Below are 71402 nucleotides of genomic sequence, written 5' to 3'. Positions count from 1 at the left end.
CACTGATTTTCCTTCTAGAAGACTGGAGTACAGAACAATTTAGCACATACAGGCACCCCTCATGATTGCCAACAAGAGTCTTGTTTCCACTCAGTACCATACAGTAGACCCCACGGGCCATCTCTTCACTACCAGTCCCCGCCCCTGGAACCCACCACTCTGTTCTCTGTAAAAGTTTCATTTTGCTTTGTTTTATTTTGTTTCTTCTGTATACTTTAAATCACTTAAAATAATATGCACACTCTCATATTTAAGATCATGTGTTTTTTAGCATATTGATTTATTGTTGGTTTACAAGTCTATGTTTGGCTTCAGCCTTCTAACAAATTTAGTCTCAAGTTGTTTTGTCAGTTGTTGAAAGAAAAATATGATCTGGGGCTGGAGAGATAGCATGGAGGTAAGGCATTTGCCTTTCATGCAGGAGGTCATCGGTTCAAATCTCAGTGTCCCATATGGTCCACCGTGCCTGCCAGGAGCAATTTCTGAGCATGGTGCCAGGAGTAACCCTTGAGCACTGCCGGGTGTGAACTAAAAAACCACCAAAAAAAAAAAAAAGAAAAAGAAAAATATGATCTACCAGTTGTTCCTTCCTTCCTTCCTTCCTTCCTTCCTTCCTTCCTTCCTTCCTTCCTTCCTTCCTTCCTTCCTTCCTTCCTTCCTTCCTTCCTTCCTTCCTTCCTTCCTTCCTTCCTTCCTTCCTTCCTTCCTCCCTCCCTCCCTTCCTCCCTCCATTCCTCCCTCCCCTCCTCCCTCCCTTCTCCCACCTTTCCTCTCCTCTCTTCTTTCCCTCTCTCCCTTTTCTTCCTCCCTCCTTACTTCTGTTTTTAAAGAAGGAGCTACATGACTCTGCATGTGAGACTTCCGAGCATTTCTCTCCTGCAGTTAACTTCAGATTTGTTATCAATCAATACTTGTTTGTCTTTTGCGTTGGTTTTGTCATGTTGTCAGCTTTATATCTTTATACCTTTGTATCGCACACATTGATGAGTCATGGACTATTTGTCTTTCTCCTTCTGACTTATTTCACTTCACGCAAACTCACTCAACTTCTTCCATTTTGTTGTGAAAGGCAAAATTTCGTCTTTTTATAGCTAAGCCGCATACCACTGTATAAACATATAAGTTACACACTCTTGATCCCACCATCTATGGACAGACACTTCACTGACTTGGAGCTCAACTCTTGTAACTAGTTCTGCAATAAACAAGGGGGAATGTAAGTTATTGTTTAAAATTTCACATTCTTTGGATAGAGACTCAGAAGTGTGATGGCTAACTCAAACATATTCCTCTCTCTGTCTCTCTCTCTCTTTTTCTTCTTGAACTTTGTACGGTTTTCCAAAAATGGTACCACTTAATGACCTTCCAAGAGTGCCCCAGAATTCCTTATGCTCCACAATATTTCCAGTACCTGTTGTCCTTTCTCCTTTGGATGAAGCCGTTTGTTCTCACAGCGATGGGGTGACGCTCCTTGTAGTCATTCCTGGAACTGCCCTGATGATCAATAGTGACAAGCATCTTTCAGTGGTTGGCCAACCAATTCTATGTCCTTTTGAAGAAATGTTTATGTAGATTATCTCCTCATGTTGGAGTCTGCTGTGTGTGTATATTGTTCAGTTCTTTATATATCTTGGCTATTAATTCTTTGTCAGAGAGTCTGCAAATATTTCTCCCACTCAATAGGTCCTATTTAAGTCCTGTTTCTTGATGTGCTTATTTTTTTGTTTTTGCTGCACACAGTTTTAGAAATTTCATGTAGTCCTAATTATTTATTGGGACTGTTGATCTGACTTTCATTTTCCTTGCTGTTAGGGGTAAGTCCTGCCTCCAACATCTGTATGTTAATGTCATGTGATATCTCACCCATTATCTTTTATGTACTTTATGGTTTTGAGTCTTGGCTCGAGATCTTCAATTCATTTTCCTTTTGTATACAGGATGACAGAATATGTTTCTGATTCATAGTTTTTGGCCTCTGGCTGTCCTATTTTCTCGAAACCATTTGTTGAACGAACTCTTTTTTTCCCACTGCATTATCTCATATTCTTGGGCATAAGTTCAATATTAATGTGTGTCTATTTCTGGATTCACTATTCTATTTTCTTCACCAAGGTGTCCTTTTTCTGTTCCAGTACTATCTAGTTTTAATTCTGGTGCTCTGTAGAACAGTTTGGAATCAGGTAACGTGATTTCTTCATTTTGATTTTTTCTGACTCAGACATGTTGTAACTACTTTGAGGGTTTTTTTTTTCTGAATTCATAGAAATATTAGTCATGTTTGTTCTACTCATCCCCACCCTCGCTTCTTCATTGAAATTCTGTTTGGGATTGCATGAACTCTGTATTTTTGTTCTTGGTAGAATGGGCATTTGACTATACTAATTCCCCACCCCTGGACATGGAATACTTTTCTATTGCTTTATAGTATCCTATATTCTTTGGACAGCTTCTTATAGTTTCTATCATGTAGGACTTTCAGCTCCTTATTTTATTTATTTATTTTTTTGGCCATACCTGGCAGCCAAGAGGTTACTTCTGTCTCTGAGCTCAGAAATTATTCCTGGCAGGCTCAGAGGACCAAAGGGATGCCAGGGACTGAACCCAGATTGGCTGCATACAAGGCAAGCGGTCTACCCATCGCCTCCTTTGTTAAATGTATTTTTGAGTAATTAGTTCTTTTTTTGGTTCTGTTTTTGGACCATATCTTGCAATACTCAAGGGTTACTCTTGGCTCTATGCTCAGGAATCACTTCTGGCAGACTTGGGGGATCCTATGGGGTGCCAAGGATTGAACCCAGATTGACGGCATGGAAGGCAAATGCCCTACCTGATGTACTATCTCTCTAGTCCTGATAATTATTTTTTTAGAATAAATTATACTTGGAATTCCTTTCTTCACTGCTACTGCTTCTCCTTCTAATGTCACTCTTTGCCAGAGTTCTCTCTCAAGGCATCTTCTGATAACCATAATTCTTTCCCTCTTTCTCCCCACCCCCAGGGGTTAAACCAAGATCAGCTGCATGCACAGCAAGTGCTTTAAGTATTTTCTCTCTGGTCCATCACCATCTGGTTAGTCCATCATCACCATTCATCATCTGGTCCTTTTTCTTTAAAAGCTGGCAAGGGTGCCCAGAGCACTAAAATAGCAGGTAAGGAATTTGCCTTGCACATGTCCAATCTGTGTTCCATTCCCAGCATCCCATTTGGTCCCCCCAGCACTTCCAGAAGTAATTCCTGCATGTAGAGCCAGGAGTAACAGCCGCACCTGATATTGTTGGGCCTGGCCCAAGCAAGCATTCCCTCTCCAAAAAAAGATAAAAGTAAAAGCTGACAAGGGGCTCCCAACTAGGAGGGCACAGCCCATGATGTGGTTTTGTGTGCCCACCAAGACCTAGCTCTGGCTTATCTCCAACTTTATCTTTTCCAAACAATGTCACAAAGTGTCCCCATAAAGTTTTCCACCAGCTCTGGAGCACAGGGACTTTGTCCCAGCCCTGTTCAAATGTTGCCATTACCCCACCCATGATGGTCCGAAGAACTTTGGTTGTGTTGGTTATACTAAAGCACCCAGAATAATTTCTGAGTGTCATTTACCAGCTGATGAATTTCAGTGGTCTGGGCCCTGATGAGTGATGCATCCGCCTTCACTTTCGGGTGATTTCTCAAAGTTCAACAGGCAAAGGGACCCATTCAATACAGGACACAGAGACTTTTTTTCCTCTTTTTCTTTCTCTTTTCTTTCTTTTCTTTCTTTTCTTTCTTTCTTTCTTTCTTTCTTTCTTTCTTTCTTTCTTTCTTTCTTTCTTTCTTTCTTTCTTTCTTTCTTTCTTTCTTTCTTTCTCTTTCTTGCTTGCTTGCTTTCTTGCTTGCTTTCTTCTCTCTTCCTTCTCTTTCTTCTTTCTTTCTTCTTTCTTTCTTTCTTTCTTTCTTTCTTTCTTTCTTTCTTATTTCTTTCTTTCTTTCTTTCTTTCTTTCTTTCTTTCTTTCTTTCTTTCTTTCTTTCTTTTCTTTCTTTCTTTCTTTTCTTTCTTTCTTTCTTTCTTTCTTTCTTTCTTTCTTTCTTTCTCTCTCTCTCTCTTTCTTTCTTTTTCTTTCTTCTTCTTTCCTTTCTTTTTTTTTGTTTTGCTTTTGGGTCACACTCAGTGGCACTCAGGGTTACTCCTGGCTCTGCACTCAGAAATCACTCCTGGCGGTCTCAGGGTATGGGATGCCGGGATTTGAACCACTGTCTGTCCTGGATCGGCTGTGTGTAAGACAAATGCCCTACCGCTGTACTATCTCTCAGGCCCCACAGAAACTCTTCGTGAAGTACTTTAGAAACGGCCTCTGGATGAGATATCAGAGTTGTAGAACAAGAGTACAGTATGAGGGATGACTGAGGTACTCTGACACTGCCAATTAGGTTCATCTGGCCTGGCCAAACTAGGAATGCTCTAGCTGGGCTCCAGTCGCAAGCTCCAAGGCAGCATTTGCAGGATATCAAACCCCCTGCACTCTCACTTCTTCACCTCTGAGAGTTGAACTCACCATATAGAGCCCTGCTTCATTCATAACACCTCCTCCCAAAAGCCTCCCTTGATTTCTTTCTAGAAGGCCAACCCATCATTGCCTCAGGCATGTTGGTGACAGTAAGGGAAAAATAATTAAAATAAAAGGGACTCTGGGAAAGCAATGGAGTTTGTGTCCTGGGTCTATCCCACTCTACCTTTAAGATGTGAGGCCGACTATGGAACCTCAGAGTCTGTGTTTGCACCCCCAGAATGTGGGAATTTCCTTCTCAGCTTAGTTGGTTTATAATTTACAACTTGGTTTCACCCCAAACAAAGATCATCCCTGGTTTCTTTGGATTTGTTTGTTTACAACCTGTTTTCACCCCAAACAGAGATTTTCCTACTTACCATCTTGTTTTATATGTCTAAAGCCTACCTGGGTGGGACTGGTTCAAGTTCTTACTTCCCCATCAGAAGTGGTCTTGATACTTAATAAAAGCTTCAGTTCTGATAGGCAGTGCTCTCTCTCGCTCCATGAGGATGAAAGCTCCCTGGCCACACATGTTTTACCTTCTTAAGCTTGGGCTCATTTATTTCATGAGGCAACCCCTACTCCAGACCCATTTCCGTAGGGTGGGATTATGGCATGTGGAGCCTAATATCAGCTGTTGGGGGATTTGTATGAGCTGTGTGTTCTGCTATGAACTGCAGGAAGTTCGTGGAGGATGCTGATGGCTGTGAGGATGGTTATCATGACCTTGATCCACCATCCTTGAGCCAGAGTATTTGATTGATTTAAGTTTGCTTGTGCCAGAGACTGAACCCAGGGACTTCACTAGAGCTGGTTCCACCACCCTGAGGGGCCGCATCCAAACCCTCCAAGAGAAATAATGATTCTCATTTCTTGTACCCCAACATCCATTCTAAAAGGTGGTTTCTATTAATAGACAAGATGACCTGGGAATGCATGTGAGGGCCTAGGTTTAGTTCTGCCACTAAAACAACAACTGGTTGAAATAAAATGCAAAATGAGATGAACTGACTTTAGAGCCAGGATGAAGCTCTATTTTCCTCCACTTTGTCAAGGGCAATTTCTGCATCCAGTGAAAAAAGTGCTTCCAGGAAAATGTGGGACCTCCCATGGGGTTGGCTAAGGCCCAAGTATGCTGAAAATAGATGTGCTGTTTGTTGATCTCCTCTCCTCCCCTCTTTTCCCATCCTCTCTCCTCCCTCCCCTCCCTTCTTCTCTTCTCATTTCCTCTCCCTTCTCTCTCCTTTCCTCTCCTCTTCTTGCCTCTCCTTTCCTTTCATTCTTTACCTTCTCTCTTTCTTCTTCTCACCTCTTCTCTCCCTTTCCCCCATCTTTCCTTTTTTCTTTCCTTTTCTTTCATTTTTCTGTTTGAGGGTCAAGCTCAGCTGTGTTCTGGGTTCTACTCTTGATCCAGTGCTCAAAGATTATTCCTAGCAAGTTCCAAGGGGGAGATATGCAGAGATATGTCTCTGCATATCTTTTGCCCAGGTCAACTCTGGGTAAAGCAAGTGCTCTACCCACTGTACTATCTCTCCAGTCCACACAGATTCATTTCTTACTGCCTCTTTGAGTTGTTCTTTTGTTTTGTTTTGTTTTGTTTTGTTTTGTTTTGGTTTTGGGGCCACACCTGTTGATGCTCAAGGATTACTCCTGGCTTTGCAATCAGAAATTGCTCCTGGCAGGCTCATGGGACCATATGGGATGCTGGGGATCGAACCCGGACCTGTCCCAGGTTGACTACATGCAAGGCAAACAAACACCCTAACACTGTGCTATCTCTCTGGCCCCTGAGTTGTTCTTTTTGTTTTGGCCTTTGGGTCAGTCCTGTGGGTACTGCAAGGTGACTCCTGGCTTAGTGCTCAGGAGCCTCTCTCCTGGTGACTTCTGGCCCCTGGTATTGGGGCAGTCAGAAATTAAGCAGTGCTGGGGTCATACTCGGGCCTCCTGCTTAGAAAACACATGCTGCAGCCCCTTGTACACTTTTTTCAGAGTCGTTGCTTTGCTCTTGCTGACTTCCTGTCTTTGTACACTACAGGATTGGGGTTGGGTGGTTGGACGGATCAGCTCTGCTTTAGATGCAGGTTTTTGCCCATGCTAGTGAAGCGTTGACCCCGTCAGTCTCCCGCAGAGCTGTCCTGGAGGTACTGGGGAGAGGCTGACCAGCCTCTGCCTCCCCCGTCTGGGTCCTCACACAGAAATGTTTGTGCTGAGATGACCCAGGCAGCTCTCCGTTCAGAACAAGAGTCAATGATTTATTCCGTTCCGGGTATTTAAGTTCCCAAGTGTTGCTAAGCATACTAAAGAGCTGCCTTCCTCTGCCAGACCCAGCTGGAATTCTCTGGATCCTTCTAGAGAGTTCTCTTCATTTCCAGTTTTCCAGCTGCTCTTCTAGCTTTACCCTCAAGCTCCCAGTCTTCCCTCCCTTCAATCACCTCAGCATCTCTCGCCCTTCACAGGTGATGGATGTGGTGGAAATCTGAAAGAATTAGGGCACCAGAAATATTAAGTACAGCCTGGAGGGCACTTGACTTGCACACAGTTGCTGACCTGGGTTCAATCCCTGCTACTTCATAAGATCCCCGAAACCTCCACCAGAAGTGATCCCTGAGCACAGAGCAGGAGTAAATCTTGAGCACCATTGGAAGTGGGACTCGCCCAATTTTTTCTTGAAATGTGGGGGAGATTCAGGAAAACTGGGGAGTAAAAATAGTTGACAAGGATTTAAAAGCATCAAAGAAAAAAAAACACAAGGTTTGGAGATGCCCCAATCATGAGAGCTGCTGTAGCAAAAACAGTTATTGCAAACCCTCTGTTCCTCCCACTCAGCATTAACTGTGATATAGCTTGTATAAGAATGTTGGCTTGGGGCTGGAGCAATAGCACAGTGGGTAGGATGTTTGCCTTGCACACAGCTGACCCAGGTTAAATCCCAGGCATTTCATATGGTCCCAGAGCCTGCTAGGAGAAATTTCTGAGCACAGAGTCAGGGGCAATCCCTGAGCACTGTTGAGTGTGGCCCAAAACCTAAACAAAAACAAAAACCAAACTAAAAAGAATGTTCCTTTGTTCTGGACTCAGAACAAGCTGAAGAATCAACTTTCTCTTCCTCCCACCTTGGCACCTTTTTGGTTCTTTGACTTCCCCTAACAAAAAGAGTTGAACTTTCAACCCAACTGATAAGACACTTGACAGGTTAACCGCAATGAGTACTGAATGTTGCTGGGCTTGAATCAAATTTATTTGATGTTCTGAGGCTGCACCATGTGGACGTCGTGTCTTCCTGTCTGTCCTTCCTGGATCAATCACTTACCGTGTGTGTGTGTGTGTGTGTGTGTGTGTGTGTGTGTGTGTGTGTGTGTGTGTGATCCCTCTCTTCTGCTCTGAACTAAGCCTTGCTTTTAATCCTCAACTAATACACATCCTTTCTAGTCTGCACCAGAGCTGTGAAATCATAAAGAACTAAACAGTCTTCCCTTGGAGGATGAACCTTCTCTGCAAATCCAGCGAATTAGGGAGCTTTGCAAAATACAGCTGAGCCTGATCATTTATCCCCTGCTGAGCTGGGGAGTCTACACAGCGGGTTTCAGGAGACAATATTGCTTGTCATTTGTATACTTTATTGCTTTCTCTTAGCTATGATGCTATGTCAAGAACATTTTCTTGTCCTAAATGATTTTCTTCCAGAATTATTTTCGAAGATTATGAAGGATTGTTCCATAATTTACTTGTCCAAAATATTATCATTAGATGTTTGCAATAACTTAATAGAATCCATGAGTTTATTTGACCAATGTCCTGTAAACCTCCATCCATCCTTATAAGATACATTGCACAATGTCAGCTCTACAACATGTTTCTAAACTAGAGAAAAGATCTTTGGTTTGGGGGCCACACCTGGTATTGACCAGGGCTGACTCCTGACTTTGTGCACAGGGATCACTCCTGGGGACCATATTTGGTGTTGGAAATTGTTTGAACCAGGTCATCTGTTTGCAAGGCAAGAGCCCTACCCACTGTACTATCTCTCTGGCTTCTCAGGAAGATCTTAATTGTACACAGAAAGAGCATGGGCAGCTCGTTCAGCAGTTGCGGTGGCCATACAGAAGTCTTGGGTTGGCTTCTCAGATGATCCCTACAGCCTGCTGCTCTCAACCCAGGCTGGGTCCCTCATAAGCTGGTCTGTGCCTGTTGTGGGTGGTAGGTGCCTGCCATGGCCTCCTACCTTCTATCTTCTTCCTCACCCTCCCTTCATCATTCTGACCCTCCCTACATGACAGACTCGGCCCGGAGATTTGAAAAATTGCCCCTGCCAAGGGCTGGTCACTAACCATGGCTGAGGGCTGGAGAGAGGCACAGTGGGCTGGACATAGGCTTTACATTCAGGAAGCCTGAGTTCTATCCCTGTTACCACTGAATACTGTGCTGAGAGCATTCTGGAAAAGTTGGCAAAGGAATCAAGATAACAGTTCAAGATGGGCAGAAGAGAAAGGAGTTAGTTGATTACCACAGGTAGTCACGACAACTCAGCCCCAAACATTCTGGGCATTCCTGGGCCCTCAGCACAGCACCATTGAACCAATGGTAGAATCAGAAAGATGGCAGGGAGCAGCTCTGAACTTCCTGTGTTAGAAATAAAACATAAAGTAAGAAACAATTATTACAGAAGGTTTTGCCAAACAAATGTCCATGGGAGTGCCCAATGACTTATGTGATATGAGGGGAAGGAAAAGAGACTACAACCCTGAAAAGGGAATCTGCCATTTTTCCTACTCTCCTCTGCCACTCCAAAAAGGCTGGCTAGGGAGATCTAGGGTGCTGTGAGCCAAATTTTGTTTGCAGTTTTCAGCACCTGCAAACAAATCCTTCGTGGAGTTCGGGAAAAAATTCCACGGAGGAGAAGGTGGGCACGCGGAATGGCGAATGACGGAAAATATATTGTAGAAATGAAATGAAACCATGCAGATTGCATGGGGACTCGCGTTTTCAAGAAACGAAACGGAGACCAATTTATTTTTTAAGCTGGCAGCTTTTAAAAGGTAGAGGCAGGAAGGCAGATGCAAATTTTAGGCATCAAAGAGGCTGGGAGAAGAATGAAGGGACTTTGGCTTAAATTAGCATTTTAAAGAGCTGATGCTGAAGGTGAAAAGGCAGCTTGTAATTATCAGGGAAGTTGGAAGAGTGAGGAATGTTTTAGAGTTTCGGGGGGGAAAAGTGAAAATTACTTTGTTTTGAGCTAAGTTATGGAAAAACCTGAATTTAGGCGCCAAAGTAGCAAAAATTACAGGGAGCTATTAAGTGGGAGATTTTTGGCGGGATTAGTACTGTCCTAGAAAGAATTTACTAAGGCCTGATTTCTAATAAAGGTTTAAAATAAAGAGAGAGATAGTTATAGCCACTATTTAGAATTATTGCCAAACCCTCCACGCAAAGGGTCAAGTGATTTTGACTGCTCTAAGCGGGCCTTTTTGGCAAATAATTCCTTTTCAGGAGAACACTATACTATTTGGTGTGTGTCCTTCCTGAGTGGGGTGTGGCACTAGGGCTGTGAACCTTGTTCACTGCAGGACTTGAAAGTCAGTCCTAGATTTCCCAGGTCCATTACCTTTCTTTCAAGAGAAATTTCTGGAGATGACTAGGAGTGAAGTAAAAACAGGTTTTATTTTCAAGTTCTGAGGAAGGAGAGGGAAAGAGGAGGGAGAGAGAGAAAGTGCTCAAGAAGAAGCAATGACTTCTCCAAAGGCAGAGGGAACCCTGATGTGTAGTCCATCAAGAAAGGAGAAAAATATAAAGGTACACCTCTCAGGAGGGAGAGGCAGGAGATATGTGTTTGACACCATGGACCAAGGCAACACATGTGCACCCTTTCTTTGTGTGTGTGTGTGTGTGTGTGTGTGTTTTGTTTTGTTTTGGGCCACACCCGGCGTTGCTCAGGGTTTACTCCTGGCTGTCTGCTCAGAAATAGCTCCTGGCAGGCACGGGGGACCATATGGGACACTGGGATTCGAACCAACCACCTTTGGTCCTGGATAGGCTGCTTGCAAGGCAAACGCCGCTGTGCTATCTCTCCCGGCCCTGTGTTTTATTTTTTAATATTTTATTGAAACCATTATAATTTACAAAGTCCTTCATAGTTGGGTTTCAGACATACAATGAAATGCCAATCCCACCACCAATGTCAACCTCCCTCTACCGATGTTCCCAGAGTTTATCCCATGCCACCCCCCCTGTCCCTAGGCTGCCAGCATCACAGGTCTGTTTTAAGTTTTGATTATTAAAGTTTGGGTCTCATGATTTTATAGTTGTTGACTTTGGCTTGGATAGTTAGCTCTGTGCTATTTTAACACCTCCAATGCCCCTGAGACCACATTGCTCCTAGCCCGCATCCTTTCAGATTTGTGTTTCTCCTCCTCTCCACAATTTCTTTCTTTCCTTCTCCTCATTATATATACACTGGGATCAAGAGTGTTCAAGACAATCCCCCAATGGAACCATTGCATTTCTTCATGCAGTTTTTCTAAATATCACATATAAGTGACATTTTCTGTATTTATCCTTCTTCTTCTGGATTACTTCATTTAACATAATATCTTTTAGTTCCAGCTATGTTGCAGTAAATTGCATGCTGGCATCATTCCTTATAGCTATGTAGCATTCCATTGTATATATGCACCACATCTTCACAATTCACTCGTCTGTTATTAGACATCTAGGCTGATTCCAACTCTTAGCTATTGTACTAAGTGCTGAAATGAATAGTGTTATATAAACATCCTTTTGAATCAGTGTTTTTCTGTTCTGGGAATAGATACCCAAAAGTGGGATCACTGTCTTTTTTTGTTCTAAATTGACCTTTTTTAATATATTTTATTTAAACACCTTGATTACATACATGATTGTGTTTGGGTTTCAGTCATGTAAAGAACACCACCCATCACCAGTGCAACATTCCCATCACCAATGTCCCAAATCTCCCTCCTCCCCAACCAACCCCTGCCTGTACTCTAGGCAGGCTTTCTATAACCCTCATACGTTCTCATTATTAGGATAGTTCAAAATGTAGTTATTTCTCTAACTAAACTCATCCCTGTTTGTGGTGAGCTTCATGAGATGAACTGTAACTTCCAGCCCTTCTCTCTTTGTGACTGAAAATTATTATTGCAAGAATGTCTTTCATTTTTCTTAAAATCGAGAGATGAGTGAGACCATTCTGCATTTTTCTCTCTCTATCTCTGACTTATTTCACTCAGCATAATAGATTCCATGTACATCCAGTTATAGGAAAATTTCATGACTTCATCTCTCCTGACAGCTGCATAATATTCCACTGTGTATATGTACCCACAGTTTCTTTAGGCCATTCGTCTGTTGAAGGGTGTCTTGGGGTTGTTTCCAGAGTCTTGCTATGGTAAATAGTGCTGCAATAAATATAGGTGTAAGGAAGGGGTTTTTGTATTGTGTTCTTGTGTTCCTAGGGTATATCCCTAGGAGTGGAATAGCTGGGTCGTATGGGAGCTCGATTTCCAGTTTTTGGAGGAATCTCCATATTGCTTTCCATAAAGGTTGAACTAGACAGCATTCCCACCAGCAGTGGATAAGAGTTCCTTTCTCTCTACATCCCCACCAACACTGTTCGTTCTCATTCTTTGTGATGTGTGCCAATCTCTGTGGTGTGAGGTGGTACCTCATAGTTGTTTTGATTTGCATCTCCCTGATGATTAGTGATGTGGAGCATTTTTTCATGTGTCTTTTGGCCATTTGTATTTCTTCTTTGTCAAAGTATCTGTTGACCTTTAAAGGGTTTCTCCCAACCTGCCTCATGTGAAGCTTTCTCCCTAGGCGAGAGTCCTGTTGCTAGGGTGGTTGTCAGAAAGAAGTGTTAGGATCTTTGCTGATCTTCTCTGATCTTACTTTCTGGGTCTTGGTTTCTGCTGGTAGGATGTCAAGGCATCTCACAATGGTGCCAGCTCAGATTCTAATCTGTGATGAAGAAACTCCTCCAAATCCCTTCTCTGGGTTTTATACTATCTCAAGAATTCATTGCTGGGGCTGGAGAGATAGCACAGTGGTAGGGAGTTTGCCTTGCATGCAGTTGATCCAGGACAGATGGTGGTTCAAATCCCAGCATCTCATATGATCTCCCGAGACTGCCAGGAGTGATTTCTGAGTGCAGAGCCAGGAGTAATCCCTTAGAGAAACTGGGTGTGAAAACCAATAAACAAACAAACAAACAAACAAACAAATGGAAAAAAAAATTCATTGCCATGGGGGCGGTGCATTCCCTATTTGCCAGCCTCAAAACCATCATCAACAGGTTTCTGAATGAGAACCTTCAGCAATGGCAGATATTTACATGAATAAGTAAAAGGAAACAAAGCAATTTAATGCCTTTTACTTTTGTTACTTTGGAGAGTGCCCTACCCAGCGATGCTCAGAGGTTCCTCCTGGCTCTGCCCTCAAAAAACTTTCCTGGCTGGCATGGAGGACCCTATGGATGCTGAAGATCAGACCCAATCTGCCACAGGCAAGTGCCCTACCCTCTGTTCTATTAGCCCAGGCTCCTAGTTCATTCCCTTTGGATGTCAGGCTACTTGGTCTCTGCAGTGCTGGAAGCCACAAGCCATAGAGTGTTGGAGAAGGGTCCTGGGCCAGTTGTGTGAAAAGCATGAACCCTAACCATTGCACCATTTCCATAACCTTTCTTTTCTGTGGATTCCTATTTCCACTCCACTTCTCTCCAAGGTTCAGGTGGAGATCCTCTTTACCTGCCCAAGAAAACAATAGTCATTATCCCCTGTGTAGTTTCAGTATTTACAAGTATAAATATCACTTTCATACAATTAAAAAGTCCCAGGGATTCAGCTGGAGGCTTCCTTCCCTTTATTCTCCTGGAAGACTCCTCCTCTGATTCTGCTCTGCCCTTAACAAGGTCCATTCACCTGGTCCAGGACATCCGGCCTCCATCATCTGTCTGGTCTGTCCTGTCTCCTTTGCACAATCCCCCCAAATCACTCCAGTCAGTTCAGTGATGCTTTGGGCTAAATATATTCTGTTTCTGTTCTGGGCTAAATATGACTTCTGAGTGCCCTGCTGATTCAACTCTAGGGGTACTCACTTCCCTGGAGTGAGTACTGGAAAGAGTTCCTCATCTCTCTCCCACCCCACCCCCACCCCCATAGAAATTCAGATAAGGAGAACAATGTTTCTCTGCAGACCAGCGGCCCTAAAGGAAAGGTTGTGCCAGGCTGCCAAGTATTGGATCTGTAGGAAGTTGACTTAATTTCAGCTTTTGCCAACTTGTAACATTTTTTTAGAAATCAAATTTCTCCACAGTGTGCTTTCCCAGATGAAAATATCAACAGGCTTCTGAGCAGTTTGATCTTGGAGTTCAAATCCCACTGTCTTGCAAGAATTTTTCCTAGAGGAATTCTTTGTGTGAGAGAAAGGGGAGGTAGGGTGCATAGGGAGAAATGGGAATTGGGGGACTAGAGACACACAGTGTTGTAGAAATTGACCTCCAGCACCCCACTTGTAGAGGAAGAGGAGGAGAAGGAGGAGTGTCTTAAGAGAGGGGCTTTTGCCTGTTGACCCCTGGGAAGTCCTAGCAGAGTCACTTATGGAGACAAGAGCGCATGACCACACAGGGAACCCACCCCATGGTCACTCAGGACCGGGTTCCTTCCAGAAATCTCTGCAGCTCTGGAGACCTCTGCAGTCTCTGAGACCTCTTTCTCTTTGAAGGTGGGACCAATTGGCCAGAGAAGGGAAGAGGCAGAGCTCTGGAAGGGGTTGAGGAATGTCCTCCAGGAGCTGGAGGAAGGAGGAAGGTAGGTAGAATGGGGTAAAAACATGAAGTAGAGAATCTTCCCCCACTAAATGAAGGATCATTGAACATAAGGTTAGGACAGGTGGCAGACAGCTGAAAAAAAGGTAGAAAAGGGAATTCTGAAATTGTGTCTCAGATGTCCTATCCATGGGAGTTAGAGGTGAGGACTGACAGTACATAAGAGATTAAAGCGGGACTATCAAAATCAGGGGGGATTAAACTGTGGGTAACTATGGTCCCCACAGGGGTGAGGGGAGTGGGCTGGGAGTTAGCCAATTAAGAAATGAGAATCCAAGGCCTCTAGGACCAAGGAATTTAACAGGCCACACAGAAGCAGATATTTGCAGGTTTGTTTGTTGTTGTTGTTGTTGTTATTGTTTTAGGTGAAAACAGCACTTATAAAATGTGTTGTTTATTTCATAACATGGTTTGTCACTCATTTCCTTACACACTTTCACATGTCAAATGCTTCTGGATCCTGTCAAAACAAGTTCACTCCAGTTGCAGGTGTTAAATACGGACTCAAAGCCTGTTCCACAAAGGATTAGAGGAGACAGACAACACTGCAAAATACAAGAGAGATTTATTTCAGCATTGGGGTCAATTACCTCCTAAGAAAATGGTGACTCCAGTGTGCTCACAGCCCCCCCTTTTAATAGGGAATTTAGGGGATTCCTGCCTCTTGGTAGTTAATTTTTAAAACTATAGGTTCTTAGTACAAAGTTGCATAAGACAAATGGCTAGGATTGATTGTAGGTTATACTTAACATCAGCAAATGGCTAGGGTGGGCTGTAGACTCGGGGAAGGAAAAGCATGCGCCTCCAGATCCAAGGTGTGGTGGTATGTTTCGTCAGACTCAGGGTGTGGTTGTCTGATCATCTGTTTACTGCTATGTATTCTAGTAAGTATCCCTATGGTCTGGTCCCAGGAACTGGCTGTTCTTCTGAGCCTAGTCTTTGTTCCTTAAACTTGATCCTGTCATGGCTGTATTTATGTTTAGGTGTTTAAGCAAAACCAGGGTTAATTCCAAACTTATATTCTAATATTTTCCCTTTTTTTGTTTTTGTTTTTGGGTTACATCCAGCAGCGCTGAGGGGTTACTCCTGGCTCTATGCTCAGAAATTGCTCCTGGCAGGCTCAGGGGACAGGGGCTCAGGCTCAAGAACAGGCTCATATGGCATGTTGGGATTCAAACTACCCACCTTCTGCATGCAAGGTAAATGCCTTACCTTCATGCTATCTCTCTGGCCCTCTAATATTCCCTTTTAACACAAGAATAATACAAACTTATTTACTTTTTAAATACCCAAAGATAAATACTCTCATTCTAGAAAACACCTCTTGGTTTGGGGGTCAGCCCTGATGGTGGTTAGGGTCACTCTTCACTGCACTGGGGGAGAGAACCCATCTTGTTTCCTAAGATACCCTAATTGTTTGAATCCATCTGTGGATTGAGGGATATTTTGTCTCCTGTTTTCTCTGGTCCACAGTTGTGAAAAAGGTGAAAATACTATGTTAGATCTGTTTATATGTGTGTGTTTGGGCTATGTGTGTATTTGGTTTTTGTGTGTGTGTGTGTGTGTGTGTGTGTGTAGGGGCTGTGTGTGTGTGTGTGTGTGTTTGGGGTTTATGCAGACTATATGTGAGTTTGTGTATTTGAGGTGCTTGTGTTTGGGCTATGTGTATGTGGGGGTGTGATTGGGCTTTGTGTATGTTTTGTGTGTTTGGGGTGTGTGTTTGGAGACAAATGTGTGAGTTATGTATATGTTTGTGTTTGGGAGTATGTGTGTTTGGGCTACATATATGTTTGTGTTTGGGGTGTTGTATGTTTGTGAATGTGTGTGCTCATATCTGTGTTTGTGGTTGTATGTGTTTGTATGTTCAGGGATGTGTATTTGTGTATGTGTTTGGGGGTACACGTGTGAGTGTATGTGTAGGGAAGGCTGACCACCATCTATTGAGGTGTTTTCTGAGTGGCCCCTCAGTTTCTCCAGCTGAAGTTTTGGTGTACGTCTGAGTCGTCCCCAGCACTCCCTTGGCCATGAGGCAGCTGGCAAGAGCCTTGGGGCAGGTATCTGCTCTCAGAAGGGTCAGAAAAGGGTGGATACCCCAAATCTCGTGTACTCCACACATATCCCCACTGAGAGCTGCAGCTGAAGTAGGCTCTAGGGGAGGCAAAATCCCAGAGCCAGGCTGGGACACCCCAATTTCTAGGGCACAGAGCCCTTCACAAGAAGAGGCTGAGCAGGAAGATGTAGAGAAACCTGAACTCTGTACCAGATCTAAAGGGCAGCTCTGGGTTCTTTCTGGAAGCTTCATCCATGGGGAGTGGGGAGGGTGCAGAGAGCCAATGAAGAAGGCTGAGAAGTGTCACCAGAGCTTTGTTGCGTTTAGGCTGAGAGTGACCATAGTACCATGTGAAGAATGACCTTGGGGGCCAGCCACAATTGCAGCAAATCCAGACTTGGTTTCCCCACTGGCTGGCACGCTGAGTGTCAGCGGTTAACCCCTGACGGGAGGTTGGGATGATGGGGGGGAAACAGTCCACAACAGTACCCCCCTGATGGAAAGTTGGGGATGATGAAGGAAACAGCCTGCACAGTGCCCCCTGGGCCTGAGGTCAGGGTGATGGTGAAATAGCCTGGCAGGCTTCCCCCAGGCATGCAGCATGTGGGCCTGAGCTGAACACGCGTTGCAATTGTGGCCCAGGCTAGGAGTTTGCTGCAGTTTGTGAATTCAGCCTCTATGCCAAAATCTGATGGTCTTAAGTCAGGCCATGGGACCTGGGCTCTTCCACTTGTCCCCTGACCACAGGAAAGAGGAAGTGTCAATGTATCTGCAGGGAAGTAGGGCATGCAGGTCATGTCCAAACAAGCTAAAACTGAAAGGAAAGAACCCAAAGATGCAAGGTAAGTACTCAGGAGAGATTTGAGAGGGCAGAAGAAGGGGAGGCAGGAAAGCTCCATAGTCATGTAGGCAGGTAAGCGGGGAAGGGCCCTCCACAGTGATGAATTCTTGAGATAATAAAACCAAGAGACAGAATTTAAAGGAGTTACATTTTTTTTTTTTTTTTGGTTTTTGGGCCACACCCAGCAGTGCTCAGGGATTACTCCTGGCTGTCTGCTCAGATATAGCTCCTGGCAGGCACGGGGGACCATATGGACACCAGGAACGAACCAACCACCTTTGTCCTGGATTGGCTGCTTACAAGGGCAAACTGCCTCTGTGCTATCTCTCCGGGCCCAACATCTTTTAAGATAAGATCTTTACCACTACAGGCCCAAGAAGACTGGACCCTCCACTGAGAAAAGCTTTAGCAGGAACAAAAGCAAGAAAGGAAATCAGAAGAGACTATCAACTACTTTCAACTTCTCTTTGGCAACACCTAGCTGACTTTTAACGAGAGAGAAAGCCTAAAATGGGTCAGGTTGGGAGAAAGCCCAAAGAAGTCAACTTAGAACAGAGGTACCCAAGCACATGTTGACTGCATCTTCCCTTCTGAAATGTAAACTTCCATGCTTTCATGCTTTCACAATGGGATGTGCATTAGAGCACATTTCATTTTCATTTTTGGAAAAGCCAGTACTCTCCCTTGACCATGTTACTCACATTCTCTCTCTCTTCAGCTCTCCCACTTTCTACAAAGAAAACAATTCTGGAGGGGGATGGCATACTGGTGATGCTCAAGGGTTACCTCTGGCACAGTGCTTAAGAATCTTTCTGATGGTACACAAGAACCACATGGAGGCTGGGGAACAAACAAGGGTCAGTCACTTGTAGGCAAGCCATTACCCACTGTACTATCGCTCTGGTCTCATAAAAACCTATTTGTACTTCATAGCCTATCTTCCCCTGAAAATTCTTTCTGAGAAAATGTAAGACTGGATGGCCTGGGTAAGTTCTAGGACTGACTTCTCTTTCCCGCAAAGTGCAAAGCCCAGGGTCTAGATCTCCCTAACCACATTCCAGAGTGGCAGCAATTGGTAGAGAGAAATCAGTTGATTCCCTTCTTAGGCTGCTGCTTCTCTCCCTCACCACTTCACATGAGTTAATCAGGGAATCCTGCCATCATCAGTAGTATGGGAGGGGTCTCCTGAGTCCTTTTATTCTGAAAAAGGTGAAAACATTTTTTGTTTTCTTAACTAGGGGGAAGGTGTAAGCACTTATCTCTAAGGTTTTTGGTGGTTTCTTTTCAGTTTGTTATTTTTTCTCTTGGATTACTCCTGGCTCTGTGCTCAGGAATCACTCCTGAAAGGGCTTAAGAGATCATAAAGGGTGCTGTGGATTAAAACCAGGTTGACCATATTAATGCAAAAGTGGGATTTATTCCTGAGCTCCTGGGTTGTTCAGAATTGTACTTGAGTTTTTTTTTGAGGTGGGTATTTGGGGCCCCATTCAATAGTGTTCAGGGCTTCTTCTAGCTCTGCACTCGGGAATCACTCTTGGCAGTGCTTGGGACCATATGGGATGCTGAAGATTGAACCCAAGTTGGCCATGCAAAGCAAATGCCTACCCGCTGTACTATTTATTGCTCCAATCCCTTGTGGAAAAGATTTAAAATGACCAATTCAATAAGCTAATTTACATGATATCCCTCCTTCCTTTCCCATTGCATCAAGCTCACAATCTTTCATTTACAAGACATGTACTAAAAACGCATCTTCAAGGCCTGGGAGTAACACTGACTTGCCTGTGTTGTAGGTTGCTAACACTAGTAGAAACAACAGTACAAGTGATATGTCTATTTATTTTAACCATTCCCTCTGGTTATCTTCCAAATAGTCACATAAAGAACAACAAGTTGATTCTGGCTCTTGACATATAGAGAAGAGGTTCAGGGAGGGATAATGAAGGGGTGCCTTCATTTTATTCAAGCTACTGAGATTTCTGGGATTATAGGGGTTACTCCCTTCTGGTATCTGACACTTGATACCTCTAGAAAAAAATCAAGCCTTGATCGAATGTAGGGACTGAGTAAAAAATAATACACATTCATTGAACATGTCATTTGCTCTAGAGTTTTTATTTCAAGAACATTCTAGAAAAGTTAAAACACCAGAAGTAGATGTGTGTATGAGAGAGAGACAGATCAAGATGTATGCATATAAACATACATTTTTATAGGTGGAAGGCAAGTTTTGGGGACACCTCATAAAATTTAAAGATTTGATGAGCCCCCAACTCTGTACAAGTCACAGCCCTACCTATTTTGTGAAGACAATGACCAAGCTACATTTAACTCCAGTATCGCTGAATAGTTTAGGGCTCAGGGACACCAATAAACTTGAATTCTAACAACATTTTCCTGTTTGGGATGGAAGGAGAGGATCTTGGACTCAGCCCAGAGTCCTAAATTTCTGTCTTTATTTGAAAAAAATTCAAGAGACAGAAACCATATAGAAAGCAAAAGGACCAAGTTTGCACTTAAGGTGTGGGTTAGAACTCTTACTGGGCTTAGGAGTAAGAATTTTCTGAGGTGAGTAAACAAAGGCATAGAACATTCATAGTGGAGTGGACTAGACTGAGGGTGTTTGGCACATGTAGGCAGTTAGGGTCACAGGTTTGTTCAGAAAAATGTATCAGTAGCATCTACTTCCGCAGCTCAGCAGCTGGTGAGTTAATATGTAGTCTGGCCTTAATGAAGGAAAAAGGTGTGTTCAAAGGCAAGAGTCTTTTCCTTTCATATGCTTCAGTAATTTTAAACTAATTCTTCCAGACTCCTTGTTATCAGAAACTGGTAACAGTAAATGCTGAGTGTTGCTTCTGGGTGTTTCCAGCCTTTATTAGTCATTGTCTGTACTGCCTCTCTGAACTACACATGCATAAATGCTTCCCACATTCTCACCTAGATGAACTAAACTCCATTTACTCCAATTTATGTCTTTTTTTTTTTTTTGACATGCAAGGCAGCACTCAGGGGTTACTCCTGGCTCTGCACTCAGAAAACACTCCTGGCAGGCTCAGGGCACCATCTGGGATGCCGGGGTCAAACCAGGATGATGGCATGCAAGGCAAACACCCTACCTACTATGCTATTGCTCTGGCCCTGACTAGTCCATGTCTTAAATCAACTTTTGGGCTTGAGCACATGCTTTGCAAGCAGGAGGCCTGGGATTGATCCTCTGGATTGTATGGTTACCTGAGAACCATGAAAGTGTCTCCCAGAGCACTTAATCAAGAGTAACCCTTGAGCATCACCAGGCAAGTCCCAACACTATCCTCTGTATTAATCCTTGGCAATGTATGTTGTAACCATGTTGATACCTGAGCACCTTCCATTGAGTCCCAGTCAGAATCACGTTCCTTTCCACACTTGCAGAAATGCTACATACTCCTCTACCCTGTGACTGGCCACCTTTTATGTTCCCTCCAACTCCAGGGAAACCCCAGCATTTAACTTAGTTTGGAGTGAAAAGGCTGCTCAAGGTCACCCCATGAACTAGCTGAAATTTAACTCAAATTCTGTCCCTTGCATTCTCAGTCTCTAACATTTTCTCCCTAATTTTTTTTATTAAAATGCCATAATTTACCACATTGTTGATAACACAGTAATTTCAGGCATTCAGTGTTAAAACACCAATCCCACCAGCAGTGTGACCTTTTCTTCACTATTGTCCCCAATTTCCCATCCACCACCCTAGCCTGCCTTGATGCAGGCAACAAATTTCCTTCTCATTGTTTGATACAACACAAAGGCAAACGATTTCTCAAAACTTAAATAAACAAGGTTCAATTTGAAATGATTGTTCTATCTTTCCCTCTCCATGGTGTTATTAAAGTCAGTGTCTAAGAATTTCCTGGACTGTGCTAGCTGAGCCTTCTGTGTTCCTGTTTAGGCTCACTGAGCTTGGAAGATTTCTATGTGATTGTCGCAATTAGATTTCCTGGCATATTACTGGACTGACACAACTACTATCAGATATTGAGGTGATGTTTGGCTGTGTGTGGCCAAATGTTGGGCTATTGTAGTTCATGCAGAAAGGGGAATGTGAGGAAGTCACAGTAAAAATGAAAAAACGAGGAGGAGGAGGAGGAGGAGAGGACGAAAGAAAGAAAGAAGAAAGAAAGAAAAAGAAAGAAAGAAAGAAGAAAGAAAGAAGAAAGAGAAAGAAAGAAAGAAGAGAAAGAAAGAAAGAAAAAGAAAGAAAAAGAAAGAAAGAAAGAAAGAGAGAGAGAGAAAGAAAGGAAGAAAGAAAGAGAGAAGAAAAGAAAGAAAAAAGAAAGAAGAAATAAAGAGAAAGAAAAAAGGAAGGAAGGAAGAAGAAGAAGAAAGAAGAAAGAAAGAAAGAAAGAAAGAAAGAAAGAAAAAGAAAGAAAGAAAGAAAGAAGAAAGAATGAAAGAAAGAAAAAATGAAGGAAGAAAGAAAGAAAGAAAGAAGGAAGGAAGGAAGGAAGGAAGAAAGAAAAAGAAAGAACAAAAGAAGGAAGGAAGGAAGGAAGGAAGGAAGGAAGGAAGGAAGGAAGGAAGGAAGGAAGGAAGGAAGGAAGGAAGGAAGGAAGGAAGGAAAAAGAAAGGGGGATGTGCACCCTTCTTTCTTCTGAGAATGCCACAAAAGTATCTGCCAGGACCAGACTGTTGGATCCTCCCTGTGATGCTGTTTTCCAGCCATCAGGCAGTCAGAACTCTAGAGCAACTGTTATAGGATTCTCTTTGAAGCAAAAGCTTTTTGGAGACACCACTCCCGAGATGGGGAAAACAGCACAAATAATTCCCCAGGATTAGTCACTCTCAGGCTTGACTTCGGGCCTTTCCTCCTCCCTCACAGAGAACTCTAGTTCAGGAAGATGACCTATCAGCCTTACAGGCCACTTTATTGCCCACTGTCTTACTCCTGAGACATTCCTAAAACTCTATATTTATATTTATCTTCCCCCTGATGCCTCACTCCCCCCTGGCTATCTTGCTACGTCCCTGGCCCTGCTACCCTGCAAGTATCCCAGTTTCTCTTGTCCTATACAAGCATTGTTGGAGTGAAATAAAGTGTCTCTGGGTATCATCCTAAGACCTGTTCTCTCCTGGGAGAAAAGTACTTGGTCCCAAACACACCAGAAGAATGGAAGTTGACCCTCACTAGCTGTATGGACAGTATTAGTGGTCATTATTTTCTTGTCTTTGTGACGTTTTGTTTCTCAGATTGAAAAAATAGCCCTTTCTCTTCTCTCCAGGAAAGTGGATTGAGAAGGAATGTGTAGACGAGTTTCCTCCTTTGGAAAATGAGCCAGAGTGTGACTAACTCTTGTACATCCAGGTCCAGATAAAGCTTAGACTCACTTCACTGTCTCCTTGCAGGCTGTAGGAAACCTGAGCCACGACCTCTGTCAACCTTTCAAGTGTCCATTTCCCCTGGTCTTGGGTCACTGGGCATCCCCTCTGGGGGCGAACCCACTGTCTTTTTAGGAGAGTATGATTCCCTATTTGGGGGTTGTTTTTCTAACTTTGGGCTGGTTCCCAAAATAGGTATTTGGGAAGAAGTTCTCCTTCCTCACCAAGAGAAGGGCGTCTTCCAGGCAGGACAAAGCCAGCCTGGGATGGAGCCGGGGAAAGGGAAGCTGGACATTAAAGGGAGGATATAATCAAGCCTGGTGTCATGTTTGCATCCTTCAGATCTCCCCAGTGTTCTCTGGGGGTTTTGCAAGCTGGTGTAGTTTTCCAGCTCAAAAGAACTTTGTTGATTTTCTAGTCTGTTAGGTTTTGGGCCACACCCAGCAGTACCCAGGCCTTATTCCTGGCTCTGCCCTGAGGGATCACTCCTGGCAGGACTAAGGGACCATGGATCAAATATGGGTACCAGGGATCAAATAGGGGTCTGCTGTGTACAGGGCTGCATCTTTCCCACTGTACTATGACTCTGACCTAGTTTTGGTTTTATTTTGTTTTGGAGCAAAGCTTGTGGTACTCAGGACTTATTCCTGACACTGTGCTAAGGGATCACTCCTAATGGTGCTCAAGGGACCATCTGATTGCTGGTGATTGAGCCCAGGTTGGCTTAGTGCAAGCAAGAACTCTGCTCTCTATCTCTCTAGCCCTAAACCCTGCTTTTGTAGCTAAGTTAGACAGAAAGAAGTAAGAGTGACTTGAGTGCCAGAGACCCTGACAAGTATCTGAACTGGGCACAGTCTTGTGGGAATATTCTCCCCAACATTTGGGGTCTCAGATTATTAACTGTATCTGGTGTCAGAATGGCCTTGAATAAGACACCTATTGGCATCTGCAGGGTTGGGGAATTGGTTAATGTGAGGAAGAAAAGTCCATAATTTCTGGAAGAAGGATGAGGAAAAAAATCGATTCCTCTATAAGCTGTTATTTCTAGAGTTTAGAAATAAAACATTGCAGATACACACACATTTTGCCACATCCTCAGGAGAGCTTGAGAGACACCCTGAAATGCGACTATCCACAAAGGTGAATAAGCACCCAAGTCTTCGTGGGGCAATGGTCTCATTCTGCAGCCCTAAGTTCTTCCCTGGAGCCCAGCATATGGCACTGGGCAGCAAACAGAGAACAGCCACTGGTTCCTGTTCCAGTCCCCCAGAACAGAGATACTACCCAGAGACTCTCTGACTGTGTGCCTTCTGGTGATTATCAGGGGCACTCTAGCTACTGTTTTGATATGTAAAAGTCCACCTGGATCATTCTACCCTGCTCTGCCCTGGTGGATTTTGTTCTGGGAGAATAAAGAAAGAGCAGTTTGCTCGGTGTGCTGAAAGAGACCATGAGGTGAGAGAAGCAACTGATTCCATGATTCTTTCCTGGCTGGCTGGGTTTATTGATCCTTTGTGGATACCCTGCTGCTTCAGACCCATCCACCTTGGGTTAGAAATTCATATGTGGGGTGATCTCACAATTCGTGGGATATATTTTACACTCAGGATGAACGCCTGCAGTGCCTGGGGGACTATGTGGTGGTGCTGGGGGATGGGACTGGGATTAATTATGCAAGGCACCTGCCCTCTCCTGAGACTAGCTACTGGGGTGGGCCCTTCCCCCAATTTTTATAAGAAGGACCAGTCCCTTCCAATGTGGGAGGCCTCAGTAAACAATTCTTTCTGCTTCTCACACTCACTGAGCTCTGCAGACAAAAACTGCCACTCCTAATGACTTCCTGCCTTTGTCCACGTGTAGATGTGTCCCACATGGGCACTCCTAATGTCCAGCCCAGCTTCCCTCCCACTCCGATGTCCTCAGTACAGGCAGCCCACACAACCCACAGTTGCTTGACTCTCTGCCCCATTTTGGGAGTTCACAAGCACAAAGCCCCCAAGGCCTCTTTGTGGCCTTTTATCAGTGGAGTTTGTCTTGGCCATGGTGTGAGAGCATGTTGGACACACAGGGAGACTGTGCCACGCATCCTCTCTGCCTCTAGAGATTGTGACACCGGAAGTGCTAGCATAGCTATGGCCCCTGCTGACCTCTCTCCCATCCAGCACCCTGACCACAGGGCCAAGCGCTCACTCAGCTGTGCAGGGCAATTCCTGTATGGTCTGCATAAACAGTTCCTATTTGCAGGGTGCTCCCTTCTGGAAAGAGGGGAAAGGACAGCTCTGGTGTGGCCAGAAGGCAGTCCGATTCTTTGCTGTGGAGATCTCAGGAGACTACAGATAACTTCTGAGGGTCTTCTGCTCCTAAAATCCCTCTTCCACACCCTCTACCTTGTCACTCCACTTCTTTTCCTCAACAACCCCAGACTGATTGTCTTGATGCATCTGTTTGTCTCTCTTTCCATCTTGTTTTGTGTCTTCTAGGTTTTTTGTTTCTAAGTAGAATTGAACAACATGTGGTCCCTGATGTGTGTCATCTTCCACTTAACATTTTCTCTGTGTTTTTTTGTTGTTGTTGTTGTTGTTTTTTGTTTGTTTCTGTGCTGTTAGGAAGGAGCACACTGCAGTTGTCTGTCTCCTTCTATGGCTGAATAGTATTTCAACAGGCTGATATCCGCATTGATCTGGCTAATGAACTAGCGAGGTTATTTCCACTGCTGGGAACATTGGTGTGTATCTTAGTGCAAATATATTCCTTTCTCTTGAATAGATAATTATATGCGAGCTCAGAGTAGAAAAGTGATTCAGGTCTGGGATTTGATCTATTAGTGTTTTGGGGAAGAATTTTTGTATCTATGATTAAAAGAGCTGTTAGTGGGCACTTTTCTTTTCTATCTTAATATTTTGAAGAGTAGGGGCATGCCAGACTCCTGAAATAAAATAAATCATTTTCACTCTGCTTTTATTTTAATTGGATTAACATGTTGCTCTCTGGTGTATTAATATTATTAACTTATAAACATTGCAGCTGTTTTCTTTTTTAATTAATTAATTAACCACTGTGTTTACAAATATTTTAATACTGGGGGTTTTGTCATAAAATGTACACCACCCTTTATCACTACCATCTACTCACCACAAATGTTCCCCATATCCCTCCCTCACTCCAATCCCCTACCTATCTCAGACAGTCATTCTGCCTCTCTCCTTATCATTGTCATGGTAGTTGTCATCGTGATTAGTGCTCTAGGTGCATTCACCACTCTGCAGCTGTTTTATTTCTGATTTTTTCCATTTTGTATTGATTAAGAATGAGCATGCAACATTTTTCTAATTACCTCTTGAGAACACAAGTCTGGCTGTAGGTAACACACAATTTTATTTATTGTTTTGACACACTGGCCTTCTTTATTTATTTAAAAACCTTTTTTTTATTATAACACTGCTTTTTCCAAGTTGTTCATAATACAGTTGTTTCAGGCACACAATGTGCCAACACCACTCTCACCACTGACCTCTCCACTAGCGTACCCAGTTTCCCACCCATTGCTTCACTTTGCAGGCACAAATTTACTTCACATTGTTTATGACAACACAAAGGCCAATGGGTTTATCAAAACTTAGATCAATGAGGGTCCATTTGTGGTCATTGTTCCATCTCTTTATAATGTTAGTAAAGTCATTGTCTGAGGATTACTGTGCTGGTTGGTACTGGTTGAGCTTTCTATCTTATTTCTTTTACTCATTGAGCTTGGTTATTAGATGCCCTCTGTGACGCTGTTCCTAAACTGCCTGGCAGACAGAACCTCTGTAGAGCTACTTGTTCCAGGAATTTTTCTTGAGGCTGAAAGCTTCAGAGACAACACCGCACAAGAGATGGGGAAGGACAGCACAAAGAGGGGTGCCATGATTCCTAATTGGGCTTGACCTTGGGGCCAGCTCTCCACTCTCAAAGAGACCTCTGTTATAATATCTACCAATAATGCCTTGCCCCAAAGCAGGGGTCCTCAAGCTTCTTTTTTTTTAACAGGAGGCCAGTTCATTGTCTCTCAGACCTTTGGAGGACTGGACTATAGTTTTTAAAAAACTATGAATAAATTCCTATGTATGCTGCACATATCTTATTTTGAAGTAAAAGAAAACAAAATGGGAACAAATACAACACTTAAAATGAAGAACAAGTAAAGTTAAATGAAGAAGCTTACCAGTACTTCAATGGGAACTATTGGCCTGCTTTTGGCAGGCCAAAGTTTAAGGACCCTTGCTCAAGAGTCGAGAAGGAAGAGTCGAGAGACAGATAAGAAGGAGGGGAGTCAGAAAGTGTGGTGTACATCTCACACATGTGCACTGCAGGCTGGGGTGAGTCATCGGCTAAGCAGGATGGGCAGCAGCAGCTAAAACACCCAGCAGGCCAGAGAAACGTATTCAGTAGGCTGCATGTGGCCTGTGCCTGTAGTTTGAGGACCGCTGCTCTAGGACACTCTTATGCACTTACCTCTGGGCTATGCTTTCCTTTTAGATATTCCAGTTCCTCTTTTGGTGCTACATAAGCATAGTTGTAAGGGAATAGAAGATCTCTGGACATCAGCCTCAAATCTGTTCTTCCCTTGTCATGAGCTGAGGGGAGCAACCTTGGTCCCCGAACGTACCTGGAGGAGGAAATTGACCATTGCCTGCCCACAGGGTCAGCACATTTGGTGATCTACACAGATTTCCTATCAGATTTGCTATGATCCTACAGGGCTGATAGTATCATGAAATTTGGTGGTGTTGTGCAGCCACTAATGTGGCCACACAGTCCAGCAGCTATAGATCTGGAACAATTTGGTGTCTTGACAGTTAATAAGGTTCAAATGCGTCGCTGAGCCATTTCTATGTCAGAGGTGGCTTTGGGCTGCTGTCTTCAGACATAAAGAATAATCTATCCCTCACTCCATTCTGAGAAGGCTCCAGAGTAGTTAGCCCAGACTAATCAACCTGGGAAATTTTAGTGGCATCATGTTCTTTGGAAATTAATTGTCCCATTAACTTTTATAAATTCATTTCTGTAATATTCTGAGAAAATGCAATGTTTTCTTTGACCTCTTTTAGCGTCTCAGAGAATCATCAGCATCTAACATGCCTATTAGATGAAACTTTTCATCTGGAATGAAAATCACTTTTTGATGTGTTGATCCCTTCATAGCATTAAAATTGTTTTTCTGATATTTGGTTTAAGGACACAGTAATTTTGTGGGTTTTCCCCAGCCTTGCATCCTTTTTTGTTTCTCACTCTCCCTGTTAATGTGCTTTTTCCTTTTGCTCTCAGCTGCCCCAGGGACTGTCAGGAAACCTGGACCGGTAATAGGGCTTTGGCACTCTTGCTTCTTGGCAGCACCAAGAGACCACAACCCACTTATTTAATGTGTGCGTGGGAGTATATGTGTGTGTGGGCATACACATACAATGCATGCATGAAGGCATATATGTATAACAATATGTGTGAGTGTCATTGTATGAATGTGTGAGTTTGTATAAGCTTGTATGAGTGTGTGAGAGCATGGATGTTTGTGAGAGTATTAGGCATTTCAGCATGTGTATATAAGTGTGTGTGAGTATGTGAGCATGTTTGTATGCGTGTGTATTGCATGAGTTCGTATATATAAGTGTGTGAAAATGTTTGTATGAATGTGTACATGCATGAATATATATGTACAATGTTTTGGAGTATGTCACAAAAGCATATGAAAGTGTGACAGTATGTATGTGATTGTGTAAATGTCTGAGTATATATATATATGTGTGTGTGAGTATGTGTCAGAGTGTATGAGTGTGTGAGTACATACGTGAGTATAAGTGTGTCTTGTGTGCATGAGTGCATTTATGTGTGTATGTGTGTGAGTCTGTGGTGCATTTAATGTAAGTGTGTGTATTGGGCAAGTGACTGAAGTGTTTTCCTTACACTCCCAAGATTCCTAAAAAGGCTGCAGAGACCAGTTCCCCAACCCCCCGCATTTCCTGAGCCCTCTGTGAACAGTCTATAGCAGGGGTGGCGAACACGCGGCTCTTTGCCTCTTATCATTGTTTTGTCTACTGTGGCTCTTTGCCAAGTTTGGATTTTGTTCTGCTGCTTCTGAGGAGGGACCTCTGAGGAGAGATCTCCGAGAGAGTAGTCCCTCCCCCAGGCTGCGTCATCCCGCCTTCCATCCCTCGGAAACAACTGCACGGGCCAGCGATTGGGGGAACCGTGTGTCACATGTTGGGTCACTTCTGGCTGTTAGTTCTTAGTGGAGGACACAGCACATCCTCACCATCACTGTAGGATTTTTACCTTCACTCAAAATGGCAAAATGCAATATGTGTTTTATAGATTATTGTTAAAATTATATGCTTTTGTGTGAGTGTCTGTTTGGCAGGTCACTGCATGGTGTGGCTCTCTGACTCTCACAGTTTAAAATTTTGGCTCTTTGTGTCAAACTTGTTCGCCACCCCTGGTCTATAGATAAATGCACAGAGCTTCTCCCAAAACAGAGACTTTGCCCTAGTTTCCTTTTCCCTTCACCCACCCCTTTTGAGAGGTAAAAGACCCACCTAGGCTTATTAGCATGAGATAGGTACTTTGGTCTGTTATGTCTCCTTCCCTCCTCCATGTGGATTGAGCCGGTACAGTAAAGATTGTAGGGAAGGGCAGTTGGCTCCCAGTCCACAAGGATAGAAGCACCCTGACCCCATGCTTTTATCCCTTATGGTTATCTTGTTTTCTTAACTCTCGCAGTGACCCTGCTTCAGACCTGTTCATCAGGAGGGGGAAGGTTGGATTATGACAAATGGAACCTTTACATCACTCCAACCCCAGCTCTGTCCTGATGGACTCTCACCCTTCTCTGCCCATTTGCTCTTCATTCAGCTCCTTACATCGCTGCACCTTCTCAGGTCATTGATCTCTGGGCTTTGTTCTCAAGTCCATGATGTCTCCTTCAGAAATTTTTTTCTTTTGTTTCTTCTCTTGTTGCCATTCATTTGGGTGTGTTAAAGCCTGGAGTCTGCACCAGGACAGGGTCAGGTTAGCCTGGCAGGGGCAAGTGCTGCTCTGGAATGTGGAGGATGCATGGAGGACTATGAGACTGTCCAAAAGACGGATTCTGTAAGGGTAGGTCTAGCCTGCAGGATCCCCCATGGAACAAGAGGATCCACTTAATAAGCCCTTTCACTCTTCTGCTCCACCCTGGGACTCTTTTCTCCTCTGGGCCTGATGGTCTACACTGGTAAGAACTATCATGGGCTGCCTATCACCCATAAGTACTAGATAGTATCAAGGACACACTGTCTGCAAGAATTGAATGTGTGAGAGCATGGATGTTTGTGAGAGTATTTTTAATTTCAGCAAGTGAAATCATGTGAAAGCATCTTTCTTTCCTTTTCTGGGGGCCACAGTGGGCAGTGCTCAGGGATCTGTCCTCAGGGATCACTCCCAGAGGGAAACTGGGAATTGATCTGGTTACATGCAAGGCAACCAAATACTAGATTTTTACACCTATAGTAGCTTTGTAGAATTGAAAGAATTCAATTCTGCAGGGGAGCTGGGGAGGTAAGAGAGCAAATCTCAGGACAAGCTGCAACCCAGAATAGCTTCAGCTTCAGTGCCAGTCCCCTGGTAGAGTTCTGGAACCCTCCAGCCCGCCCCGGTGCTAGCTCCTGCCCTAACTCTCTTCTTCTTCTTCTTTCTTCTTCTTCTTCTTCTTCTTCTTCTTCTTCTTCTTCTTCTTCTTCTTCTTCTTCTTCTTCTTCTTCTTCTTCTTCTTCTTCTTCCTCCTCCTCCTCCTCCTCCTCCTCCTCCTCCTCCTCTCCTCCTCCTCCTCCTTCTTCTTCTTCTTCTTCTTCTTCTTCTTCTTCTTCTTCTTCTTCTTCTTCTTCTTCTTCTTTTCTTCTTCTTCTTCTTCTTCTTCTTCGGTGCTAGCTCCTGCCCTAACTCTTCTTCTTTCTTCTTCTTCTTCTTCTTCTTCTTCTTCTTCTTCTTCTCTTCTTCTTCTTCTTCTTCTTCTTCTTCTTCTTCTTTTCTTCTTCTTCTTCTTCTTCTTTTCTTCTTCTTCTTTTCCTTCTCCTTCTCCTTCTCCTTCTCCTTCTCCTCCTCCTCCTCCTCCTCCTCCTCCTCCTCCTCCTCCTTCTTCTTCTTCTTTTCTTCTTCTTCTTCTTCTTCTTCTTCTTCTTCTTCTTCTTCTTCTTCTTCTCCTTCTCCTTCTCCTCCTCCTCCTCCTCCTCCTCCTCCTCCTCCTTCTTCTTCTTCTTCTTCTTCTTCCTCTTCTTCTTCTTCTTCTTCTTCTTCTTCTTCTTCTTCTTCTTTTTGGTTTTTGAGTCACACTCAGCAACACTCAGGTGTTACTTCTGGATCTATGCTCAGAAATCACTCCTGGTAGGCTCAGGGAACCATATGGGATGCCGGGATTTGAACCACCATCCTTCTGCATGCAAGGCAAATACCCTACCTCCATGCTATCTTTCCGGCCTTAGGAAATACATTTTCAGAGGCTGTTGCTGGCACCTAGCTGAAATAAACTTTGCAACACTATGCATTCTGTAGGGCATTTTAGGGGAACCGAGAAGGCTAGATTTTTTCAACTGGATTCTTAGACTATGAGGAAGATCACTCTGGGAAAGTTCTCTGGTACCTATGTGATATGGACATTTCCTGATCTGTATATCATTCATCAATAAAAAGTTTTATTAAAATGAAGTCAAACTCTGTGTGCCAGGGGCCCACAGAAGATGGCTAGGTTCTACCTGTGGGTCACTGATTTACACCCCTGCTTTAATAAGAATCAGTTTATTTTGGGGGAAGGCATTTATTTGGGATCTAGGCACACACAAACAGCATTTTGCTTTGTTTTAGTTTGCTTTTGGTTGTTTGGTTTTGCTTTTGGGGGGGGGGTTGGGCCACACTCATTTGGCGCTCAGGGATTACTCCTGGCTATGCGCTTAGAAATCATTCTGGCTTGGGGGAACCATATGGGACGCCGGAGGATCAAACCGCGGTCCATCCTACGCTAGCGCTTGCAAGGCTTACCTCTAGCGCCATCTCTCCGGCCCCTGGTTTTGCATTTTGATGCTGGGGGCTCCTCAGCTTGTTGCTTGAGGGACCACGCAGTACTAGAGATCAAACCTGAGGCTTCCCATATGCAAAGCCTGAGCTTCAACCTAACAAGTTTTGAGTGAATTTTCTGGGTGAGAACACACTATCGAGATGTACCCATAGGCGGCGCTGTTCCTGCAAGGGGCACAGAAGGACCTTCCAGGGCCTCGACACATTCCTAGGCCCACACTACCCCCTACTGGCCATAACCCACAGTATTTTCCCTTTTTTATGGTCCAGGCAGATCATGATGCTCTCTAGTGGCTAGTTGGGAGAATGACTTGAAGATGCGAGTTCAGTGGATTTTGAGTGTGTTTCTGCAAGGTAACGCTGGTACAGCTAACGCTGGTAGAAGGACCTCAGACGGGGGTTCTGAGATTCCTTCTGAGGTTTCCAGCTTCGTACTCTCATCCTCTGCCTCATTCTGCAGCAAACCCATGAATCCCATCCAAGCATGGGAGGGAGAGAAAGGCCTAAGGAATATATATACATGTCTCCCTATGTGGCTTTATAATTTGCATCTTTTACTCTCTGGAGGGAGAGGGCTCCTAAGCAATGCTCAAAGGACAGGGAGGGAGTTTCTTATCCGAGGATGTGGTGCTGGGGTGCTGTGCTGCTGGGGACACTAGGGGACACCACTGGAAATGCTTGGAGTGAGGTGGATTCTCCTCCTCCTCCTCCTCCTTCTCTTCATTTTTCTCCTCCTCTTCCTCCTCCTTTTTGGATTTTGGGCCACATCTGGTGGTGCTTGGGATTACTCCTGACTCTTTGCTCAGATATCACTCCTGGTGGTGCTCAAGGAACCATATAAAATGCCAAGGATTGAGTCCCAGTTGGCCATGTGAGAGGTAAACACCCTACCTGCTGTGTTATATATTCATTTACCTCCAAGGCATCATTCTCTAGTTGTAGTTTTCAGAACTTAATATAAGAGCCTAATATATGCTGGTTCCCTGATGATTCTCTGCAGTGTGCTATGTGCAATCCACCTTCTCCACTTCCACTCCTCCATGCCTCTTCTTTCACCTCCTCCTCCTTTCTCATTTCTTCCTCCTCTTCCTTCTCCTCCTCATCCCCAGCTCAGTCTCATCTTCCCTTCATCTCTTCCTCCTCATCTGTTGAGCAGAAGGTCTCACACACACACACACACACACACACACACACACACACACACACGGCTGGGAGAGGAGCAGGCAGGGCAGATGCTGATGACAGGAGGGAAAGCAGATGCACCTTGAGTTGAGGGGTCATAGAACTGGGTTTGAGGCCCTCACTGTGTGATGCAGGACCAGTCACTCCGACTCAGGTAATCAGTTTCCCATCCGTGAAATGAAGGGGAAGCTGAACAGAGCAGAGCACAGGCTGCAGTTTCAGGTGGTCTCCTGCAGGGGGCAGGCTCAGCATTATCCCTCCCAGATCATTGGTGCCATCCAGCAGGTGGCAAGGCTGGAGCAAATTTGGAGCAGCAAATTTGGAGCAGCCTTCTCTGCCGCTCCCTCCAGGCTGGCAGAGCTCCATCTGCCACAGCCAGAGGGCAGCACGTGGGAGCACAGTAAAAACGACTGCAGCTGAACTGGGCAAATCCTGGCAAGGAGGCTGGATGGAGCCCTGAAGTGTGACCAGAAACACTTTGAAGATGAGGGTCACGGTGATTTGGGGATTCCAGGTGTACAGAAGTGGTGGTTGCCCTGGACACCTCGCAGAGCTATACCACTTCATGGGAGGAGCTGTATTTGCCCTGTGCCCTGTGCCTAGGGTTTGTACACTGATGATAGAACAAGGCCCCAAGGTCAGTGCCTGCAGAAGCACCCATAAAGACTCTGTTACCAAGACCAGAAGCCCTACTCAACCTGGATTAAGACATACAGGAACTTTGTTCCTGTTGCTGAGAAATTCAGCCTTCAAGAATGGCTTGATCTAGTCCAACCCAGCCCCACTAAGATTCAATAGCTTCATTCTCATCCCTGGCCTCTGTTTTCTCTCAGGTTTTCTTCATCATTGCCCCAACTCATAGCCCTGGGCTAGAAGGCAGCTTCAGAGAAACCTTGGTTATCTCTGCTCAGCAAAAATGACCATTTCACAGTATTCCTGTGTAGGTCGCAGATGTGCACAGCTGCCTCTGCCTCTACAGGGTCTCAGCTTTACCCTCCAAAGCAAGTTGGGCTCTGCTTTCAGAAGTTGGGGGTGGGGGGAATGTCCCCTGGGTGCAGCACAGCAGATGGTCCCACCAGCTCTCTGGGTGGCTCAGTCCCTCTCTGCTGTCTAGCAGGGCAGGAGAGGTTGGGTGAAAGGAACTTCAATTGTCCTTTGTGGAGAGAGACTCCAAGTAACCCCACAGGAGCTAAACCTTAGAGATATCCTGAACACAGCCAGTGGATGTACCAGGACCTGGTAAGGATGCAAAGGACAAGGCTGGGACATGAGCCCAGAGCATCTAGGAAGGGCAGGAAAAGGGTGTCCTGGGCAGGCACCAAACCGGTCAGCACCTAGTGGGTGTCCCCTAGAGCAGGGCTCTCCATGGGGTTCTCCAAACTCACCCTCACAAAGAACGGAGGACTAGCCCCTGCTGCACTGCAGCCTGTTGCACACTGAAATAACGCTTTATGGCATCTATTCCCCAAACCTGACTCAGGCCCAGCTGGTGGATCGCCCAGCAATGATCCTTCTCAGAGATCATGGTGTGGGGTATAGACATAGGCATATCAGAACCATGGACACTTCACCTCGCAGAGCTCCCAGACCAAGTTTCATGCTGCCTGATGGATGTACAGAGATGGGCCTCATTATCCGCAACAGAAAAATGGGGATGCCCAGCCATGAGTCCCCCTTTCTGTTGTGAGGGCTAATGGGGACACTGGGCAGCACATGACTTAGAAGGGGCAGCTATGAGGTCTCAGCACACTCATCAGAATTGTCCATTGGGGGCAGAGGAAGCTCAGAGCAGATGCTGTGGGGGGTTAGAGGGTCCCCCTGAGGTCTGAAAAGGGGCAAACATGACCCCACAGACAACAGACAACTGAGCATGGGTATAGAAAGGTCTGAACATGGGTTTAGACATACCTGTGACCGATATAGATAGAGCGAAACAGAGGTGTATACAGACCCAAGCATGGGTATAGACAGATCCATGAGACAAGTGTAGACAAACCTAAGACAGGTATAGAAATGCCTGCACAGAATTGTAGACAGATCTGAGAATGGGTGTAGATTGGCCTGAAACAGGTATAGACTGACCTGAGCTCGGGCATAGACAAGATGCTGGTGGGGGTTCAGGTGGCCCTGGGGACCCCGAACCCTTCCCTCCCCATGATCATTCTCCCAGGAAAGCCCTGAGGGATGTCAGGCCCTTCCCTTGACCCCACCAGCTCCCTCCTAGTCAAGAGGAACAGCATAAGGTACCCTTGAGCTCCGAGCCCAGAAGGAAGAGCATTTGCTTAGAGCCAACAGATCCATTGTTTAAATTTTTATTATAATACTTGGGGTGGGGATGGGGCTCTCTAGATGTCAGTGGACCCAAGGGCCAGTCCCAGAATCAACCTGGTCACCCACGGGCCCTTCCTGACAGTGCTGACGGGGCTCATGGGACCATGTGGCACAGGCACACACAGAACTGAAGGGGGGCTCACCCAAGTGATTTTCCTGCCCCCACATCAAACAAGAGAAAAAAATATGGCAGATAAAGACTCCCCGCTTCCACCCAAGTCACCCTGACTTCCTTGGGGTCCCCAAAGGGGTCAAGTATGCAGAGACAGGGGGTCCTTTCCAGATCAGTCAAGGGGACTGATGTGTCCCTTCCAGCAACACCCTAGAAGCTGGATGAGAATCCATGATTGGCAGGGGGCTGGATCTTAATTCTTCCCACCACCCCCCTACACCTCACATACAAACAGAGCTAGGTTCAGGTCCCCACAAGTCCCAGGGGTGAATAGTCACTCAAGGAGGCAGCACTCCCTGGCATCACCCCCTGGAAACACAGCTTTTAAAAGTCACCAAGCCGATGTTTGAGGTTCTGTCCCATCCGGTCTCCTGAGGATGGGGCTGGGAGGCCAGAAGTCGCTGCCTCCAACCCCATGGCCACAGGTGGGGAGTGATGCATCTGTGGGAGAGGACTCCGGGGCACGCCATGGGGGCTCCTGGCTCCAGTGCTCGAGCTCAGAAGGTGAAGGCGTACACCACCCCCACCACCACGATGTTGCCCAGAGTGGCGATCACGGCGATCCACAGCAGGACTGCATCATGGGAGGAACGGCTGGGTTCGTCGTTGGAACCCGAGCCTGGGGTGGCAGCGTGCACGTTGTTGGAGGAGGTGAAGAGGGAGTACTCAGTGCTGAAGTCCTCGTTGGATGAGTCCATGAAGGCGCCTCCCATCATGGGCAGCTGGGGAGAGAAGCGAGAGTTAGGGGGGACCTGGAACCAGAAAGAGCAACCCCACCCCAAATAATGTGACATGGAAACATGACAATGTTTGGGACAGTCCTTTGATTTTTTTATTTGGTTTTGGGGTCCTATCCTTTGATACTCAGGGCTGACTCCTAGCTCTACATTTAGGAATCACACTGGCAGTTTTGGAGAACCATGTGGGATGCCAGGAGTTGAACCTGGATTGGCTGCATGCAAGACAAACCTTCCTGGCTGCCACTATGGCTTTAGCCAGGTCCTTTGACTTTTTTAATCATGGCTAAACCTGTTTTATTTGTTTATGTTTTTTTTTTATTTCTGGACCACACTCAGCAAAACTCAGGACTTACTCCTGGCTCTGCACTCAGGGATCACTCCTGGTCATGCTCAGGGGACCATAGGGGATGCTGAGGATAGAATCCGGGCCAACCTAGATGCAAAGCAAAAGCCCTCTCTGCTGTGCTATCACTCCAGTCCCAACATTAGAACTGTTTGTGTGGAATTTGCAGCATGCCCTGTTTTTATTAGAAAAGAAAGGCCTCATCAGTCATCTTGACCTTAAAAAACAAAACGAAAAACAGGGGATGATGAAATTAAATCCAAAGCAAGGTAAAGGATGGAAATAAGATAGAATCAAAACAAGAAACATGGAAACAAGAAAACAATGGAGAAAAGCAAATTTCCTGACTCGGAAATCTAAAACACAACTTTGGGCCCCAGATCCAGGCCTGCCAAATACTATCCCACATAGTCATGTTGAATCAGAGGGACCACTCCCCCCCCCCCACACACACACATACACCAGTTCCTACAACCCTATTTCTGTCATTATGTCTACAGTATTTATTACCTTATGTTGTGGTTAGTTGCAGTGTGTTATCTGATTCCTGTGTGTTAATATTACAATATGTACATTGGAACCACACTGTGAGCTGTGTACTGATAGTGTATTCTAGGGACCAACATTTTCTATGTTCTACTATAGTTCGTGAAATACTTATACAGCATATCCTGCTATATTTATCATAGCTACGACTAGCCTTATGATAGCACAGCACATTATACTTAGCTAATGTCCTTTCATTACATTGCAGCACGGTTTTAGACTACTGTTTGTCCCCTGACACAAGGATAACTGTTCACTGCATCAAGCCTAGCTCCATATTTTGCTCTCCTTCTTATTATCACTATATCTTCAATCTCAGCTCATTTCTCTTTGAGTCCAAGGCATCCACTATCTGAAACATGGACTCATGTGAAATTGCTTTTTCGTTTTGTTTATTTGTTTTGGGGCCACACCCAGAGCTCAGGGATTCTTCCTGGCTCTGCACTCAGAAATCACTCCTAGTAGTTTGCCCAGGTGACCTTATGGGATGCTGAGGATGTAACCTGGGTCAGCTGCATGCAAAGCAAATGCCCTCCCGACTATTACTATTGTTTCAGTCCCTGAAACTGCTATTGAGTTAGCTTCATGTATATGCTCCAAGCTCTGTCGTACACTCTTGCTCTTTCCAAGTTGCGGTTCTGGTTGCTGGGCCACAGAAACAAGGCTATTTTTCACAAAACCAGAAAGCATTGCAGAATTAAGAAAACAACAACAATCAAGTTTATATCTTTGAAACTGTTGCCATAGAAACTCGACTACATTGGTCAGAGCTCTCCAGTGCTGATTATTAATAAGGAAGAGACGCTCAGCTGGGTTTGGGTTGGGGGTAGGTGGGAGGGTAATAAATACCAGGGGACCTCATCCCTGTCTTCCATTGTGCATCTGCTGATTTCAGAAGGCAGCAAAGCAGCCTGAGACCCTAGAAACAGCAGCTCAGAAGGTTCCCCCACACGGCTGTGTCCAAGAGCAGTGGGGATCCTACATGTGGAGGGGTTGTCTTACCTGGTGTGACTGCCTCTGTCAGTTCCACCCATGAGACACCCATGTCAGTGTCACGGGGACTGGCAGAGCAGCCCAGGAAACAATGTAGAGGTTTCCGGTCTCGTTAAGGGCCCTACCTACTTGGGCACCCTGAGTTAGTCAAGTCTGTCTCAGGGAATCCAGGACACGGTGGGCAGGAATCAAAGTAGTGGTCCAATGTGGGTCTGTACCCTCTAATCATAGTAAATTCCCTTCAGGAAGCAGAGTAAAGTTTGGGGTGTTAGGGTGATGGGTGGGTGGGAGATATACTAAGTCACCCACTGGTTCATTCATCAGCCCAGGGAGAAAAAACAAGAAATACTGGATTTTTGAACAAAAGAAGCAAGAGAAGGGCGTGTATGTGGGGGTTAACAAAAGTCCAAACAGAGCAGAGGGTCACCGTAAAGAGCAGGGAGCAGTGTGGTCTCCACCCCCCCCCCCCCCATGACAAAGCCACAGCCAGAGGCTGACTTGACAGAGATAAATAACAATGGCTGAGCAGGGCCCATGGCAGGTGAAGGAGAAAACATGTTTGCACCTTTTTCTGCTTTCATCTCTGCAGGAAAATGCCTTCAAACAAGAAAGTTTCTAGATGGGAAGCAGAGGTCAGGGCTTCAAGTGTTTGACTGCACACAGCAGCTGACCCGGGTGTGATCTCTGGCACCCCGCCTCCCTCTGAGCACCATCAGGAGTGAGCCCCGAGTGCAGAGCCATGAGCAAAGACTGTGCATTACTGGTTGTGGTCCAACCCTCTCTCTTCCTCCCCCCAAATCAAAACTCAGGATTTCCTTGAAATAAAAGAAGGTAATCTGGTAATAATGTCCAGAGACAATAGAGACAAAGGCCAGGAGGAACAGACCATTGGGGGGAAGCTTGTCACAAAGAGCAAGGGAGGGCAGTGAGGACAGAGAAGCAACATTAGGATAATGAGAGTTAGGAATAATCACTTTGGACAAGAACTGGGTGCTGAAAGGAGAAAAGTGATAGGCATGATATTCCTTCAGTAACAGTATTGCAAAACAGTGTCTAAAAGGAAAGAGAGAGAGAGAGAGAGAGAGAGAGAGAGAGAGAGAGAGAGAGAGAGAGAGAGAGAGAGAGAAAGAGAGGCAGGCAGGCAGAGGGGAGAGCAGGAGGGAAACTGGAGATATTGGTGGCAGGAAATGTGCACTGGTGAAGGGTGTTGGACATTGTATGACTAAAACTCAATCATGAACAACTTTGTGAAAAAAAGCTCAACTGGATTATGAAAAAAAATTGGAATCATGCTTAACTAAAGTAATTAAAATAGTAAATAAAATAAAAAACTCAAAACCCAACACATTTACACACACACTCATAGACATACACTCATGCCATCACATAAAGCCCCAGCAGTGCACTAAATTTTCCTTCCAACCCTGGTTGCTTCTTGTCAAACTTTTTTACATTCATTTTGGGGCTATACCCAGTGATGCTCAGGGGTCACTCCTGTCTCTGAGCTCAGAAATTACTCCTGGCAGGCTCGGTAGGACCCTAGGAGATGTCGAGGATCAAACCCTGGTGAACCAAATGCAAGGTAAATGTCGGTCCCATCTTAAGCAAAGATTTAACCTACAGCCCTTCCTGTTAAAGTTGGAGGTACTGAGGATAATCACAGTGCAGTGATCCCCCCCTCATCCTTCAGAGACTAGAGGAGAGATTGGGAATGACCTCAACTTTCAAAAATACATGACAAGGGTCTGGAGCAATAGTACAGTAGGCAAAGCACTTGCCTTGCACTGTTGTCCAGGGCTTAATCCCCTGCATCTCATATGGTTCCCTGGTTCCCACCAGGAATGATCACTGAGTGCAAAGCCAGGAGTAACCCGAGTGCCCACTAGGTGTGGACTGAAAAGGGGGGAGAAAAAGTGGCAAGACCAGAGAGCTAGGACAGAGGGAAGAGACTAGACTAGCTTCACATACAGCTTAGCTTTTATCCCAAGTACCACATGTCCCCCCCCCCCACCCACCCACCCCCGAAATCCTGCCAGGAGTAATTTCAAGCACAGAGTCAAGAGTAAGCCCTGAGCCCTGCCAGGTGTAGCTCTAAACCCAAATAATAATATAATGGAAATGGACCAGGAACATAAAATCCCCCCTCTCCACTGTCCAGCTGTTCCATTCAAGCTGCTGTGGCATCTGTTTACCTGAAATGCTTAGTTCAAATATCGGCAGAAATGCAGCTGTCTTAGAGTTTGCATAAAGATAAATCACTTCTGTCTGCCATAGAGCAGGCTGGGGGGACGAGGGAGAACTGGAGGTAAATCAGGGACACTGGTGGCAGGAAATGTGCACCAGTGAAGGGTGTTGCACAGTATATAGCTGAAACTCAACCCTCAACAACGATATAACTCTGTATCTAATGGTGATTCAATGGTGGTGAATGGTGGTGGGAATGTTGTACTGGTGATGGGGGGGGGGTGTTCTGTTTATAACTGAAACCCAACTATAAACATGCTTGTAATCATGGTGCTTAAATAAATATTTATTAAAAAAAAAAAAAGTAAGAAAGACAGATGAGAAAGGAACACAGATAACATCATAAGGTTAAGAGTGAACAAGGGGGCCCGGAGAGATAGCACAGCGGCGTTTGCCTTGCAAGCAGCTGATCCAGGACCAAAGGTGGTTGGTTCGAATCCCGGTGTCCCATATGGTCCCCCGAGCCTGCCAGGAGCTATTTCTGAGCAGACAGCCAGGAGTAACCCCTGAGCACCGCTGGGTGTGACCCAAAAACTAAAAGAAAAAAAAAAAAAAGAGTGAACAAGGGAACCATGAGACCCAAACCTTAACAATAAATGAAGCAGGAGACTGGCAGGAGAGGGAGGGATAGGAAGAACCTGGGAACACTGGTGAAGGAAAGCTGACAGTACTAGTGGGATTGGTGCTGGAATAGCGAATGTCTTAAACTCAACTATGAATAACTTTGAAAATCACAGTGCTTTAAACAAGTAAAAAAAATTTTTTTTGGTTTTGGATCACACCCTGCAACACTCAGGGCTTAATCCTGGCTCTCTGCTCAGAAATCGGTCCTGGGACCGGAGCAATAGTACAGCAGGTAGGGTGTTTGCCTTGCGAGCAAATGCTGGGTTCTATCCCGGCATTCCATATGACATTCCCAAGCCTGCCAAGAGCGGTTTTTGAACTCAGAAACAGGAGTCAGTCCCGAGTGCCAGATGTAGCCCCCTAACCTCCCTAAAAAAAAAGAAATTGCTCCTGCAGGCTCAGGAACTCTATGGTATACAAGGGATTGAACCAGGGTCACCACATGCAAGGCAAATGCCCTACCTGCTGTGCTATTTCTCCAGCTCCAAGTAAAAACATTTTTTAAATAAATAAATTATACAGCAGGAAAAAACTAAACAGAATGATGAGAGTTTCTCCAGGACCGCATAGTATCTGGTTGGGGTGTTAACTATTTGGGGGTCTCCCCCAATTGCTAATTCTGGACTTGGCTGTAGCTGTCCCCATATTGTCTTCAGCTAAAAGTAAGACAAACTCATCTTTCTATAAGTCCCAGATACTAGGTTGGGGCAGGGGAGTGACTCAAGGCCTCCTTATTCCCAGAAGATCTCTGCTTGAGAGATTTGTATGGAAGTATTTCTCAGTGCCTTGGTAAATCAATTGTTACCACTTGCTTGCATGACTTGCTGTTTCGGGAAATTCACTTTTGTTCAATTCAATGAAAAATGGGCCTGATGATAACTGCTGTGTTTGAAAATATTTGCAGAGCCAGGGTGCAAACAGCCCCCAGGGAAATCTCCAGCTGAAAGGAAACCAGCTTCCAGAGTTCCTTGGGTGATGTTTTGTAATAAGGGATGAACTTTAAAAAATGAGCCAGGATCCTGCATTGCCCTTTCATGGTGAGGTGAAACGAGAAGGCACTCCACATCATGACTTCAATGTAGGACATGCAGATTCCAGAATCTTTAATACAGAAACATGAGACCAACAACAGAGACTGTGTGATAAGTGTGTTGGTGCTACGGACAATGTCTTGGATCGAACAATAACTTGCCTGAGGCCTAGAGCTGGTCTTATGCCAGGAAACTTCAGGGGTAGGATCTCTTTGTATTTAGGCCAAGGTTATTCCTTTCCATGCCTCTCATATTTTGGTGGGCCTATGCAAACAACAATTGCCACTCTAACACCGTTTTTACTGTGCTCCTTTGACTCTAATCCTTAAAACGCACCCACTTAAAATTTGAGGTTAACTTAAGCTAATATGCATGTACATGGAAACGTAAAAAATACTATGCCTCTAATGTTTAAGGAGTTACGTAAGTTTGATGGCTTTAGATTGCCTTGTGTGCTGTTAAGAAATATTATAATGTGCTACAATCTGGGAACTTGAGGGACAAAGTAATTGCACATGGATTCTGTTTTATTTATCTTAACTTTCTTTGGTGAAAGTTCAAAGTTAAGATATCAGCAAGGGGACTTCTTCTGATAATTATTTAATGGGTGATTGTCCTTCCACTGTAACTTTACCTTATCCTCTTTCTTTGCATCTTTTGTTCTCATAATTCAAAATAAAAAAATTATAAAAAAAAAAATGAGCCAGGAGGGGCTGGAGCAATAGCACAGTGGGGAGGGAGTTTGCCTTATTCATGGCCAGCCGGGGTTTGATTCCTGGCATTCCTGAGCCTACCAGGAGTGATTCCTGAGCACAGAGCCAGGAGTAACCATTGAACACCATCAGATGTGGCCCCAAAACCAAAAAAAAAAAAAAAAAAGAGCTAGCACCAAGGTCCTAAAAAGGAGCCAGTGGAGTGCTGAGTGTTCGGAGGAGGGAAGGAAAACCTTCAGTGGTTAAGAAATTTCTGGTAGAGTAAAACTTTCTTAAATTGATGGGGGCCACAGTGGAGGGCTTTTGCCTTGCTGTGGGTGACAGGGTTTGATCCCTGGCACCCCATATGGTTCTGAGTCTGCCAGGAATAATTTTTGTGCAGAGCCAGAAGTAACCCCTGATTAACACCAGCTGTGGCCTCCAATGCCCAAATATAAATTAAAAAATAAGAGAAAAATCTTGGGGCCAGACAGATAGCATAGCAGTAAGATATTTGCATTGCATGTGGATGACCCAAGATGGACCCAGTTCGATTCCTGGCATCCCGTATGGTTCCTGAGAATGCCAGGAGTGATTTCTGAGCACAGAACCAGGGGTAACCCCTGAGCATCGCTGGGTGTAGCCCCAAAACCAATCAATCAATAAATAAATAAACTGCTTTAAAAATAAAGTATATTGTGTATATGTATACACAATGGAATATTATGCAGCTGTCAGGAGAGATGAAGTCATGAAAATTTCCTATACATGAATGTACATGGAATCTGTTATGCTGAGTGAAATAAGTCAGAGAAAAAGAGAATGACGGAGAATGGTCTCACTCATCTATGGTTTTTAAGAAAAATGAAAGACATTTCTCAACAATTTTCAGAGACAAAAGAGAGGAGGGCTGGACGTTACAGCCGACCTCATGAATCTCACCACAAAGAGTGATGAGTTTAGTTAGAGAAATAATCACATTGTGAACTATCCTAACAATGAGAATATATGAGGGAAGTGGAAAGCCTGTCTAGAGTACAGGTAGGGGCAGGGAGGGGAGGAGGGATATTTGGGTCATTGGTGATGAGAATATTGCACTGGTGATGGGGGGTGTCATCTGATATGACTGAAACCCAACCACAATTATGTTTGTAACCAAAGTGTTTAAATAAAAATATTTAAAAAAGTATATTCAAAGAATAAGAGAAAAGTCAGCAAGGGAACAGGCAGAGTCAAGGAAAGAACTGGGCAGGCTCTAGATGTTGGGGCCCACATTCAGATTTGGAGGTGGGGAACTGACTGGGCCCAGGTTTCTGGGTCCAGGGCAGCAGTACAGACTTTCACATGTCCCTTCTGGGTCACAGGGGACAACTACTGCCCCAGCTCAGGTTTAACAAGGAGACTAAGAGATAACCAGCGCCGGAGAGGAGCCCTGTCTTGCACCCACACCAGGCACCACTTGGAAAGGTAGGGCCTCCTCTAACCACCTTGTTTGTACTCACAGTTTCAACAGAGCAGTCCCCCCAATCAATGAGCAAATGGGGACCCTCATGGCCTCAGTCTCTGTCTTAAAGAGAGGTTAGCTAGATAAGCAGCAATCAGGCAAAGCAAAAACCAGGCTTCGTATATGTGAGACTTCCCACCAGGCAGACTGTAGAGGAGCTGGGGTCTGGACTGCAGTCAGCCCTAGATTCTGGAATCAATGCAGAAAGAAGCAATGGCCCACGTGCTAGAGACAGGGCAGTTCTACGGTGTAACTGGCACTTGTCCTACCTTCACCTGGACCCAGGTTATGAATTATCCAGTTGTATGAATTCTCCTGACACTTTGCATCTTGTTCTCTCAGGTCAAACTTCCTCCTGTCTATAGGCAAAAAGCAGTTTCACAGTCCCCATTTGTGCTGGGATGATTCTTAGGGTGGGAGACAAGGAACTCAGAATGTTCGTGTTTCTGTAGCTTATTTGATGTGCAAAACTCTCTGGTTAGCCCGGGCAGGGTCATTGCTCAGGGATCATTTTCTCCAGCTCCCACACACTCAAGTGGTCCCCGAGACCACTGTCTCCTCAGTTGCAAGGGGGAGATCTGATCCATGGCATCATTCTGCAAAGCCAAGGATGGCCCAGGTCCACGAATACCCCCAAGGCAAGAATCTTTGAGCACAAAGAATGTGATCCCAGGGGGCCAGAGTGATAACACAGTGGGGACAGTGTTTGCTTTGCACATGGCTAACTTAGGTTCTATCCCAGCATCCCAAATGGTCTCCTGAGCCTGCCAGGAGTAATTTCTGAGCACAGAGCCAGTAATTTCTGAGCACCACCAGTGTGATTTTTCCCTATCCCCACCAAAAAATTAAAATGCAGCCCTGATAAAAAGGTCAGAAAGAGTCAGACTGGAAACTTTACCCCTTAGCAGTGCGGATACACAAATTATCTCCCCAAAATGGAGAGAAGAGAATAACCCCTGAGCACTGTAACCCCCCCAAAACAAACAAACAAGAATGTGGCCCTGGCATGCTACAACCAAGCTTCCCTGCATGAAAGAGGGGGAGATTTCTACATGTGGGTCTCACTGATCTCTGGTCCAAATCAGAATCTATGTAATGCTGGACTACCCCCTGGGCCCAGAGGAGGGAGGAATTCCAGAGGGACTCACTCTCAAGCAGCTCTGGTGCTGGGAGCTATAAACCCTTTCTCCAAGAGCCTCATGTCTCGGTCAGCATTTTAAAAACTATGTCAGGCAGACATGCAGATGCCAGCAGTGTAAATGCCAGCAGCATAAATGCCAGCCCCTCTGTGGTGCCTGAGAGATCTGTGCCAACCCCAGTGCGGCAGGTGTGTGTGTGTGTATGTGTGTGTGTGTGTGTGTGTGTGTGTGTGTGTGTGTGTGTGTGTGTGTGTGTGTGTGTGTGTGTGTGTGTGTGTGTGTGTGTGTGTGAGAGAGAGAGAGAGAGAGAGAGAGAGAGTGTAGTCTTGATGCAACTTTGTAAATAGACATGTACTGAGAGAACTCAGTAGCAGTGTGGGAGGTCGACCAGACTTTTATGAGACTTGACAAAGGATATGAATGATTTTTTTATAAGCATATATATATATAGTTTGTTTGTTTGTTTTGGGGCCACACCCTGTGATGCTCAGGGGTTATTCCTGGCTATACACTCAGAAATTGCTCCTGGCAGACACAGGACCATATGGGATGCTGGGGGAATGGACTGCTGTTCGTCCTAGGTCAGACGCGTGCAAGGCAAATCCCTTACTGCTGCGCCATCGCTCCGGCCCATCATATATATATATATATATTTTTTTTTTATTTAAACACAAAGTTCTTTATGATTAAGTTTTAGTCATACACTGTACCCAGACCTGAGAGAGGGGTGGGGGTGTAACTGCCATCTTGTACCTCCTCTCCCTAACTCTCATATTATACCCTTTCTACTGAATTTTCCCATTTCTCATTTCTCCACATATCCACATAAATATTCTCTCTGGAATCTTCTGGACATGACGGATCACCTCCTTGAATCTAGCCCTGATACTTTTGTTAATGTGGCTCTTGGGAGGTGAGCCCGCCTTCTCAGGCTGCTCCTTCCAGTCTCAGTACAGAGATCTTCTAGGAGTCAGACATAAACAAGGAGATGAAAACTCAGACTGAGGGAACTCAGAGTGAGGGCTGGGATGGTGGGTCCAGGAGGAAGAAGGAGGAACTAGAAGGGGTGGGAAGGACAGAGGGAAGGGAGCTGGAATGAGGAAGGAGGAAGAAGGAAGGGGAGATGAGATGGAAAGGAAAGAAGAGGGAAAAGAGGAGAGGATGAAGAGGAAGGAGAGAAAGGAGAAGAAAGAGAAGGGGGAAGTGTGGAGAGGAGGAGGGTTAGGAAAGAAGAGGGGAGAAGGAAAAGGAAAGAGGAGGGGCTATGAAAAAGAGGAGGGCTAAGTAAGAGGAGTGGGAAAATGGGGAGGAAAAGGGAGGGCATGTGGAGAGGAAGATGGTTTTAAAGAAGGGGAGGAAGGAGAGGAAAGAGGAGGCAGAGTGGAGAAGAGGAGGGTTAAGGAGGTGTTAGGGTGTGGGAGAAAGGAGGTCAAGGGGTGTGTGTGTGCATTTTCCAAGATTCCTTCCTGCTATGGGCCTCCCCACCTCCCAGGTGTGTTGGGGGGGGGGGTTCCACCCAGGTCTCTGGCACTAGCCAGAAGAATCTGGAACAGTCACGTCAAATCTGCCCACACACAATGGCCGTCAAGATTTGGACACACCCTGTGTCTGGGTTCAGGGCCCCTGCCCCTTCATAGGTCCTTCCCTGCAGCTCCGAAGGGCCTTGGGTCCAGCTCTGGCTGGAGGGGACCTCATGAGGGGCGCATGGGGTCCCATCCCAGCTTCCTGCACAACACAAAGTCTCTAGGCTCAGTCCCCATGGGTGATCCCACAGGAGGGTCTGGCCACTGGGATCCCTGAGACGAAGGGCCAGTGAGCTCAGGCAGGACTGGAGGCACAGAGTTCAGGGTTTCAGTGGGGACTTGGAGTCCTGCAGGCACATGTCACTCCCCAGTTCTCCCTGTGTCCTCAGAGTCACTGGGGTCAGGTCTGAGCTCCTTTCTCATCAACACTCCAAGCTCCGTGCTGGGGAGACTACAGATGAGGGTTCTTGGGGGTTCAGCTGTTTACCTTCTTAAATGAGGTCCTCTGTTCTCACCACTTCAACCCTCCATCCACCCAGGGAAGGTGCCCTAGAGCTGAGTGTCAGGATGGAGGTCCAGAAACCACCCTGCTCATGAAGCTCCCCAAACTTGGGCAGTTGGATCACCCTAATCATCAACCTGCACCCCCTAATCCTGCCCTGTACACCCAGAAAAGGCCACAGCAACCCAGAAAGGACCTTGGTTCACCTACTCACCATCTGGGTTCAGGTGTCTGTGAGGCCAGTGCATGCAGGAGCTGCATTTGGGAGCAGTAGGGCTAGAAGTGGAAGGCCACAGGCAACCTTAGGACATGTATTATCCCCTTTCTACATGGGAAGAAAATCAAGGGCTGGGGGTGAGAACCATATAAACATGCAGACCAGCTCCAGAGCTTTCTGCTTCTGGCCAAGACTTAAAAAAAACAACAACAACAACACAAAACAAAACAAAACAAAAAAACAAGGACTGGATGTTCCCTTGCAAAAGCAAGTGACAAAAATGAGCAAAGCTGTTGGGAACAGGGCTGGTATGTGATTCATGAAGGAAAGACATGCTTTGTTTGCAAGAGATGTGGGTTTCAGCCTGGGAAATGCCAAAAGGTGTGTGTGTGTGTGTGTGTGTGTGTGTGTGTGTGTGTGTGTGTGTGTGTGTGTGTGTGTGTGTGTGTTTGTGCGCAGGCGCGTGCGTGCATATGTGCGCATATAGGTGTGTTTTCAAAACAGTGGACTTCAGACAATGCAGAGCCCTGAAGCAACAATGCAAACCTTTTAACCACTCCTATTTACTACCAAAAGTGGTCTCTTGAGGTGCAGAGCAGGAAAGGAGAGAACTCCATCAGGCCATGAGTTCCTGATTCCAGATCATGCTCTGTCACCTACAGTCAGGGTGCCCAGGAGATGCCCTTGGCATCTCCAGTGGAAGACCAGGGCTTGTGTGAGAGGGGAGCCTTCCCCCCAGGGAAGGCACCTGGTACCCTGAAAAAGCACCCTGTTTCACATCTCTGGAAAACCTCCTGATTCTCAGGGTATCACAGGGCATACACAGAACAGCCTTGCTCCATAGAGAGAAATAACAATTCTGTGACTTAAGGGTTCCTGGGCCTGCTTGCTAAATCCAAAAAGCAAAAAGATAAAAAAAAAAAGAGTTTCTCCCCAGAGGAAAGGTCAGAAAGACCTGCAGGTATGTAACAAGAGAAAAGTGTTCGAATTAACTGTCAATCCCAGGGTTCTTATAGTCTAGAGCAAATGCTCAGATTTTTTTTCTCCCTGAATCAAAACAAATTTATTCCCCTTCAGCCTCAGGGGGATGCCCCTCCAAAATGCAGCCCACACTCTCTTCCAGACAGGAGTCCTGAGAATAAAAAAAATATTTAAATCCCTTTCATGAAAACATAAAGTACAACAATACAGGCATTTAAAAACAGGCCTTTATTTGAGGAGCTGGAATGATAGCACAGCAGGGAGGAAGTTTGCCTTGCACACGCAAACCGAGTTAGATCCCCAGCATCCCATAGAGCCCACCAAGTCTGCCAGTGATCCCTGAGTGCAGAGCTAGGAGTAATCTCTGAGTGCCAAGGAATGTGGCCCCAAACCCAAAACCAAAACCGAAACACTTGAGATGATAAATAATTTGTATTTTAGGTTTTGGGGCCCTACCAGCAGTGCTCAGGGCTTTCTTTTGGATCTATGCTCAGGGATCATTCCTGGCAGAACTTAGTCTCATGCAAAGGCAAGTACCTGGCCTGCTCATCATACTACCCTGCTGCCCCAGCAAATTTGTACTTTAAATGTCGAATTTTGTTTAATGCAGAGCCGTGGCTAACAAGAAGCTTTCCGTGTGCAGATTGCTGCCCCTCAGTTCTGTGTCTGGGTTCTGTTTCTGCTGTGCTAGAGCCTTTCAGAAGAAGCCCATAGGCTCTCTGGGTAGCGACAAACACTTAGATCATATAGTGGCCTGGTTGCCTTAGTTCGCAGAGAATCATGATTAAAATACTAATGAGTTGGGTTTTCTCTAAGGGGTATATGTGTGTGTGTCGTGTGTATGTGTACTGTGTGTGTCTCTATGTATGTGTATATGTGTATGTGGTGTCTATATGTGGTGTATATGTATGAGTGTGATGTGATTTGTGTCTGTGAGAGAGAGGAGAGAGGGGGAGAGACAAAGAGAGAAGGAGAGAGAGACAGAGAAAAGAAAAAAATGCCTTTCCCAGAGGCAGGTAGGAGGGAGAAGGAGAGGGAAAACAGACATTGGTGGTGGAAAATGTTCATGGGTGAAGGGTGGCATACAGTGTTTGACTAAAACTGAATCATAAAGAACTTTGTAAGCACGTATTTAAATAATATATATATGATGGGCCGGAGCGATGGCGCAGCGGTAAGGGGTTTGCTTTGCATGTGTCTGACTTAGGACGAACTGCGGTTTGATCCCCCAATGTCCCAGATGATCTTGTGTCTGCCAGGAGCGATTTCTGAGTGCATAGCCAGGAGTAACCCCTGAGCATCACAGGGTGTGGCCCAAAAACAAACAAACAATATATATATATATATATATGTTTATAAAAAATAGTCATTCACATCCTCTGTCAAGTCTCATAAAGGCCTGGCCGACCTTCCACACTGTTACTAAGTTCTCTCCAGGACGTGGTTATTTACAAAGTTGCATCAAGACACCACACACACACACACACACACACACACACACACACATACACACTGACTACGTGCAAGGCAAAGGCCCTACTGCTGTGCTATCTCTCCGACCCCAAGCACCTTTAGCTTTTTGGGGCAGCCACTGTGTGCCCAGGCAAAGACAGAACAGGAAGGTCCTGGCTCGAACTGTCATCAAGAGATGCCGCTGGACTCCTATGTGACTATCCCAGGCCCTGCTTTCCCTCCGTGTGCCCGAAAATGTCTGCTGTGCTACGAACTGTCCCTAAGGTCTCTGTCACTCACACGATGGTCACGTGCTGGGGAGGACCTGAAGAGGGGATCCATACTGCAGGAAAGAAATGATCAGTCTGTTGGCTTCACTTGCAGGTGCTCTGGAGACCCCAAAGCTTAAACAATCCTGTGGTTTTGTTTTTTTTTTTTGGGGGGGGGGGCACATCCAGCTGAGCTTTAGGGTTTACTTCTGGCTCTACACCTCTGGCTCTAAGGGGTTCAAGGAATCATTTAGAGTGCCAGGGATCAAACTTGCATCAGTGTATCAAAGCAAGTGTCCTACTCACTGTATGATCCAGGCCCCCCTCATGTGTTGTTCTATCCTACCCTCTGAACCAGCCTCTATCCCATCCCTATAGAGGCAGTAGAACCAGTTGACAACGCTCAGCATCAATTCACCCTAGTGACAACCCTTAGAGCCAACCAAGGCAGTTTGGAAAAAATATGCAAAGAACTGGGTGCTGAAAGGAAGTTAAAGGGATATGCATGATACCCCTTCAGTTAAAAAAAAAAGGAGGGGGAGAGAGAGAAAGTGAGAGGGGAGAGAGAGAGAATGAGTGAGAGTGAGTGAGAGAGAGAGAGAGAGAGAGAGAGAGAGAGAGAGAGAGAGAGAGAGAGAGAGAGAGAAAGAGAGAAGAAAAATGTCTGCCACAGAGGCAAGCAAGCAGTGGGGAGGAAAGGGGGAAAAGCAGGAGGGAAACATTAGTGGTGGGAAATGTGCCCTGATGAAGGGTGTTGGATACTGTATGACTGAAATTCAGTAAGGAACAACTTTGGATTTATGAAGAAAAAACATCCTAACTGTATTACAAATAAGCTTGCAACCATGGTGTTTAAATAAAGTATTTAAAAAAAAAAAAGGAGGGGGGAATAGGGCCTGAGCGATAGCACAGCAGTAGCACACTTGCCTTGCACAGGGCCAACCCAGGACAGACCCCAGTTCAATTCCCAGAATCTCCTATGGTTCCCGAGCCTGTCAGGAATGATTTCTGTGCGTAGAGCCAGGAGTCACCCCTGAGCGCAGCTAGTTGTGACCCAAAAAACAAAAAAAAAAAGGAAAAATAAAAATCCTGTGCAGCCGGTTTCTCCAACGTGTGTGCCCACACCCCAGTTTTGGTTCTGTCATTTCTCTGTTGTTCTTTACAACTCCGCATCCTCAGTTCATCAGTGCATTTCTCTAAGACTGACACATCTCCTTTTCTTCTAGCACTCTCCTGCTTACTGGAAAAGTCCCTTCCCCTTAGAAGTTGTCTCCACCTTCCTTAATAAAACAATGTTGCTTCACTGTCTTCTTCTGAAGTTCTTTTTAAATTTTTTTTATTTTTTTTTGGGGGGGGGGGCATACCTGGCAGTGCTCAGTGATTCCTCCTAGCTCTGATCAAGGGACCATATTAAATGCCAGGAATCAAACCCACATCAGCTGCGTGCAAGGCAAGTGACTTAACCTCTGTGCTATCATCATTATGCTGGCCCCTCTCTTGAAGTTCATGATCTGAGTAGAGATTGGGCAGCCCCCTTCTTTTCCTGCACCTGAACCTGACGCCCATAGAGGCACAAAAGGGTGACAAAGGACAGCACCCAGCTATACAAGGCAAGTGGGACTCAGATGTGGTCTGACAACTGCTTTGTGAGGTTGGCAGGACCATTGTGGACACACAGCACATCTCCCCATGGACAAGCTCCCCTATTTCAACAAGCAGCCTCGAGTCCCTAAAACCGAAGAAAGGCTCCTGGAGCAGAAACTCACTGCTTTTCCAATTTCTGGTCTTGTAAAATGAGTGAGCCTTAGCAAGCCATGCCTACAAGCCACTCACTAACTGAAACCAAAGGCCTAGTCATTGAAACAGTAACAATGAAACCACCTCGAGGTTGATTGCCCTGTTTTTAAAATGCCAGTTTAGGGGCAGGTGAGGCAAAGTGCCTGTCTGGGATCAGCAGACCAAGGCTCCATTTCTATCACCACACACTGCAAGAGCAACAGCAGCTCAGCACCTCATTCCAGTCAGGTATCTCCCAACACCCCAAATCTGACCTGTTGTGCTCCACTCTCTGAGATCAGCTGCCTGCTTCCAGGGTCCCTAGCCTCGGGCTCACCCCATGCTGTCTGCATCCTTGATGCAAAGAAATGGTGAACAATAACTTGCAGCCTCCAAAGAGGCTCTTTCAAGGCTGTGCTATGGCAGCCACCAAGCCCGTCCCAGTCCCTTCTTTCTCCCTTCCCTCTGCCTGCAACCTACTCTTGCCTTTCTACATCACAGCTCTGCACACTTCAAACCTGCTACATCCCAACTCCCAGGAGCCTTCCTGTCTTCCATTCTGTCATGTGTCACATAGCAGGGACACCCCAGGTCTTGGTACTCTGCAGGGCCACCTGGCTAAGAGGTGCAAAGGACGGACTGTGTCCCCATTTCAGATGATAAAAGGTCTCTCCCTGAGACCCCAGCCACTCACTCACTCCACAGCCCAGATTATTATTCTGCTAGGGGCTTCAGACCCCTTCCGTGTTTTCCACAAAGAGCTGTTGAATTCCTGCCACTGTGGTTGCTTTGGAGACAGGCTATCTGAGGGTGATCAAGGTGAAAGTCCTGGGGTGAGCTGAGTCGGGTGTAACTGATGCCCTGGGAGTGACCATGATGCAGAGGAAATATTGTATATTTAGCAAGGCCGGAATTGCCCACCATCCCCCACAGAAGAGAGACATGCAGAGGATAGACTCTCCAGAACCTTCCAAGCAGCCACTTTCCTGCTTACATCGGATTCTGAGAGCAGAGAAAGGAGCTGAGAAATACCAGAGGCTTTTTTTTATGTGTTTGTGTGTGGTTGCATTGTTGTTGTTTTGATTCTTGACCACGCCCAAGGTATTGTGGGTGACTTAGGGCTCTGAACTCAGGGTTTGTTCCTGGCAGGGATTTTGGGATGTTGGGGTGAGGCATTAACTCTTTCCAAGCCCAGAGCCTAGAGCACATATGAAGCAGAGGAACTGGTAGCCAGCTTGGGCAGCTAATGGGAAAGCTCAGGCAGCCACTGGAAGGGAAATCCCTGTGAAAAGGCTTTTAGGCTGTTTTAATCTTGGACCAAATGCAGTTTCAGAACAGGGAGAGACTTGGGTTGGGGAAGTAGGAGAAAGTCAGACCTGGCTTCATTAGATTCTTTTTCTTTTTCTTTCTTTTGTTTTGTGGCCACACCCAGCAATGTTCAGAGCTAACTCTTGGCTGTGTGCTCAAGGATCAATCCTGGCAGTGCTAAGGTGACCATAGGAGATGCAGCGTTTAGAACCATTTGCAAGGCAATCGTCCTACCTTCTGTGCTATCACTCCTCCCCTTGATATTTTTTCTTGATCTATTCTAGGAATCATTCTACATGTGATCAGTGAAGCAGTCAGGCACACACAATCAGGCTTTGTCCACAGCTCCAGTTTTGGGGGACTCCCCCAGGCTTTGATTTTGGGGGGGGGAGGATTGATTAGGCCTCACTCATCGATACTCAGTGGTTACTCCTGGCTCTGTAGTCAGTAATTAAACCTGGTGGACTTAGTCAGGGAAGAGGGAGGGATCCAGATAGACTGCCTGTACCAAGTACCCTCCCTGCTGTACTATATCTCTGCCTTCCTCTAAGACCCCCCCCAAAACTTTGAAAGTTCTGCCTACTCACTACCCCATGGCCTGTTGATTCCCATCACCCCTCTCACCTCCCACAATTCCAGCCCCCAGAATCTCTCCCAGAACCCCTTACCCTGAGACTCCCTGCAGGTGGCCTGATTTCATTCTGGGCTCCCTCCCTCTGTACCCTTGTCCCCAAGTTTCCTAAGAAAAGACCCCACCTGTTGCTTTCACCCACCAGGTTCCTGAAGATAAAGAGGGAGAGGGGGAAGGGAAGTGAAGACCCCCAAAGTCAGGTCTCTGGGCACACCTGCCTGCCCATCCCCTTCACTGTCCTGCTCAGCTCTTACCCCTTCCCTCACTGGGAAGAGCTGAGTTCATCATAGCTCCAGGGCTCCAAAAGCGCCACCAGGTGCACCCCTCTCACTGTCTTCCTGCACCTCTGCCTTGTGTTGACCTGCACAGGCACAATTGTAGGCTCCTCTACCTGCCCACCAGGTAATCCTCAGGTCATGGAGGCCAGTGACTCAAGGGGTGGGGAACACCAGTGTGGGGGCTCCAAGGGACTAGTTAACAGCCCCCACATGGGAGGGGCGAGCTCAGGCAGGACAGCAAATGCCCCATTAGAGCAGAGGTGTCCTGGGAAAGAGGGAACATTGAGGGGACAGGAGAGAAGAGTCATCCCAGCACCCCTGCCTTGTCCCCAAAATAGGTTCTTCCTGAGAGTGAGAAGCAGTGAGGGGTGACCTGGCTGATAGGAGATGCTCAGATCTAGATGGGTGTAGCTAATCACTTTAAGCACACACCCTGTTTTAACACCCAGAGCACACACCCTGCTTTCCCTAATCCCCTTAACCAATCTTCCCCAAACCTGAAGCACACACCCTGTTTTAATCTCCTCTCACATCCTACCAGATTGGCTTGCATAATCCACACCCTACTCTCCTCTAATATAAATATCCCTTTTTCACCTACAATTAATTGATACTCTCCGGATGTGGCTGGTGTATACTTCCTTGTGAGTGCTTTACTCGCCTGAGATCCAACCTCACCAGTTACTTCTACATCTTGGGATCTGATCTTACCAGCTTCATTTACAGACAGGAACCCTACTTTTCACAATAGTGACTAGAGCAATAGGACAGTGGGCAGAGCATTTGCCTTGCACGTGGCGGACCTGGGTTCAATTCCCAGTATCCTATAGACCTCCTAGATCCTGCAGGAGCGATCCCTGAGTGCAGAATTAGGAGTAAGCTCAAAGCATCAGTGGAACCCAAAAAAAAAAAACAAAACAGTGTGCCCTGCACAATTCGTCAGCTAAAATGGTCATCCTGGTCAGTGGTGTGGGAATCCCAGACTGCCTCATGGGCTTGAGAGATTTCCACTAAGAGGAGGGTAAATGTGTCTTCATCTGGTACCTCACAGACACTTGGCCAGTTCCAGGATTGGCGGGCACTTTTGTTTCTGTTCCTCAGTTCTGAGATGTGATCAATGCCCACATATCTGAGCTGGGAGGAAAAACTTACCACATGATACTTCATAGTAAACAAAAAAAGAGAGAAGGCTACAAAAAATAAATAAATAAATAAAAGAAAAAATAAAAAAAATGCAGTGTCTGTGCTGAAAAAGCCTGTTTATTTTGCTATGTTACCATGGCAACTGGTGACGCTACAGCTAGCCTGGGGGAGAGCAAGGATCAATTTAATCTTGTAACCATGGAGACACCAGTAGTTCTTAGGATCCAAGGGGGGAGAGACAGAGGCAAATGGTATGGCTGCCTGTGAGCCCCTTTCCTCTTTAGAAATAAACCTAAAGGGGGCCTGGAGAGATAGCACAGTGTTTAGGGCATTTGCCTTGCACCTGACCGACCCAGGTTCGAACCCCAATATCCCAGATGGTCCCAGGAGCACTGCTAGGAATGACCCTGAGTGTAGAGCAGTACTAGATGTGGCCCAGATGTAGCACAGCCAGTTATCAGTTATCAGGTGGGTAAACGCCACACTGTCTAATGTGGCCCAACACTCCGTCAATACGTGTAAACACGGAGCAGGTAGAAAAAGCCCCCTTGGGGTTCAGCACTTCGGAAAAACTTGTGAAGAGGCACTCTGGACCTGCCAACCTGACCCCGTACTCTCCACACTGGATTTTGCTGCTACTTTGGGTTAAGTTTTTTTTTGGGGGGTGGGGAGGAGAGGAGAGGAAGAAAGTCCCTCAAGAGCTATTATTCCCTGGAGAGGAAGACAGCCAATGCCCCCTCCCTCTGTCATCACACATCCAGGAGAAAAGGGAACCCCCAGGACTCCTCCACTCTGGGCTCCTCGCATAATCCACCCCAGGGAAGGAGTACGCCTGGTGACTTCCTGTCCCAGATTAAGGGCCTCCCTTCCCAGCGACCAGATAGTCTGTGTGCATTGGGGACCTCGAGATGGAAAGGCCCCGAGGATGGAGAAGGCCCCGCAGCCTTTGTTCTTTCAGTCTGGGAAATCTACAGATCAGCAAAGCTGCCCACTTCAAGGCCGCTCTCCCACTGTCCCCCAAGGCACCCCATTAAAGCTCAGGAGGTGGGACCCTATTTGAAGCCATGGGCTGAGTTCTGGTGGCAAAGAGGCCATCAGAACCAGACCCAGTGCAAAAACAATACAAGGGCAAAACCGGGCTGGTACAAGGCGGTTCTCATCATCTTCGTGGGGGTGAGGGTAGGAACAGGCGTGGGGCCGGAGCTGTCCTTCAGAGGGGAGAAAAGTGAAGGCTGGGGGTACCTCGGGTCACCAGCAAGCGACAGATATACTCGGAGTCTCCACAAAGATGCCAAAGAGAGGAAGACGAGGTTGTCCGCCAGCCAGGTACGCGCGGACATGGGGATGCCCACGCCTTGGAAAGATCCGGGACACCCGAGGGGGTGGGAAAGGGCGGACGGGGAGAAGCAGAGAAGGGGCGTCTGATGCTGCACCGATTAGGCGCACCCTCCTGCTCCAGAGATGACCGGTGGGCACCCCTCGAGCAGTGCCCACCGCCTCCCCGAACCCCCTGGGCTTGCAGCCGCGCCCGCTGCCCGGGAAAGGCGCACCAGGTGGGCGCTCGGCTCGCCACAAAGGGCCGGGCCGGGATTCTCCCGTGGGCGTCACCGCCTCGCTCCAACCCCGGAGGGGAACCCGGCTTGGAGTGAGCCAAGCCTCGGATCTCCCGAAACTTGGCGTTCTGCAAGTGGGGCGCGCGGGGAGGGCTCCCGTTTACCTGCGCGGCCATAAAGGACAGATCCATGGCGCTGCCTTGTCTCCTGTGCTCTAGCCGGCTTTGCTGTCGCTGTTGCACTCCCGCCGTCTGCAGGCAGGCGGGGAGCAGACGGAGCAGCAGCAAACCGGCGCCCCGAGACCCCCGCAGCGCCCTTGGCTCCAGACAGTGGCCGGGCGAAGAGCCCGGAGGACGGGGGCGGGGTGGAGGCGGGGAAAGGGGGGCTCCCCTCCACGTGACCACTGTCAGTCCCACCCCCAGGGGCGGGCCCCGCGTCCTCCCTTGGCTTGGTCCAGCTTCTGCCTGTGTGGAACGAGAAACTGAGGCCTGGGATCATGCATGCGCACCGCTAGTGGACTGTCCGCCGCTCACGGAGCGTGCTACTGATGGCTCCCCGCAGGGGGGCTTTTTGGGGAGTCCAGCCCCAGCCCACCCAGGGCTGGGTGTCGCTTTGGGCTGGAGGAACAAGATAACTGGTTGTGGCACCACCACCGGGCAATGGGTGCTAACTCAACACCCACTGGCACCATTGTTGGGGTGCTCAGGATTAAGGGAGCTGGAGGAGGCGAGCATCATGTCTGCACCCCCACAGTCTGTAGCGAAAGGAAAGGCCCCATCTTAGAGTGGCCCGCGACAGGAATGAGTGTCCAGTGATGTGCCTTCTGGGTTTTTCAGTGACAGTCAGCCTAACTCGCATCTCTGAACCATGAAAACCAGGGATGCAGGTCTCACCCTCAGGCCTAGTGGCTGGTCTGGGGAAAGAGGGCGGACATTGCCCAGTGTTCGAAGGGTGGCCGACGGGGAAGGCTGTGTTCTAACATGTCTGCAAAGCTTCCTGGGTTCTTTCATGCCCTAAAGCCTACAACAGAGTTAAGAGATACTGGAGTTCCAGGTTTCCCTGTAGCCAGGAACCCCCTCAGCTGCGGGGTGAGGTCACGCCTTCATTGTTTATTATGAGCTGCACCTGTGTGTCCCCCTCACTTTCCCTGTGGAAATTGTCCCCCAGTGAATGTGCTGGGAGATGGGCCTGAGTAGTATCAAGGAGGGTTGAAAGTTCCTTATGCAAGAAGCCTCAAGAATCAACTTTCTTGGTTTCTACATCAAGGATTAGTATTTCCCTTTCATCTGTTCATCTCCTGCTGACCTAAAAAAAAATTCCTTCCCACCTCTAGACTTCCAGATACTCTTCTTATTTTTCTTCTGTTTTGTTTTGGGCCACATTCAGCAGTGATCGGGGCTACTCCTGGCTCTGTGCTCAGGAATCACTCCTGGCATTGCTCGGGACCCTATGGGATACTTAGGATGGAACCTGGGTTAACCGCATACAAGACAAGGGCCCTCCCCACTGTGCTCTGGCTCCAGTCCCAAAATACTCTTCTGTAGGGTTTCTTTTCTTACTATCTTTATATTTCAATCCCTTGGTAACTGATTTTTTTAGATGCATTATAGAAGCAATTTTATCTTTCCCATATCAGGATGAAGGATTTACAATTGATTCTCATTAATAGATGTTTTACAGCAAGGCAAGACTTTTCTTGAGTGGGTCTGTTTCAAGGTGGCCTGTCTGTCTCATTGGTGGTTCTTTTATCCTGACACCAGGGTTGCCCTGACTTTGTTACTCTGATGGTTAATTTTCTGAGACCTAAGCTACCCAGAGACATGGTTCAACCTGATGCCAGAGTACCTATGAAGGTGGAGATTGGCATTTGCAAGATAGATGCAGAGGTTCCCTCCCGGTGTGGACTAGGCCTCTCTTTTGCAAAGCCTGTTCCAGACAAAGATCTGGTTTCTCCTCCACACGGGCTGTTCTAAACTTGTGCAAAGCCCAGCTTGGCCGTACTTACTTTTATAAATTGCACAACTGATGCCAAGTCAGGAATCTCTACCTAGCCCTAGTGCTTGGAAATTTTCTCTTACTTTTTTTTCTAACATACTTGTAGCTTTATGTGGTACTGAATGACAATGCCTATGATTCATTTGGATTTCTCTAGCAAGTTCTTGGTTTCCACATTAAGGCTTACTATTTCTCTTTTATCAGCTCTTCTACTGCTGACCTAAAAAATTCTTTCCCAGACTTCAAAATACTCTTTTTTTTTTTTATTTTGTTTTGTTTGTGGGCCACGGCTGGTGGTACTTAGGGGGTTGCTCAAAGTGTTACTGCTCTTGGGTTAGGAATCACTCCTGGTTAGCTCATATGGGATACAGGGGTCGAACCTGGGTTGGCAGTGTGCAAGGCAAACATCCTACCTGCTATACTATTCCTCTGTTTCCCCCCCCCCCCCCCCCGCACACAAAAAAATCTTGATTGTATTTTGTTGTTGTTGTTTGGGTTTGGGGTTTTGAGTTTGTTTTTTTTTTAAATCTGGGGGCCACACCAGGTGATGCTCAGGCATTGTCCCTGATTCTGCACACAGAATCTTTCCTGGCCTGCTCATGGGATCATATGGGTTACTGAGGATCAAACCTGGGTCGTCTGTGTGTGCTAAGTCCAGGAGAATGATGCGCCGTTCAAAGACACCAAGACCACAGTCTCATGCAAAAGCAGGGGGTTTATTTTCTTACAAGCATATGCAGGGGCTGCGCTAGAATCCAGCATAAGCCAGAAACTGCCAGCCCCGAGCCATGAGCTTACAAGCTGTATATAGCATTTCAAACAATAGAAAGTTACAGTAGATTGATTTGCTTTAGGAAGTTCATGATATCTGGCATTTGCTCAATCACATTTTTGCAAGGTGCAGGTGCAAGCTTACAGGGTTAACATGACCAGGTTAGAACCATGTCAGAACAGAAAGAAAGTTGAACTGTAACTGGGTCTACAAGTTCCCACAATTGTGAAGGGGGGTAGGTGATCAGGGCAGTCAGGGAACTCAGGGGAAATTTTTCCTTTACATGTGGAAGGCAAGTGCTCACCCCATTGACCTATTGCTCTGGTCCCTTCATTGTTCTATATAATCTCTCTGTTTCCCCAAGTGTGTTTTCAACCCATACTTCTCTTGGGGCTGCTCATTACTTGCTACTTATCTATTTTTGTGTGTGAAAGTGAAGCTGGGCCTCAGATCAGTGTTAGACAAGGTCCCCCAAATAGGAACAGTTTATCCTCAGTGTCTCCTTCCCAGCTTCTTCATAAAGAGCTACAGATTAAGTGTCTCCCTCATTATGCATCCTCCTCCTTTGTAGCTAAGATGGAGAGTGCTCCAGGGAACTAGGTCACAAGTGGATTTATTGTTCATGCTGGTGTCCCCTGGTCTGCGGTCTGCTCTTCCCTAGTAAAGTCCCTTCTGGAATGTGCAGATGGATAAGTGGTTCTAGATTCCACCCACCTGTTGCTTCCCCAGGGGACCCTTTCTTCCACATGACAAAGGGATGGTCCCAATCTTGAAAATATGACAATTGTCCTTCAGGTGGAAATCCTCAGAGCTCTTCCTGCCTTTTGGAATCTGGATCCTATGTCAGATCCAGATACCACAAATATCTCAGCTGGTGGCTATTTGCCTGATCTCTTCATGTTAAAAAAAAAAAACTTTTTGGAGTCGGAGAGATAGCATAGAGGTAGGGCATTTACCTTGTATGCAGAAGGTTGGTGGTTCGAATCCTGGCATCCTCTATGGTCCCCCGAACCTGCCAGGAGCGATTTTTGAGTGTAAAGCCAGGAGTGACCCCTGAGAACTTCCAGGTGTGACCCAAAAACAAAAACGCACAAAAAAAACTTTTTTTTTTTTTAAATTTTGGGCCATACCTGGCAGTACTCAGGGATTACTCCTGGTTCTACACTCAGAAATTGCCCCTGGCAGGTTCAGGGAACCATATGGGATGTTAGGGATCAAACATAGGTTGGCAAATACCCAACCCACTGTGCTATGGCTCCGGCCCCAAAATCCTTTGTTTTGATACAATTTCTTTTATCTTACTCCTTATATGGCTCTTGCTTTATGTATCATAAGTAAACTTTTCTGAGTTTGAGATTGTGGCACCTTTACCCCAAGAGGGTGATCATTCATTCTAGCTTTGATTTAAGGTCTAGGGCAGTGGTCCTCAAACTATGGCCCGAGGGCCACATATTGTATTTGTATCTGTTTTGTTTCTTCATTGCAAAATAAGATATATGCAGTGTGCATAAGAATTCGTTCAAAAGTTTTGTTTTTACTATAGTCAGACCCTCCAATGGTCTGAGGGATAGTGAACTGGCCCCCTGTTTAAAAAGTTTGAGGACACCTGGTCTAGGGTATTTGATTTTTGTTTCCTAGATTTTGGGCTTACTAATGGCTCTATGTTCAGTGATTACTCTTGCTAGACTCAGGGGTCCCTGAGGGGTGCTCGGAATTGAATTTGAGTCAGCCATGTGTAAAGGAAATGCCCTCTCCACTGTACTATCTCCAGTCTCCTACCGTCTATTTTTCTGTTCTTGGTGTCAAAGCTGAGATTCATCTTTAGCCAAGTAGATGTTCAGAGATGCCAATGATGACTCTTCCTCCTGGAATCACTCAGGATGCCCCCTACACTGAACTAGATTGGGGGGGCATTCATTCTCACACCCCATCTTGGCCTGCTGATCCCAAACATGAGAGTTTACTTCAGTTCTAATTACATGATACCTTGCTGCCTGCTACACTGATGGGTCGCTCCCTCTTAGGAACCCAGAGCTGACACTCTGTCCTCTCTACCTAAGCTTTTGGTGTGTCCCATCCTAGAGGAGACACCTTCCCAGACCTATATGCTGAGGAAATGTGGGTATCCTCTTCCCCAATTTCTTATTTATCCCACCTGAATGATCAGAACTGCTCACACCTGGAATGGGTGGGTAGAGGAGTTTGCATGGGGGGAGAGAGAAGGGATAAGAAGGAGAGTTAGAGAAGTGTAGGAGAGGCATCATCATCAGAGATTCAGCATCAGATTCAGTATCACCAATTCAGCATCAGATTCAGCATTAGCAACTGAGCATCATCAAAGAAGCAGCAGCAACTTCACTAAAGGGAGTTAGTCAGCCTGGAAGCCAATTCGGAAGCCCCATACCAGCTGAAAGGGAGACAGAGGCCGAGAGAGCCAGGAGTAGAGAAATAGCTGCAAGGAAAAGGCTTTGTATAAGAGGTCATGTGAGGAGGTGTGCATGGTGGTAGGGACTATGAAATAAAGCTGGCTGACTCCTGAAACTTCATCTGACTACTCTGTGAATCTCTCCTCTCTCACCCTGCAACCTTCAGACCCACCAGACCATAGGGGCTTCGGGAGCCAGGTCAAGCCCAGAAAGGCCGCATCATCCCCTACCAACTCGAGGCCTCATTAATTAATTTATATTAAGACAACAAGGAAGGTGTAAGTCACTGTCCCCACAGAAGTTTATCCTGAACAGTCCAAGTGAAAACTGGCTGGTGTAGGTCTCTGATTTTTCTCATCTATCAGCTCTGTCATGAACAGATACTGGCACCATCAGGGCACCCAGGAACAGTCCTGCATGTGGGGCACTGCATAAGGGAGTCTGCCAGTGAGGGGGCCTGGCTATGGGGCAACAGTTTCACCCTGCTCCTCTGTGTATCAAAGGAATGACTGCAGGTGATCATTCCTCCCAGAGAAATAGATCCAGGTGTGGTCCCTATGTCTCAGCTCTCTGTCACACTGTCACCAGGGCTTCGTTCCATCCCACAACACCCCAGTGGTTTCCCTGCCAGACCTAGTTCTGATCTTCTCCTCTCTCTTCCTCACCTCTCCCCTCCCCTCCCTCCCATCCCTTCCTCTCCCCTCTTCTCTTCTCTCCATTTATTTCCTTTTTTTTTGTTTTGTTTTTTTGTTTTTTTTGTTTTTTTTGTTTTTGGGCCACACCCAGCAGCACTCAGAAATCACTCCTGGCAGGCTTGGGAGACCATTCGGGATGCTGGGAATTGAACCCAGGTTGACTACGTACAAGGTAAATGTCCTACTGCTTTGCTATCACTTGGCCCAGTCTTTCAGCTTTTGAAAGCTGGCTTTTTCCAACCTCATTTCAAAGTTGTGTTTTAATTTTTTGGTATTGGCGAAGGAAAACCACACTGGTGATGTTCAGGAGTTTCTTCTACTTAGAAATTACTCCTGGCAGGTTTTTCTTGATCTGGAAGCTAGCTCTAGCCGGCATGGGGTCTGGGGATACCCCAGGTCGAATGCCTTCTCCCTAGCTTGGGGGTGTCTCCCCCTCCCCCCCCCCCCCCCCGCCTCCAGGCCTTCCCTGGGAGCTAGCCCAGGCAGCCAGAAAAGGTGGGTGTTGGGTGGTCCCTCCTGAAGGGAATCCAAAGCTTTCACCACCCTTCCCCCAGCGAAGAGGAGGGGGGGCACATGGAGGAGGGCTGGTAGATCCTGGTTTCCCGTTCTCTACTGAATCCTTTCTTGATCTGGAGTCTAGCTCTAGCTGGCATGGGGTCTGGGGAGACCCCAGGTCGAAGGCCTTCTCCCTGGCTTGGGGGTGCTGAGAGCCTTCGTAGGCCCCCAGGCATCCCCTCTCCTGCCCCCCGGCCTCCAGGCCTTCTCTGGGAGCCAGCACAGGTGGCCAAAAAAGGTGGGTCCAAATTGGGGGGTGCTGAGAGCTGCTCATTTTTACTAAGGCAGTCTCTGACAATTTCTTACCAGTCTACGTGTTCAAAACCGCGTGGGGGCGATAGCCCCCTTGTGCACAGTATATATTAATAGTATATCCTATCCTTAAGCTATGTTTTGTGTATGTAGAATGTCCATCTGGTATTCTGCCCTTTCGCACACCCCTGTAAAGCTCATTTTCACTCTTTAACTCTATCACCCCCCCAAGGATCAGTTACCCTTTTTAACTTCAGGACTGCACAGTCCTAATCACACATCAAAGTGGTGCACTGGATTTAACAACCCCAAACTATTTCAGAAGACATAAAATGGACACATATGGCTTTTGAATATTTTATGTCTATTTTCTTAGACAGCTATATCTCTTACTAAATATTCTCTTATACAGTGAAGATTTTCCCCACTTTTTATCTTTTCTTCTCTCTGAGCTGTTCAATAAGAAATTTTTGGCGAAAGAGTCCCTCAGTTTAATGCTTATGTTTAACCATGTCATGGGGATTTTTGGACTTGTTCTTGCAGCCCCCATATGGGCCTATAATGCCATGTGGCATTATTCCTTGTTTGCATAGGCACATTAAAATGGAAAATACTATACATACAAATAATTTCTTATCTAATAGAGGTAGGAACACAGAAGTCTTGTAGAGCAATGGGTCCTTACACCCTGAACATCGACATAATGACCTGGCACAGGTCTTAGAAGAATGGGCATTCTCCATTCACCCCTGAACCAGGGAAGCTAACTACGAAACATCCAAGGTCATTTATAACATCATCTGGAAGCAATCCTCTACCAGGGAAGACCCTACTGCTGCTCTGAGGTTGAGCTGCTCAAAAGAGACTTTCTTCAACACTAAGAAGACTTGTCAACGACGACCTGCTTACAGAACAGGGCTCTCTGCATTGCCATTTTATTGTGAGGTGAAACTAGAGGACGCTCTACACCATCCTGACTTCAATTTAGGATATGCAGATTCCAGGATCTTTAATATAGAAACATAATACCAACTACAAGGACTAAAAAATAAAAGTGTATTGGCACTACAGACAATGACTTGGATTGGACAAACTAGTTTGCCTGGAGCCTAGAGTTGGTCTTCTGCCAGGAAACTTCAGGGGTAGGGTCTCCTTGTATTTAGGCCAACGCTTTTCCTTTCCATGTCCCTCATATTTTGGTGGGCCTATGCAAACAATAACTGCAACTCTAACACCGTTTTTATGGTGCTCCTTTGACTTAATCCTTAAAAAAACCCACTTAAACTTTTGAGGTTAACTTAAACTAATATGCATGTGCAAGGAAATGTAAGAAAATACTATGCCTCCAATGTTTAAGGAGCTACATAAGTTTTATGGCCTTAGATTGCTTTGTGTACAGCTAAGAAATGTTATAATGTACTACAATCTGGGGACTTGAGGGACAAAGTAATTGTACATGGGTTCTATTTTATTTTTCTTTTTTTTTTTTTTTTTTTTTTTTTTGTGGTTTTTGGGTCACACCCGGCAGTGCTCAGGGGTTATTCCTGGCTCCGTGCTCAGAAATCGCACCTGGCAGGCACGGGGGACCATATGGGACGCTGGGATTCGAACTGATGACCTTCTGCATGAAAGGTAAAACGCCTTACCTCCATGCTATCTCTTCGGTCCCTATTTTATTTTTCTTAATGTTCTTTGGCTGAAAGTTCAAAATTAAGGTATCAGCAAGGGGTTTTCTTCTACAAATTCTGTTTATGGGTGATTGTCCTTCCACTGTAACTTTTTACCTTTTCCTCTTTCTTTGCATCCATCTTTGTTCTCATAATTAAAAAATAAAATTATTAAAAAAAAAAAGAAATTACTCCTGGCAGGCTCAGGAGATCATATGGGATGTAGGAGATCAAACTCAGGTCAGTCACATGCAAGGCAAAGACCCAACCCACTGTGCTATTGCTCCTGCTCCTATGTTTTAATTTTCACTTGTAAAATATTTTGGGGTCACTCCTTAAAGTCCTCGGGGCTTACCCCTACCTCCATTTGCAGATAACTCCTGGTGGGATTTGTTGTATGAGGAGAGACAGCAGGTCTGTGTATACTCACAGTTCACTTACAGTTCCCAAATTCTTCAATGTTGTCAAAAATGAAAACATTGAGTAATAAAGATGTACAGATTCAGAGTTAGAAAAATAGGAAAATTATTGGAAACTAGAAGAAAGGAATTTAGTGCAAGATTAATTTAAATCTGGCTGTGTGGGTGTGGGTGTGGGTGGGCGGGTGAGTATGGGTGTGTGTTTCTAGGAAAACTGAGTCTTACTTTACCTAAGAGTGACAAGAATGTGCCAGAGTACACAGGGATCTCACAGAGTGGCCTGGCTGGTTCAGGTTTTGGGATTATTCATTTGGCTTTAGGTATTGTTCATTGTCTTATGGACAATTGTCTTCATGAGCCTATTGTATGGGCCAGGATGAATGAGTTTGGATAACTGTTAACTTCTGTTTATCAGAGAGAACACAGGAATTCACAAGAATGTGAAAAACGCAAGATGAGGTCAGAGCCCCTGACAAGGGGATACTGAGTCTTCTCTTTCAGACTCAGGATTATCTAAAGTGCCAGGGTTTGAACCTTGATCAGCCATGTGCAAGACAACTCCCGTCACACCTGTAGTAGCTTTCTGGTGAGGGCTCTGCCTTAAGCAACCAACCTTGAAACAGTAAGATTAGTGGGGAATGTTCAAGGCTCTGTGTTGCTCCCAGCACTAATCAATGGTCCAGGACTGCCCGTGGAGATAGTGGGCACATGTCACCTCTGATGTGTGCAAGGCCTTGATCCCTCTTCTATCCTCTGCTGTCAACCCTCATAGCAGGCGGTCTGGAAACTGCCAGCCTCCAGCTGGGAGCAGCAAGAATGCAGGCTTCTGCCTTTTCTCCATCATTCCAGGCTGACACTTCTCAGGATGCAGCACCGGGAGATGGCTCAGTGACCATCCCTGGGCTCTGCTTGAGCAAGCGCCAGATCCATAATTCATGTGCCCCAGGGAGCTTGGAATTCTGGGAGGAACATTCTGTTCCTTCCATGGCCACAGCAGGAACAGTGGCCTTGTCCATTGGGCTCCATCTGGGGCCCAGTGGGTGAGGGCAGAGGGGAGCTAGCCCATCCTGGGAGGCTCTTCAGCAGGGTTAAGAGTTCACCAGCTTCTCACTGAGCAACTTTATCTATTATTCAGGATATTCAGTGACTGTGGGAGATGGCTTGGCCTTCAAGCAGCCTTTTCTTCCCAGGCTGAGCCCAGAGACTAGCCATGAAGGTGGCAGAAGGAGCAGAATCTCTGCTGTCCCAGAAGGCCTGGCCCACATGCCTCCCCTGCTGCTGCTCAGGGCCAGGCTTGCTTTGTGATCAATCCACACCCCAGTCTCCAGGTATCTCTGGACCATGAGCATTGGGACCTCCTTCTTAAAGAGGAGGTTCCTGATTACTGGGCTGAAGTGATTGTATAGCTAGGAGGCCATTTGCCTTGTTTGGGGCTGAACCAGCTTTGATTCCCAGTGTCCCATATGGACCCCTTAGCCTTTCAGGAGTGATTCCTGAGCTCAGTAAGATATAACTCCTGAGCACCACCAGGTATGGCTCAAAACCAAACAAAAAAATAAAAGAAGAGAAAAAAAAAAGGATGTTCCTGACCAGCCAGATCCTTGGAAGAGCTCCCTGTAGTGGGGACTCAAGTGCTCTCCAAATGCTATTTCTGTGTTTCTGTGTGTCTCTGTCTATCTTATTGAAAATGGAAATCCAGCAAAACACACACACACACACACACACACACACACACACACACACACACACACACAGCTCTCCACCCCAACCCTGGCCCTTCTCTACTCTGCAGCTTCCATGAGTTCTGCTCAGAAATTCCAGGTCTCTTACAATCTTATTGTCAAGTGCTCATGAAGCACAAGGAGGTGCTCTCCAGGTGGGGGCCCCCCACAGACACAGTCACTGCAGAAGCCCAGGAGACTGACTCATGGTGGTTAAGGGACTAGCTCAGAGCTGGAGCGATAGCAAAACTGGGAGGGTGTTTGCCTTGCATGCAGCCAACCTGGGTTTGATCCTCGGCACCCCATACGGTCCTCTGAGGCTTCCAGGAGTAACTTTTGAGCACAGAGCTAAGAGTAATGCCTGAGCAGTGCAGAGTATGTCCCAAATCTCCTTCCCCCAAAAATGAACTGGAGAGATAGTGCAGCACAGCAGGTAGAGCATTTGTCTTGCATGTGGCCAGTTCAGGTTAGATCCGGCATCCCAGTTGAGCATCACCAGGAATGACCCCTAAGTACAGAGCCAAAAGGGAGAGAGCACTTCCTGATGTGGTTCCCAAACAAAACAAAACAAGCAAAACATTGACTTAGCAAACTCAGCAAATAGGGGTGGAGCCAGAGGTAACCCCCTACATCAGTGGGTCCCTGAGCCCCCCAAGTCTTTCATATGCTGATGCCTGAAGTGCATTCATCTATTCACACATTCACTTATTGGTGGGCTCTTTCGCTCCCCATCTTACCTCTGTTCAGCAATCTGCAATGTGTTTCTTACTCTGATTTTCTAAGTATGTTCTGGGTACTGAGTACATGTTGGGGGAGGGTGGTGGAGAGAGCTGGGATGTTTCATCCATGTCAAAGGATGGGGTGTGAGGGCCAGACTGTTCTCCTCATAATCAGTATGGTCCTAAGGAGTGGCAGGATGGGGTCTGCTTCTTGCCTCTGACTCTTGCTTGTTGGACAGTATCAGATAAACAACAAGAACATGTGAAGCATTAAAGGAGTCGAAGGCCAGGGTGCTGAGCGGCTCCCTGTTCAGTGGCAATGGCACCAACCATGGCAGAAGGTGCAATGCTTGTGGGAAAGAGGACCTGCATTCTTCAGGGAGGGAGATGCCAGGGACCAGAGTAGAAGGATGAGACCAATCAACTAAAAGAAAGCAAAGCAAAGCTTTATTCCTTCAACCAAAAACATGCTACAAACTGACCAGCCAGGGCCATCTCCCACAGGAGGCAACCCAGCCTAGGGGTCACAAGTCAAGTTATCTAGGGCTAGAATCAAAAAGTCTTGATCTTATAGTTGTTTGTTGTCTAGGGTGTTTCATCATGTCCTTTTATGGCTAGATATCAAGGATGGTATATTATGGGTTATAGGGCCTTGGGGTCTGCGTCATTATTCTTGGGATAGAAACTTAGCCCTTAAATGGAAATTTAGCCTTATTAGCCTTAAGTGGAAACTTAACATTGGTTTGAGAAAATGGAGACCCTTCTGTTCTAGGCATCACAGGAGGACCCACATTCTGAGGGAGGATCCATGTTCTGGGAGAGGGTGGCCCCATTTTCTGGGCGAGAGAGGAGCTGTGTTCTGCAATGAGAGAGGAACAATGTTATGCAGGGAGGGAGGATCTGCATTCTCCAAGAATTGCTCTCTGGATCTGGGGTCCCCAGGGGAAGAATATTCAGTGTGTTCTCTACAGGATCAAGACACCAGGGGGTCCCAGAGGGAAAAGGAGAACTGCATCTCATGTCCCCTGCTGTACTCCTAGCCTGCCACCAAATCCCAAGAACAGGTCCTGCCCGACTAAGCTAATGAGACAAATAAGCATTTATTAGCCACAGAAATGAGCTGATGGGATGAAGTGGGAGGATGGAGGCGGTAGAATGTCTCCCTCTGGGCCCTTGTGGGCCTCACTCGCTTCCCCTGGCCAGTGAACACAAATACCAGGCCTGGTATTTGAAATGAGCTAATGGCCAGATGCTCCAAAACTCTCCTTCCTGGTTCTGCTTTCCTCCCCAGAGTAGGAGGCTGGGATCCAGCATGGAAGGCAAGAAAGTGCAGGGCAAGACTCCCAGCTCCTACTGTCTCCCAAGGAGCAGGTACAGTGGATGAAGGTGGCTGCCTTGCAGACAGCTGAACTGGATATGAGCCCCAGCACCATATAGGGTGCCCTAAGTGTTAGATCCCCCAGACCTTGAAGTTATAACTCACTTTAATGAACAATAAGCCTATAGCAGCTTGAAAGTTTACTCCCACTTCCTCCTCCCTTCTCAGATACTGCTCCATTCCCAGGCCAAATTCTGAGAAAATGAGATGTCAGTTTGTACTATAGAGTGGTCAGGGCCTCCTTGTTATTCAGCCCAAATGGTATCAGATCAGATGGGGTGGGGGGCAGGAGTTAGGACATCTGTGAGGCGTAAAACATCTGTGTAAGGGATGGACACAGAGATAGAAAATTAAAATTGAACCAATCATGTATACTGTGGAAGTTAAACTGTTCATATTAACCAATGAAATGTTTAGCCTGCTAAAGCCTATTAACCCTATATAAACTGCCTGTTAGTTTTATGAAGGGCCTTTGTCTTTTCATGATACTGGGCCTGGCTAGCCAAATAAACTCCCTTTTGCATTTTACATTATCAGGGGTGATCTTTGACTCTCAGCCCCAGTTGGGTTTATCTCTTTGGACCCTAATATGCACACTAGCAGGAGAGATCCCTAAACGCAGAGATAGAAGTAAGTCTTGAGCACTGCTGGATATGGCATCCCTAGGCAATTCTCCACCCACAGGAAAAAAATATTCCCAATCCAGAGTCATGACAATACATTAGAGAGACATCCCACACACACACCTTCTCCACCAAGTCTTGGTGACTGGGGACCTAGAGCACTCTTTTTTTGAGATGATGATTGTGAGCTCAACAAGCACAGACCAATCCTAGGGGGTGGTAGTGAATATGACATATCCCACTGGGTTGTAGTTCCAAAGTTGCACTAGGCAACTTTGTGTGGCAAAGGAGGGCAAGTTCCTGGCATCCCATAGGGTCCTCTGAGCACTGCCAGGAGTGATCCCTGAGTTCAGAGTAAGGAGTAAACTCTGAACATCACCAGATTTAGCCTAAAAACAAAAAATGAACAAATAAATAAATAAAAAGTAAAAAGTAACTTGCACTTTAATATGGATTTCCCATATTGTGGGCATATTGGACTAAATGATATATATTAGAATCAATTACCTAGATTTACTTTGATTTTTGGGGAGGGTTGATACTGGGTTACACTCGGTGCTGGTCAGGGGCTGTCTCTTGTCTTTCTAATTAGGGGTTACTCCTGCAGTGCTCAGGGGACCCTATGCAGTGCTGGGGATTGAACTGAGGTTGGATGCATATGGGCTAATGCCCTTACCCCTCTACTATCTCTTTAGTTCTTGTTTTGTTTTGTTGTTGCTTTTGGTAAAAGGGGATTGGATCACACCCAGCAGTGCTGGGGTTTACTCCTGGATCTGCATTCAGGGATTTCTCCTGGCATAGTTCTGTTGACTATATGGAGATTGAACCTGGGTTGGCTGCATGCAAAGCAAGAGCCCTACCCACTGCACTATCTCTCTGGCCCTTGTTTTTGCTGTTTGATTAGTGATCAGAGAATCTGCATTCACTTATACGACTCTCACTCTATTTCTCTCCAACAGTGCTTGCTGGCCAGGACTGTGAGGTTAAAAGCTCCCCCATGATGTAGGCTGGACCTAGAGGAAGAGGAGGTGTAGCATTAAATAATTAACGATGGTGGTGGATGGTGAAGGATGGATTGAAGGATTCTTCCCTGCCATCCCAGGCCACGTGGCTGGTGGCTGGCGGGTTCCAGGTTTAGGTGAATGGTGGAATCAGACTCATCCAGAGACAGGCATCAGGAAGCATCAACTTTATTCATGCCCTATTCACCACATGTGTGGCTTATATCATAACCTTTCAAGCACAGCCATTCTTCGCTAGCCCTGCATCTTAACTCCTTTCAGCCATCTTCCCTTTCACCTCCATGCTGGCCAAAGACCAAAAGGG

General features: G+C 46.1%; 1 protein-coding gene across 1 annotated transcript; it reads right to left on the bottom strand.

Moving 5' to 3' along the window:
- Positions 1-35556: 35556 nt before the first annotated feature.
- Positions 35557-61440, bottom strand: C3H14orf132 (chromosome 3 C14orf132 homolog). Its single transcript, XM_049770749.1, has 4 exons — positions 61401-61440; positions 57748-57767; positions 57019-57318; positions 35557-36087 (listed from the first exon to the last, which is right to left on the bottom strand). The coding sequence occupies exons 1-4, from the start codon at positions 61438-61440 to the stop codon at positions 35863-35865; spliced, it is 585 nt and encodes a 194-aa protein (XP_049626706.1). The 3' UTR covers positions 35557-35862.
- Between the last annotated feature and the right edge of the window lie 9962 nt (positions 61441-71402).

Source organism: Suncus etruscus, chromosome 3 (genome assembly GCF_024139225.1).
Source record: "Suncus etruscus isolate mSunEtr1 chromosome 3, mSunEtr1.pri.cur, whole genome shotgun sequence".
Classification (NCBI taxonomy): Eukaryota; Metazoa; Chordata; class Mammalia; order Eulipotyphla; family Soricidae; genus Suncus; species Suncus etruscus.
Note: the sequence above shows the minus strand (reverse complement) of the source record. Positions and strands in the feature narration are given on the sequence as shown.

Excerpts from the sequence above, each read along its gene's own strand:
- C3H14orf132 (XM_049770749.1), bottom strand. The coding sequence starts at position 61,440 with ATGAATCTCAGCTTTGACACCAAGAACAGAAAAATAGACG. Across the intron at positions 57,768-61,400 it reads CAAGAACAGAAAAATAGACG|ACCAGCCACTAGGCCTGAGG; the intron begins GTAGGAGACTGG and ends CTCTTTCCCCAG. Across the intron at positions 57,319-57,747 it reads ACCAGCCACTAGGCCTGAGG|GCAGAAGCTGGACCAAGCCA; the intron begins GTGAGACCTGCA and ends CGTTCCACACAG.